Source organism: Cupressus sempervirens, chromosome 6 (assembly GCF_028749045.1).
Source record: "Cupressus sempervirens isolate cs-2001-9-10 chromosome 6, ASM2874904v1, whole genome shotgun sequence".
Lineage (NCBI taxonomy): Eukaryota > Viridiplantae > Streptophyta > Pinopsida > Cupressales > Cupressaceae > Cupressus > Cupressus sempervirens.
This window is the reverse complement of record NC_143123.1, coordinates 37,801,845-37,873,933: the sequence shown is the minus strand read 5'-3', so window position 1 is coordinate 37,873,933 and position 72,089 is coordinate 37,801,845. Positions and strand designations below refer to the sequence as shown.

At 34.8% G+C, this 72,089-nt stretch overlaps 1 pseudogene; it reads left to right on the top strand.

The window, feature by feature from the left end:
* The first annotated feature begins 41,074 nt into the window (after positions 1 to 41,074).
* Positions 41,075 to 69,240, top strand: LOC149550989 (sulfate transporter 3.1-like; annotated as a pseudogene).
* Positions 69,241 to 72,089: the final 2,849 nt, after the last annotated feature.

The window sequence follows — 72,089 nt, the reverse complement described above, 5'->3', positions numbered from 1 at the left end:
TAGCTCAATTTTATAGGAAATTCATTAGGATTTAAGTGGTATTTGTGCACCATTGTTAGAAACCTTCAAGGGTGGAGTGGAAACCAAATTTAGGTGGATTCTTAAAGTAGGAAATGCATTTGAAAAGTTGAAAGAACAAGTAGCCACACAACATATCCTAAAATTGCCTAGTTTTGAGAAACTATTTACCTTAGAATGTGATGCAAGTGCGATGGAAGTAGGGGGTGTGTTGAGTCAAGGAGGTAGACTAGTAGTATTCCTAAGTGAGAAGATAAATGAAGCTGAGAAGAAGTATTCCTCCTATGATTTGGAGTTGTATTCCCTAGTCCAATCTCTTAGGAAATGGAAGAATTACCTTCCACCCAAGGAGTTTGTGGTATTTACTGATAACCTTGCCCTTGGCTACATCAATACCCAAGAAAAATTAAGCAATATGCATTTGAAGTGAATGGAATATCTTCAAGCATTCATGTTCACAATCAAGCATAAGAAGGGGTAGACGAATAAGGTTGCAGATATACTAAGCAGGAGGATGCTAACCATTCAAGAAGTTCAACTCCATAGCATTGTGTTGGTATACATATGGACCCAGATTTTAATCTTCCAGTTGCAAGTCTTGAACCTTTCAGTTTCAAGTTTTGAACCTCTTTGAACTACTTCGAACTTATTTCAAAGCAGTTCAAAGCGGTTCAATTTGGTTCAATTTGTTGGAATAGGTTCAATGATTCTACAGTCTTATTGGTTCAATTTGGCATAACAGACATGTTTAGAGAATAGTTATCAGAAGTGCAAGGTTATGGTTAGAATCTTTGGTGCATTATTTCAATAGTTTAGTCTACATAAGAAGATTCACAGGTTTAGAGGTTCACATTACCAAGTTTGAAACACAGTTCAATGCTTTAGGCATTTAGATTTATATTGATTCCATCATTGATCAATACCTCAAAGTTCATATGTTCAAAGTGCCCACCAATGTTCAATTTTCAAGTTCAAGGTTTCAACATGCAATTTCAAACACTCCAAATCCATGACATAAAAGCTTGAAGTTCTGGTTTGGACTCAAAGATACATCCTTTGTCTTAGAACTATAGGTCTTGACTATGCCATAAAAAATAATGATGAAGATCCTAGTGATTTGAAGATGGCTGGAATACATTTTAAATCCACCAAATTGATACAAGCAAAGATGAAAAATATAAGACTCTTGCTGTCAACTTTATAATTTTGATTTTTTGACAGTCATATAGACCCTTAAACAGTGACCTGTAACTTTTGACCCAAACATTATTTTCAAAATTGCTTTAGTGAGAATGTAGAAAACTAGGATTGTGACAACATATCCAAAATTTAGCAAGATCCAACAGTGCAATAATTAGTTATGCCCCCCGCAATCAGACCTATTTTTACTGTCAGAATTATTTCTAATCTCACCAACATCTTGAATGTTTTGTTTAAAACTAGATCATTCAAATGATAGGTGTCAAATGCAAAATCTCTCACATAATGCTGATATATGATAGGTGTCATGGTCTAAAGATTTAGATTCTACAAGTATTCCTAATGTTATCTTTATTAAGACAATTTTAAAACAAACATCGGGTCTAGGGAAGTGATAATAAAGAATAGCTTCCAAAATGTAATGAAGAATCAAATTTAATAATTGAAAAGTTATGAGGAAGGTAAAGAGAGGTAGATTTTGAAAAGAATTAGTTATGCTGGGAAATTGAAGAAGAGAAGGAGGCTTATTTATTGAGGATTTTCTCATTACACAAGGTTCCACTTTTCCTTTCGGTGACTACAGACTGTGTGCTACAATAGGAAGAGAATTTTTTTAGATTTTTTCCATTTTCTTGTGAGGCTATGAGAAGGCAGAGTTGGTGTTTATTTTGTTTCTAAACTATGTGTTAGAGATAGGATAGATTTTGATTTGTTTTATGTAATACAAAGGGAGAGTTTTAGTTTTCTTTGGATAGTGACATGGACTGTAAATGTGTGTGAGGATCTTTTCTATCTTTTGCATTTTGGAGTAGGGAGACTGAAAGATAATTGTATCAAAACTTTGATTATGAGGCAATTTCTTTCCACTGATCACGATCTTTGTATTGTTTTTAGTTTTCTTTGAAATACATTCTAATGTCATTGTTTTTCGATTACATTAACATTTCAAGATATCTTGGAATAGCTCTGATTTTTCATTTTCTCAAGAGGATGGAAGATATATTCTTCATTTCCACTTTGTAATGCAACACCCAACAAATAAAATTTGTGTTATTTGCTTTTCAGTCACTTAGTTTCAGCATCTTCTTTGTGTTTATGAGTAGATGTTTGTAAACCTTTGTACTTTCTGGTTAAAAGCATCCATATCTAAATTCATTATAAATAATATATGGGGATTTGTACCTGGATAAATTCATAGGGTGCTTACTCATTCAATAGTGAAGTGACCCAACTGTTAGTGCTAATTAATCTTCTTTCTTGGGCATTTAGAGTTAATTTGCATGTATTTTCTTGGAAGACAATCTATTCACTAACACATTGTTATAGAGAGTTTTAAGGACCTCTATAAGGATGATGAAGACTTTGTTGAAGCCTACAAGGTATGCTCTAAATTTCAAAATTATTTTCATAGTTCTTTTGTTGAATATACTTTGCAAAGTGGACTATTGTTCACGGGGAACCAATTATGTTTTCTTAAGGGTTCTATGAGGGAGAACCTTATCCAAGAAAAACATAATGGAAGCCTAAGTGGATATTTTGGCATCAACAAGACCCTATAGCTAGTTAAAAGATTCTACTATTGTCCAAAGTTGTCAAGGGATGTGACAACATATATCAAACAATGTGTAGTGTGCATGAAGGCAAAAGGAGGAGCTAGTAATGCAGGTTTCTACCAAGATTTACTAGTCCCTAATAGGTCATGGGAATGTGTTAGCATGGACTTCATTGTGGGGTTACCTAAGACAAAACAAGGATACGATAGCATCTATGTAGTGGTGGAGAGATTTAGCAAGATGGGCCACTTCATACTTTCTAAGACTACCCATGATGCTAACCATATAGCACATGTATTCTTTAAGGAGATTGTGAGGATTTGTGGACTACCTCTAAGCATTGTTTCAGATGAGGATGTCAAGTTTATGAGTCATTTCTTAAGAAATTTGTGGAGCAAGTTGGGAAGTAACCTATCTTTTGGATCAACTTACCATCCTCAAAGTAATGGTCAAACTGAGGTGGTCAATAGAACATTGGGTAGCTTGTTAAGGTTCCTAACTAAAGAATATGGTCAGACATGGGATGTGATTATTCCTCAATTAAATATGCATATAATGACAGTGTGAAAAGGACAACAGGTAGAAGCCCATTTGAGATTGTTTATGGGATGCATCCAAGGGGTATGTCTAAAATTAGAGACCTTGGGGCTATGGAATACAAGAGTGGTCAGGCTAAAGACTTCACTTAGACCATGAAGGAGATTCAAGAACAGGTGAAGAAGACCATACAAGAATCCACCCAAAGGTTGAAGGCTAAAGTGGATGAAAAGAGAAGGGATGTTCAATTTGTAATAGGTGACAATGTCATGGTACACTTAAACAAATCTAGGTTGTAGAAGGGAGTGCCTACCAAACTATAGATGAAGAGAGTGGGACCTTGCAAGATCATAGCTAAATATGGAGCTAATGAGTACAAGGTGGATTTGCCCAGTGACTTGAACATCTCACTTGTCTTTAATAAGTAGACCTAACCAAGTTTAAGGGGCCTCTCAGTGAAGTAGATGGGAACATAAAGGAGGTTAGAAAGGATGTAGGATCTAATGTCCTACCTCCAAAGTTGAAGCTAGGGGAAGAGAATGTATTAGATTAAAGAGCCAAGAAGACTACTAGACATAAGGTGTACATGGAACACCTCATAAAGTGGAAAGATAAGCCAGAGTTAGAGGCAACATGGGTTGTAGCTACAGATTTCAAGAAGATGGGAATAGCTAATGACATATTTTCTATAGGAGTGACATGATTTTTTCTTATGGGATGGTGCAGGAGCACCTAGGTAAGGCTAATTGTTAACCTAGGGTTCCTAGTTGAGTTTTGACTTGTAGTGGCCTTAGCCAAGCCACTAGGATAATAAAGGAGCTTATGAGTCCTGAAGTGTTTCTTAGCCATTAGGAGGTCAATTTGGGTCCTTATGACCATGCAAGATTACTTACTTGTCCAAAGTAGCTAGGTGAAATGCAATTATTGTCATTCTTGCTAAACGTGACATTTGTGCATCTAGAGGGCTAGATTGGACAAGGAAGAGGTGGAATGGTGGTTTCATGTCCTTGATGACATCTTTGAACATATTTCAAATTCTCAAAAGGACTTGACCAAGCCTAGTCCATGTAGACAAAAAGTTGTCAAGTTGCATGACAACTTTGTAAAATTTACAAAAGTTGTCACAATAACTTTTATTGCAAAAAGTGCAATTTCAGGTAGGAGGTTGCATAAGCACCTCAAAGCAGTTGGAACATGGAGAATGAGTCCATATATGGCCTCCTTCAACCTTGAACAAGGGTTGGATGGCATTGTGGGATAATTTTGTGTAATGAGCAAGCATATTATAGTGTTATTTTGAACACAGTACAACATTTTGGCTTCTTGAGGGTATTAGATGGATTGATCTCCATATTGTACCTAGTTTATGTGTTGGTAGATGTTATTAGCTAATTATGTGTGTGTGATTAAGTAGGTTGTGGAATCCTTTTCATTTCCTTTTTGTAAATATTTTGGTTTTTGCTTAGTTTTTGTCTTGAACCAAACAAATTGGGAAAATGGAGTCTAACTCACCTTTCCACTGTGGAAATGGTACGGTCTCTTAGAATGTGCGAGAAAACTCCTTGTACTATAAGAATGCAATTTTTTGGTCCCTAGAAAGAAAATTTGGCCAAGTTTCAGTGATGCCCTAGGCAAGCCAAGAGAGCATGGTTAGGGATCACATTGATTGAAATAACAGAAGTATCGTTCTAAGGGAAACCTCTCGGGGACATGTTTTAAAGGGGATTTGAACAAACCCTTGTGATTTCTGTTAGTAAATTAGTGAACCCTTGATTGTAGGCTTAAAATCAACATCCCACTGTACGGACAGGTTGGGGAAGTGAGACCAAGTAAATCTCAGAGGTCCTCTGAAAGGATATCTTGATATGAAGTTATTTTTCCACCTCTTAAAGCATTTTTTTATAGTTAGGTGACAAAAAAGTGAGTTTGGAGGCCTAATTCCTTGTAGCCCTTCTAGACTTGAATTGCAACAACTTCTTGAAATCAATATATATTTCAATGGATTTTTGGTGGTTGAGAATTGAATTGGTCTCAAAAACCTAGGGAAAATCCTCTCTCCATGTTGAGTAGGTTGTGACCATATGTGTGTGGTTAGTGTAGGTGAGCCATTAAGGCATCTAAGGAGTGCTGCTAGGATGAAGTCAAGTTTTAGATTGGTGTGGACAAGTTGAAAGAGGAAAGGATTGGGAGTGTGATCCTCCTAAGTTAGGGTTAGTGAAAGAACCTTGTTAGGCTAGAGAAGAGGCCTAGAGAAGACCCTAGGAGAAGTTAGGGTTAAGGAGCAAGACTTGTCTTTACATCAGTATTCAAGTCAACTTTTCCTAGCTTATGATATATTAGAAAGGCTAAGCTATGAGGAAAAAATGTAACATGTAGAATATGAAAAATATGGATATGTAAGCAAAGGGAAAAGCAGAGTAGAAAAGTGTGGAAGATAAACTGCAAAGGACATCTTATCAAGAAGGATCTAGAGGTCAAGCCAAAACAGAGATCTGAATCTACAAAGAAAGTTGCTTCATAAATTAGATCAAATTGTTGTTGCTTTCTAACCATTGTAGCAGTAAAGAAATCTCTTAATAGAGTTGACTTAATAGTCATTTTTTAAATTCTCTAACAAGGTGACATTTTAAGATTGAAGTGTTTGAAGACCTCTAACCAGGCCACTCCTAACAGGGTGATCTAAATCCTCTAATAGGGTCATACTTAACAGTATGTTTTGTAACCTTTAGCAAGGTTGGATCCTAACAGAGCTCACTTCAAAAGAGTGAAAATTATTGTGACTAGTTGCAAGGTGATTTTTCCCAAATTGGGTTTCCACATTAAATCTTGGTGCCAACTATGTTCATGTTGTTTGCTTATGTTTTACATTTCTACAACTGAGTTACTAAAGGTTAAAATAGATTAATAAATCTTAAGATTGCTTTGTTAACCGAGTGACGATAAAATTATAATTTTAACTGAGTTATCCAATATTGCATGATCAGTGGAAGTTTGTATTGACATCTAAGGGACAAGGATTTGATTTTGTGGTAATTGATTCACCCCTTCCCTCTCAGTTACTCTCTTACATTTCCAACATCATGTACATCTATTTAGCTAGTTTTACTCTTTATATTATTAAAAAAATACTGAATACTTAGTATTTAAATGTGTGCAAGTGTTGTATATATGTAAAAATAGGTTATATGAATGTTCTTAATTTACTATTTACAAGAAAATATTATTGAGTAAAATGCATGCTTCAAACACATTTTTTATGTTTAGAATTGCATAATTTGTAACTTTATAACACCTATGGTGTTTGAAATATAGATGGAGTAACTTAGGGGAGGGGTGAATTAGTTACCACAAAAAAAAATCCACAGATCCCTTAGATGTATGATAAAACTAGTTACTGCTTAGTGTATGTTATACTTATTATTAATCTTTAAACATTCACAGTGATTAACATGCAAGCATCAAACAATTAACATGAACACATGAGACACCAAATTTAATGTGGAAGCCCAATATGGGAAAACCCACCAAGTAATTAGCTACTGATTTTCACTCTTCTGAAGTGAGCCCTGTTAGGAGCTAACCTGGTTAAAGGTTACAATACACACTATTAGGTGTGACCTTGTTAGAGGATTTAATCACCCTATTAGGAGTGGCCTTGCTAGAGGTCTTTAGAACAATTCAATGGAATTTTCACCTTGTTAGAGGATTTACAAATGGCTATTAAACCAACTCTGCTAAGAGATTTTGGAATCACTACTACAATGGTGAGAAAGTAACAATGAAATGACCTGAATGAGATGCAATTGAATTGCTGATATAGATCTCTATTTTGCTTCACTAGATCCTTCCTGATCAAATAAAACTTTGCTGCTCCTCAAGGATACCTGACCATCCTTCAAAGTTTTCTCACGCTTTCCTCTCCAAACAATCAATACACTTGCATACTCCCTCATTACACTTTTAGAAATCTCAACTTGACCTTTCATATATAACTTTCAAATTATCAAGTCAGCCTAATTACAATTTACAACCACCAATAATTATTAACTCAATCGGTTGGAACCAATACTTCAAACAATTAAACTTTATTTCACAAATTAACAAAATCCTTCATTGGTCGACCTTGCTCGGTAAACACTATTCCTGAAATGATTTCCTGTGTTAACCAACAAAAGCTTGGTTAACACTACAAATCCTACAAAAACCTTTGGCAACTGAGTGTAACTTGGTAAACACTAACTTTCCTTTGTTAACCATGCGAGCTTGGTTAACACTACTTTCTGCCATATTTCCCTTCGATGCTCGAGTGAGCTTGGTAGAAACTGTCCATGCAAAGTAATTTCTAGGAATGCTCAGTAGACACAAAAAATTGCTTTGCTAACCAACTAATCTTGGTAAGAACTGTCTGATAACTGATATGACATTTGTGTAACATCAAAGACAACACACAATTAGACAATTGTATCCAACAATCTCCCTCTCTGGCATTGATGGCAATACAACATGTCATAGCATAATGAAATTTGAAAACAAGTCTTTCTTTGATAGAAAGTTTTCTCCCTCTTAGATTTTATGCCACAAACTTCACTAATATAGTAATCTCCCTCTGTGAAGGAATTACACAACTTCTTCTCTAAACAGTAAACTCTCCCACAAACAAATTCAAATTTCAAGACAGATATGACAGTAAACTCTCCCTCTTTGACAACACATGCCAAAGACAACACATACCAAATGAGTGTCAATGTACCTTGAGCACTGATTCATATGCAATGTTCTGATGACTATGTTGCATCAACTGATAGATCTTCAACTTGGTTCCTGTTGATGCATCACTAAAACTTTATTTTAGTGAGCTTCAGATAGGGGAATGACTGCTAAGTTACCTCTTAGATACAAGAATGCATCCTTAGGTAATGGCTTAGTGAATATGTCTGCAAACTATTCTTTTGTATGGACATATTCCAATTTGGTCTCTTTATCCTGCACCAATTCTCTGACAAAATGATATTTTATAGCAATGTGTTTGGTTTTGGAATGCATCACTAGATTCTTTGATATGTTAATTGCACTTGTATTATCACAAAACATAACAACTGGTTCTTTGATATCAACCTTCACACCTTCCAACAACTACTTAAACCAAACAATATTAGAATAGTTCACTACTACTCAACATACTCTGCTTCTGCTGTAGATTGGGATGTGCAATTTTGCTTTTTGCTTGTCCAAGATACCAACCTTTTTCCAAGAAAGAATACTCCACCACTTGTACTCTTTCTGTCATCAATGTTTCCTGCCCAATCAGCATCCACAAGCCATAATCTTCAGTGCCTTTCAAGTATCTCAAGATTCTTTTGATTGCCATCATATGATTTTCTCTAGGTTTTGCCAAGAATCTTGCCACTATACTAACTGCAAGAGCAATATCAGGCCTTGTATGAACTACATATTGCAATTTTCCAATCATTTATCTATATAAGGTTTGATCTACCTCTTTTGAATCATCATCTTTGGTAAGCTTTAGTCTAGTACACATGGGGGTTCCAACTGGTTTTGAGTCTTCCATACCAAACTTCTTGAGTATCTCCTTGATGTACTTAGACTGAGTAATGTAGATACCATTCTTGCTCTATTGTATCTAAAGACCAACAAAGAACTTAATCTCACCAAACATAGACATTTCAAATTCTTTGTTCATTTGCTCTAAAAATTATTTGCATTGATCATCATTCCCTATAAACAAAGTGTCATCCACAAATATTTCTGCCAAAATAATCTTGTTATATGATCCTTCCTTGATGTACAGGCTACTGTTATCATTAATTCTCTGGAAACCAATTTGAATAAGGTAGTTATGCAATCTCTCATAGTATGCTCTAGGGGCTTGTTTCAGACCATACAATGCTTTGTGTAATTTGCAGACCATGTCCTTTTTGTCTGGATCAACAAAACCTTTAGGTTGCTCAATGTAAACTTCTTCATCAAGAATAACATTGAGAAATATTGATTTGACATCCATTTGATATACCTTAAATCCTTTATGTGTAGCATATGCAAGTAAGGTCCTGACACCTTCCAATCTTGCAATAGGAGCAAATGTCTCACCATAATCTATGCCTTCTTATTGAGAATACCCTTTGCACACCAATCTAGCTCTGTTTTTTGATACCTTACCATCTTCAATCAACTTATTCATGAATACCCATTTTGTTCCAATCACATTTTTATCTTTAGGCCTAGGTACAAGAGTCCAGGTTTTGTTCTTCTCTATTTGTTCTATCTCTTCATTCATAGCTTCAATCCAACTTTCATTTTCCAATGCATGTTTGATATTTCTAGTTTCAAAATTAGCAAGTAAACAAGTATCTTTTAGCTTACTTCTTGTCATAGTACCTTCTAATTTGTCTCCAATAATATGATCTGGTGCATGATGCCTTCTGACATACTTGGCCAATACAGGTTTGTTGCCTTTTGATTGAATTCCACTATCTTCATTTTGAATTTCAACTTTTGACTCTAGTTTCTCAAACTCAGTAGGCATTGGCTCGATAGCTTCAAAATGTGACTCGAGTCCCTACAACTCAGTTTGAACTTCTTGCAACTCGGTCACTGAGAAAGACTCGGGAATAGAAGTCTCCTAATTGATAGATGTATCTAGAACTGTATCAGGTTCAATGAAAACAAATCATCTTGTAATCTTCTAGTTCCTTTTTGCTTTCTTCTTTAGTCCTTTCTGCAAACTCATCAACTTTCACATGTGCACTTTCTATGATTTTTTTAGTAGACAATTTCAAACATCTATATGCCTTACTCTTGCAAGAATATCCCAAAAATATACCTTCATCACCCTTCACATCAAATTTTCCTTTTCTAGATTCTTTCAAGATATAACATTTACCTCCAAATACTTTTAGGTAACTTACATTGGGTTTATAGCCATACCATATGTCATAGGGTGTTTTGAATGAGTTCTTCTTCAGCTATACTTGGTTTAAGGTATGAATTGTAGTGTTGATAGCTTCCTTCTAGTATTTGATAGCAATGTTCTTTTCAATCATTAGAGTCCTTGCACAATCCATGATAGATCTATTCCTCCTTTCAACTATTCCATTCTGCTCAAGAGTTCCAGGAGTTGATACCTGTCTTTTGATTCCTCTTTCAATACAAAAGTTATTGAATTCATGGGAGATGAATTCGCCACCTCTGTCTGATCTTAAGCATTTCAATCTTTTCCCTATTTGCTTCTCTACTTTGGCCAAATACCATTTGAACTTCTCAAATGCTTCTGACTTCTCTCTTAAATACATAACAATCATCATTCTAGAGTAGTCATCAACAAAAAGAATAGAGAACTTTTCTACAATATAGCTCTCAATTCCAATAGGTCCACATAAATCAGTATGCACAATTTCAAAAATATCTTCAGACTGATATTTTTACTTTTAAAGCTAGTCTTTCCCATCTTACCAATCTGACAATTCTTGCATAGACCAACATTAGGTTTATTTATACTAAGAATGCCTCTTAGTTTCCTATATTTTCTTATCTTTACCATGTTATCAAAATTCACATGACATAATCTTCTGTTCCATAACCAACTTTCTTCAACTTGAGCAATAAAACATGAACACTCACCAAGATCAAGATAAAATAAGTTACCTTTTGTTTGTTTGCCTGATCTAATCAGTTTTCCTTTGTCATCCAGTAGTCTTGCCTTTCCATGCATGAATTCCATCTTGAATCCAATATTGATTAGTTGTGCCACACTCAACAGATTATGTTTTAGTCCTTCAACCCAATAGGCATTTCACATACAATTTCTTTGGTTAATGAGATTCAACCTCTTCCTCTTATGCAACAAGGTTCATTATTTCCAAACCTTACACTACCACCATCATAGTCTTCAAAGTGTTCAAAATTAGTTTTGTCACCAGTCATATGATGTGAACAACCACTGTCTATGATCCATGTATCATTTTTACTCACATAAGAGATAAGTGCCATGTTATCTTCTTCATCATTATCAAATTCATCTTTCACAACAATGTAAACAATTTCATCTTCACTATTATCAGAATCCTTAGAGTCCTTAGCCATGAAACATGTTTTCTTACCTTTATCCTTGAATGATTTGAAATCTTTCTTGCCATTGCACTTGTGACCTTTCTTCTTGTCCTTACTTTGCTTGTTTGGGCACCTGGTTTCAATATGACCAATTCCTTCACATGAAAAATAGATTAGGGGAACCTTACCTTTGTATTTTCCTTTGCCTCTAGAATATTTCCTTGCAAGTAGAGCTTCAATAACTTCAAGATCACCGTCAGAACTTTCCTTTGATTGTTCTTCACTTTCTGACTGAGAGTCCTTTATTTTCTTGACTTTTTCTTTGAGTGAAAGCTTGGCCTCAAATGCAGATTCAATGTTCTTGGAAGTTGGAACATAATTGTCATGGTTCTCTAGCACAAATGTAGTCAATCTTCCTACTATGGCATCCAAATTTATCTTATGATTTGCTTCACATATTCTTTCTTGAATTGCAGATACTCTAATTGCATAAATGGGAAGCAATGTTCTAAGAACTTTACTTACAACTATTTCCTCCTTGATGTCTTCTCTAGAAGCTTGATTGCACTAATACTTGCTTTGACCCTTTCAACATATTTGGCAATGTTTTCATCCTCTCTCATTCTCATCTGGTCAAATTGTCATCTTAGACTTTTTGCTTTGGCTCTCCTTACATTGTCATCACCTCCATAGATATCCTTCAGCTTGTTCCACATAACAAAGGTAGTTTTGTAGTCCTTGATGTCATCAAATTCTTCATAGCTCAGAGCAGATGCAATATCTATCATCATGGTGTTACGAGTCTTCTTCTCAACAATGTCATTAACAGATAATATACCAGAAGGAGTTGTATATTCTTCATCAAGATATTTCAATCCTATATCTCCAATGGAAGCCAGATGAAGTCTCATTAGTCCCTGCCATGCTAAAAAGTTATCCCTGTTAAGCCTTAGAATTTCTCTCTTGTAAGACATCCTGATCTTTAGCTTAGGTCTTCGAAACCTTTCTTGCAAGCACCAAAAGCTTTGATACCAATTGTTGAAAACATAGATGGAGTAACTGGTGGGGGGTGAATCAGTTACCACAAAAACAAATCCATAGATCCCTTAGATGTCTGATAAAACTAGTTACTGCTATCACTCGGTAAATATACAAAAAAATGTTGTAACTCGGTAGATGCAATGTATGTTATACTTATTATTAATCTTTAAACATTCATATTGATTAACATGCAAGCATAAAAGAAATAACATGAACACATGAGACACCAAATTTAACATGGAAACCCAATACGGGAAAAACCACCAAGAACTAGCTACTAATTTTCACTCTTCTGAAGTGAGCCCTGTTAGGAGCCAACTTGGTTTAAGGTTACAATACACACTATTAGGTGTGACCTTGAGGAGTGGCCTTTCTAGAGGTCTTTAGAACAATTCAATGGAACTATAACCTTGTTTGAGGATTTACAAATGGCTGTTAAACCAACTCTACTAAGAGATTTTGGAATCACTACTAGAATGGTGAGAAAGTAACAATGAAATGACCTGAATGAGATGCAACTGAATTGTTGATACAGATCTTTGTTCTACTTCGCTAGATCCTTCTTGATCAAATAAAACTTTGTTTCTCCTCAAGGATACCTGACCATCCTTCAAAGTTCGCTCACACTTTCCTCTTCAAACAATCAATACACTTGCATACTAGCTCATTACAATTTTAGAAATCTCAAGTTGACCTTTCATATATACTTTTCAAATTATCAAGTTGGCCCAATTACACTTACAATCACCAATAATTATTACCTTAGTCAGATGGAATCAATACTTTAAACAATTAAACTTTATTTTACAAATTAACAAAATCCTTCATTGGCTGACCCTGCTCAGTAAACATTGTTCCTAAAATGATTTCCCATGTTAACCAACAAAAGCTCGATTAACACTGCAAATCCTGCAAAAACCTTTGGCAACTGAGTGAACTCGATAAACACTAACTTTCCTTCGTTAACCATGTGAGCTCAGTTAACACCCCTTTGACACCCAAGTGAGCTCAAAAGAAACTGTCTATGTAGAGTAATTTCTAGGAATGCTTGGTAGACACAGAAAATCGCTTTGTTGACCAACTGAGCTCAGTAAGAACTATCTGATAACTAATATGACATTTTTGTAACATCAAAGACAACACACAATTAGAAAATTATATCCAACATGTAGATGGTTGATGATCCATGTGTTGTAGCACCTAAATATAGGCAAAAATATTGTTGTTATACTGATATTGAGTTCCATAGATTGAAATATATCTGACAAAACCATTAAAATGAGGTCATGTATAAAGAAACATGGTATAATATGTTGATTATCTTAAAGCACCTTAAATCGCATGTAGGTGACCACACTTCATACAGTCCTACCATTTTTAGTTGAGATTTGGGTTAAGTTGAGGGAAAAAAACCTAGGTGTTATTTTCTTTGATGAGGTCCAATATTTTGTCCCAATAGAAATTCATGAAATGATATATTTTTCCTTACTATGAGGGAAAGGAGGCGATTGCTTACTAGGTCACATGGTACACCTATGTGGTAGTAGATTGCCTCAAATACTTTTGCTTCCTTGTTACACATCATTATTATCCTAATAATAACCAAATCTACTTTTATTTTCTCAATAGTCATATGTTGAGGCCCTTTTTAACCTCAATGTCAACTACCTTGGCTTGTCATTTCATTAAGGTCAATGGCATGGAAGAGTGAAAAATCACCATTAATATTATAGATTTGAGCTACAATCATACTCTACAACATTCATTTTTTATTTGCATAGCCCCCTAGATTCCTCATTCTTATAAAGGCTTCATGAAAGTATGAAAATGCAATTTTTATGGCAGATATGATAGTAGTAAATGATCCCCCCATGCTTAATATTTATATTTAAAAAAATGTACAATTGGGTCACTTTACTCCCAATATATGGTTGGTATGTGTTAATGGTGAGGTTTTATAGATGTGATAATTGCTAGTGAACAAGTCATTTTAAAACTCTTACGTATAAACATGTTCATATGCACATGTGAATGTGTACTTGTTACTTTTACAAGTATGATTTTATGCATACGTATAGTACATTTATTGATATTCAACAAATGTTCTACTATTTTTTTGGGATCATTTGCACATCCATCTAAGGACACTAACTGAGAGGGTCACTTCATTTGTAGCTTGACTAATGTGTTATTTAGAGGATCCACTTATACATGTTTTTCTTTATATAAAATTTCTTAGACATGTTTACCCTTGTATAGACTTCCTTAGGTGTGCTTACATGTGTCCACATGATATATGTATTTCTAGGGACTTGATTACATGTTTGATGGTTTGATAATACACCTGTACTTGATTATTGATACAATTGACATTTATTTTTGATGATATTATTGGAATCCTAATGGAAAAGTGAGATGTTGAGGGGGGTGCGGGGGTGAATCAGAATCTCCAAAACTTTTACCACTTCAAACATTAACTATAATAAACATAATTCACCATATACCTCATCCTTATAATCAATCATGTAAAATCATGTAATAACAAATCTAACATCTACTAGCATGATCAAAGCACATAAGCAAGTAATCAACTCATGACACAAGATTGTGTAACACAAATACCCTCCAATGTGAAGTTAAAACTGTGGTGGGGATGACACTCTCAAAATCTTCACTACAATAGTAACAAAGTACCTCTTAGGGATAAAGTTTGATCAGTTCCAATGATCTACCCTATGAGGGGTTTGAGCTGCTAAAAACATATAAGATTGTTAAGTCTATCTTTACAAAAGGATTTCAACTTCATAACTAAGTGAGTACTTTGTCATTAGATTTATAATAGGTTTGTTAAAACCACTCTGGTAAGAGATTCACCTGATACACTAGTTAGAATGTAATAGTACCATGATTGTCTAGTCCACACTAATTTGTTGATGATGAATCTTCTCTCTCAAATATTTGATCACCTCAATGTGTCTATTCTACAATATTTGCTTACTACACTACTTAGACCCCTTTAGAACTTCAAACTCATTGATTCTCCTTAAACTTCACATACATGCATTTGTCTAACTTGTCACAACATATTCAACCTAGAAACCTTACTTATATAGCCATCTTAGGAAACTTCTAGATTGAAATCAACAATTGTCATTCATCCTTTTTGCCGCTTAAGCTTTCTTATTTTATGATTGGTTCCTTATACTACATAGGGATTAGTGGTACAAAATTATAGGCCTAATCACCTCCTTGATCTTCACCTCGATGATAGAAACATTTTTTCATGCTTAACAAAATGGTTTGCATAAGATTTTGTGTCATTCCAAACTTATATACACAAACTGCATAATGCGACGCATATAATTGTTGATGCTTAGTCATGCTTGATTCCTCATGTTGATCCTTAACTTATACTAAAATCAACTTAAATTGTTTCCTCTCTGAATTACTTGGCTCATATGGCACTCATATTATATCATGAGTTACCTAGTGGATAGCTTGGCAACAACTAAATGCTCGACGACTATTATGTGCTCAATCTTTGTGTTGGAAATATAGATGGAGTAACTGAGGGGGGGGTTGAATCAGTTACCACAAAAAAAAATCCACATATCCCTTAGATGTCTTATAAAACTAGTTACTGTAGTTACTCTGTAACCACATAAAAATGTTGTAACTCGGTAGATGTAGTGTATGTTATCTTTAACAAATCTTAAACATTCACAGTGATAAACATGCATGCATAAAAGAAATAACATGAACACATGAACACCAAATTTAACACAAAAACACAATATGGGAAAAATCATCAAGTAACTAGCTACTAATTTTCACTCTTCTGAAGTGAGCCCTTTTAGGAGCCAACCCTATTAAAGGTTACAAAACACACTGTTAGGTGTGACCTTGTTAAAGGATTTAATCACCTTGTTAGGAGAGGCCTTGCTAGAGGACTTTAGAACAATTCAATAGAATTGTCACCTTGTTAGAGGATTTAAAAAATGGTTGTTAAACCAACTCTGTTAAGAGATTTAGAAATCACTACTACAATGGTGAGAAAGTAACAATGAATTGACCTAAATGAGATGCAACTGAATTGTTGATACAGATCTTTGTTCTGCTTTACTAGATCCTCTTTTGATTGAATACAATTTTTTTGCTCCTCAAGGATATATGATCCTTCTTCACAATTTTCTCACACTTTCCTCTTCACATAATCAACATACTTGCATGCTCACTCATTACACTTTAGAATTCACATTTTGACATTTTATTATTACCTTACAAATTGTCAAGTCGGCTCATTTACAAGTTACAATTACCAATAATCATTACATCAATCAACTACAATCATTATGTCAAACAATTAAACTTTATTTCCTAAAACATTGAAATCCTTCATTGGCCGACCCTACTTGGTAGACACTGCTCCAGAAATGATTTCCAGTGTTAACCAACTGAAGCTCAATGAACACTACCAACCAAATATGCCTACTAAATGACTAAGTATTTTTCACAAATAGACAATACCAAGATTTCCTTTAGGGTCAACGGATACATGTATATGTATGTATACACACACACACATGTATATACATGCTTGTACACATATATACAAACATATATGTATGTACGTATATGTATATATGTGGGTCCATGTATGTATGTATTTGTACTCTATTAAATTGGAAGAACTTAAATTTAATGATGGTTTAGCACCTATTTAATGTGAGATCATCATCTCCTTGCATCTCTCCTCATTTCTTCTCCTTTCCTCTTATGTCTCCTATGTGGAATTGGGATAAGGCCTAATTGATCCTCTTTAAAGCTCCCATTTGCATGATTTAAAACTTGAGGTAAGATCTAACCACCTAGGCCCCCCCTTTCCTTCATACAATCACTTCAAATCTATTTTCAATACTATAATGGTCATATCTTGCAAATTGTACATGATTTCTGGGATCTAGGACCTATTTTGGGACTTTGAAGGAGTTCCTAGGGTTTTGGGTCCTAGTTGGAAAAGATGTAGTGTGTCCTTGTACTACCGGGGGTTTAGTACATCCCTAATAGGCCAACTAGGGATGTAGTGCACCCCTACTTGGGCCCTATGTTGGGTCCTCTTCCAATATTTTGAGTCTATATTTACACGTAGTGCAAAATTTGAGGTAGATCAGCCTCCGAGAGAAAGTTAATTTTGACCCCATTATAAAACCATCCATTTTGAATCTAATCCATCATTCATATGTTCTAGCACTATAAATAATTCACACAAACTAGTATTTGAATACTCAAGTTTTCAAGCATTCAAGTCTTCAAGAATCCTTCAAGCAAATTCCTCCATTGAAGATCAAGGATTCAAGCATTGAAGCAATTGAAGGATTTTATCTTCAAGATCTACCTCAACCTATTCAAAGTCCTTTGTTTAATCTTTTACATCCATTCATCCACATTCTTAATCCATGTCAATTGATAAAGAGAGCTCATAACATTTGATTCAAGAGATCCTACTACTATAAGGTGAATTCATACGTTTTCTTTACACACTACAACATTTGGGGTCAAATTGGGATTATAATTTGCGACAACGATGTAATTTGTGTTGATTTTTTTTTTTTGCAATTGTCCCCGACGGCATCACAATACTAATGTTGGAGTCATATTTGCGACACCTCGTGACTATAAACAAAAAAAGAAGAAGAACACATGACATAAATCATTCCCCATTTTTTTGATTATGGAGAGTTGTGCGGGAAAGAGGGTTGAGAGCTCCAAACGAGGGTGGAGAGTTGTGAACATTGTCATGCTCTTCATTGCTATGATCTTTGCATTTTGTTGTTGTGATCTTTGCATTTCATTGTCTTGCCATTGTCTATGATTTTGTTGTTGTGATCTCTGTAGTTCATTCTCATACACTTGCTCTGTGATTTGGTTGTCGTTCCCTTGTGATCTATGTATTTTTTTTTCGTGCCCTTGCTTTATGATTTAGTTGTCGTGCCCTTGCTCTGCAATTTTGTTTTCATGTCATGTCCTTGCTTTATGACTTTGTTGTCGTGTCATGCCTTTGCTTTGCAATTTTGTTGTCGTGCCCTAGCTTTGTCATTTTCTTCAAGGGCTATGTAAATTTTCTTTTACTTTCCTTCTAAATAGGTATCTCTTTATATTTCCTTCTATATATGTATATTTAGAGATCTTTTTTAAGGTGCTTATTACATCTTAGCACAACATAAAAATTGATCCAGCTGCATAGGTATTCCAAAATCCAAATAATAAAACAATAAAACTCACTCAACCCATGCTAAATGACTTACCTCAAGATCCTCCACAAAAGCAATGCAGACTAGGAAAAAAGGGCAGAGTTCACAAGAAATTTTACAAAAACATCATAGCAGATATTTTTAGAAAGAAACTAGTCATGACCTAGTAAATTGGATCTAGTTGTTGATTAGCCAGGCTGATTTGCAAATTCCTATAGAACTGTGATCAAATTAGGTACAATAAAACGAACAATTAGTTGTTCCCATCTAGCAGGATCAAATATAGTTTTCCATGGTATTTTTGCAAGCCACATTTTGTATGAATATTACTTATAAAACCAATCAATTTTCCAAAAAAAGAGTCTCTTGAGGCCTCTTGCCCAATTGTTCATGTGCTTGTCTGTGCTTCCATATTGTGTATATTCTATGATCATTGCATTCTATGTAATTATCACTCCACTTTTTATCCATCTCATGGGATGACCTCTCTATTGACACGTTGCAACAAATGATGCATGCCTCCCTTCACTATGGTGCCTCTACAAGCTTTCTTCATTCCATGTGAGCATGATGTCCTCTAGTTCCAACGTGATGCCTGCCAATGTTTGACTTTTCAATGAAAGTTTAGACAACCTTTTTAACGAATATCATGGTAGCATTCTATCAAACACTTCATGAGCCTTGTTTATACTGTCTGATTGATGAGTTGTCACTAAGAAGTGTTTTTAGATAAGAAGCTTCACATTTATTTTCATTCCTCACATATCATTTTGTGTATACTGGCTTCTTATCTAGTTTCTATAGTAACCTTGCATATGGATTATTTTGAAGTTGGTTTGTATTTTGTTAATGCTCAATATTTCATGGCTTGGCGCGAATCCAAGTTCGTCTAATTTCTTTCTACAATTTATTTTTTAATATACCATCTCAAAACATATGAATGGTAGAAATTTTTTGGGAATGGGGTTTTTGAGGTTAAAAACCTTTCTACTTTTCTTTTGTTGGAAGAATATTGATATTTTGTTTATAGTCTCTGTATACATTAAAAGGCAGATCAAAGAACAGTTCCCAGTATAGTCTTCATTATACTTTAGAAAGTAAATTGTGATGTAAAACCCCTACATGTTATACTTCATTATAAGTCAACTTTTCTATGTATTTAGATCCACGTTTATTTTTCTTAATTGTGAGAATTTTAGTCTTTACATAGTTTTCCATCTTATGGATTGTTCATCAATTTTTTTGCAGAAATGGGTGCTACAAAACTAGTTATGCAATGATAGTCTATTTGGAGTCCTTATGACAACAATGGAGGGTAAGCATGATGTTATATGTTTTTTGGGCACCTTCTTCCCACATCATATATTTGTATTTTTCTGCTTTTTTTCACCAATTTTTCTCACGGGATGACCTCTCTATTGACACATTGCAATCTCATGGGATGACCTCTCTATTGACACACTGCACAAAATGATTCATGCCTCCCTTCACTATGGTGCCTTTGCAAGCTTTCTCCATTCTACATGAGCATGATGTCCTCTAGTTCCAACATGATGCCTACTAATGTTTGACTTTTGAATGGAAGTTTAGACAATCTTTTTAACAAATAGTTCATGCGCCTTGTCTATACTGCCCGATTGATGAGTTGTCACTAAGAAGTGTTGTTAGATAAGAATCTTCACATTTATTTTTATTCCTCACATATCATTTTGTGGATACTAGCTTCTTATCCAATTTCTACAGTACCCTTGCATATGGATTATTTTGAAGCTGATTTGTATTTTGTTAATGCTCAATATTTCATGGCCTAGCCCAAATCCAGGTTTGTCTAATTTCTTTCTATAATTTATTTTTTAATATATTGTCTCAAAACATATGAATGGTAGAAAATGGTTGGGAATGGGGTTTTTGAAGTTAAAAACCTTTCTACTTTTCTTTTGCTGGAAGCATATCGATATTTTGTTTACAACCTCTGTATACATTAAAAGGCATATAAAAGAACAATTGCCAGTATAGTCTTCATTATACTTCATAAAGTAAATTGCGATGTAAAACCCATAGGTCTTATACTTCATTATGCTTCAAATTTTCTATGTATTTAGATCCACATTTATTTGGCTTAATTGCACGAAGTTCAGTCTTTACATAGTTTTCCATCTTATGGACTGTTCGTCAAATTATTTGTAGAAATGGGTGCTACAGAACTGATTATGCAATGATAGTCTACATGGAGTCCTTATGACAACAATGGAGGGTAACGGTGATGTCATTTTTTTGGCACCTGCTTCCCACATCATATCTTTGTATTTTCTTTTTTGCTTCTCTAGCAACTATACTAATGTCATGATCGACATTTTACATAATACGTCTGTATACTTGACATGCCTCTTCAATGATTTGCTTAAATTTTTTTTTTTTCTCTATTGCTTTCTTTTTTCCCCTTTGGTTAGCTTTACAATTTCCAAGTTTTTATTTTATTTATATTCATTTGGGTGCATGGTATTTCTTCATTTAATTGGATCTTGACTATTGATTATTTTTAAAAACATTTTTTTAAATTGATTGCTTGCAGATTAATAGTTCCTTAGTGAACTATTTTTTATGACCAGACAAAAATGGTACAAAGAATCCCTTGACCCAAGATTGAAGTAGTCAGATCTATTCACCGTACTGTCTTATGTGTATCGCGATGCATCTCAATAGAGGGCTTACAAATAATTTAGGAAATATAATTTTAATATTTGTAAACCTAAAGACTATTTTCCAATTAGGAAAAATAATATTTTTTTATTAATAAAATAAAGCAACATTGGTTGTTTTCTTTTTTCTTTTTTCTTTTGGTAGAACCGCGTGTTCAAGAAATTTGTCATTTTTCTCTTTGATGAAGAAAATATTGTTTGTCATTATAATGCACATAGTTTGATGAGCTCCCTACTAAGTCATTATTGTCATTATTTGATAAAGAATTAACCATTAGATTTCCATTGCTTTTGTTTTCCTTGTTATATAACACTTGTACGATGCCATTCCTTGAACTGTCAATGCCTTCCATCAATGAGTGATATAATGGTATCCATGACTCATAATTTTTTTGTCATACTCATCGCTGCCTTCACATGGTTGCTTGATGCTAAGGTTGAATCTTCATCGCCATGTAATAGTGATACTAATGTTTCAAACATGTCTCCTTTTTATGCTTTCTGAAACGATGTTTTCTGATTGTCGTATAACTCCTATATGCAGACTGCAAACCCACAGTAGCATATAATTATCATTGCCAAAAATATTCGATTATAAGTTGCTAGTGATAACATAGATGCATTTCTCACATACGACTAAGCTGCTATATATTGTTTGACTCATACTAATGATGCCTTTACTTTCTTATTCATTTATCATCTTATCGGGTACCCAAAATTATTTTCACTACCAGTAGTATATTCATTTTAATTACTGATGTTTGTCTTCATTCATATGATCGTTGTTTCTATTGATTATCTCTTTCTAAAGTTATATATCATCAATTTAATACCTACTATTTATTCTTTGACTTTCCTTTGCCCTGTTCTCTTTCTATACACAATTGTTGCTATATGGTCATTTGTTTATATTATTTGCATCATTGTCAATGATATCTGAATATGTGCATTATATTGCACAATTGTAAACTCTTAGAAAGTGCATTGTTGTTTTCATGTATGTATGTATATATAATAATGAATAATAATAATGTTTTCTTGTATGTCAAAATAATAAATAACATTACCATTGGATCATATAATAATGAAGTAATCAACCCAGTTAATCAGCAAATAGACCAACTTAACTTGTGTTTCCAATGTCATAGTACCTACCGCAACACTTTCCTAGATTCTATCTAGTGGCTCCCATAATATCCTTATCAAAATCAATTTCAGCATTCAAGTTTTCAAGATTAGTCAACACCCTCACTTGCGGACCTCTCATGTCAAACAATTTATGTATTGTTTCAACAACATTTTCTTATAAAACATTAATTTTGTCGAACAATTGTAAACTCCTAGAAAGTGCATTGTTGTTTTCATGTATGTATATGTGTATGTATATATGTATGTATGTATGTATTTATGTATGTATATAAACAAAGAGATCTTGATACAACATAAAAACAATGAAACTCACTCAATAGGTAGCATGGCCATAGATGCAATGGCAATGCCTATTGGTAAGTAGATTCCCCTTTTTCTCTCTCATTTTTCATGTGTTTATTTCACTTGAATTATAATTTCTTATGGGGTCATTTTGTAATATTGGATTCATTTTATGTAGGAGGCAATGAGGAAATTCTTGGATGTACCTGTGTGATGAATTGCTCGTGAGCAATGAAGATGGACTTCCCCTGAGAGTAGCAGGAGGTGATGAGGACATTCCAAGTAACTTACCATGCTTATACACATATGGATTTTCAGGTAATCAACCTTCCATTTAATAAAAGGAATATATGTTTTTAAACAAGCTTTTGTCACATTGACTATTGTCACAAGCTTTTAAACATAACTATATCAAGAGTGAGTTAGGACATATATAAGTTAACCTTATATTAATTTTAAACTACAACACAAAGCTTGCACTAGGGTATTACAATATTGTAATTATAGAAAACTACTTGATTCGCCCAAGTGGGTGTATGATGGCAAAGAGTTGTATTAGGTGAGTAAAGCTCACCAATGGTAATAGAAATACAACTACATCAAAACAATTAGAAACCAGAACTACATATTCATTAGAGTGAGTAGTTCAAGGGTCTTGATCCCATGGATATGGGTATGTAGGTAGCCTGGTAGGCAGAGTATGCTTCTAGTGTGTAGATGCCTTGGACATAGTTAGGTAGCACTTAACTATTTTAAGGTAGTATGTGTAACAAGTAACAAGTAGTTTGACACGAAACCTTGACAAATTCACTATTTCCTTTTAGATACATTCTAATCCATCATGAACCAACAAGAAGTTAACTTTGAATAACTTAAGAAATACTTTCAAACATAATTTATTGCTACATGATGCATTTAAGGTAAAAATGAAGTTTCAAGTGAAGTACATTGTTGATATTAATCAAACGACCTTCTAATTATTTTCAAAATGACGAGACCATAAATATTGTTTGGCTAATTTAAAAATATAAATCTATTTTGAAATATAGCAAAAAAAAAAATCTTACAGGCTCATGCAAATATACCAAAAAATTGTACAAAATAATATCTCAAAGAGCTTGCATGCTCGTGCAATCATTCTCTGACTATTATGTTTTTATAATTGTTGACTTAATAATCATATTTATTACTATCTTCCTCATGCCTTTTACCTATCACCCTTAGCATCTCTACCTCAGTTACTTCTTTCCCCCATTGTCTCAACCCTTCTAGGCTCTATATCATCTTGAATTTTTACACACGTATGATGTTTACCAGTTCTACAATCAGAAAAATTGTTTTCCATATCTCTATTCTTGTATTTTCCCTCTGCATCATATATAATATCATCATGTTCGGTACCTCTGTTAATCTCATTCCTCTAATTAGAACCTTTTGTAGACTTTCTATTATATTTCTCTGAATTCATTCCATTATGTCCATAGTTTTTATTTTCACTATCTTGGTCATGATCATATCTTCTCCTTTTCTCCCTTATTTTGGTGCCCTCTCAAATGATTCATTTTCTGAATCTCTTTTCTTAGGGACTTCAGTCATAGATTTTATGTCATTGTCACTGCAATTCATTGGTCTAGTTATTGAATAGCTGGGTTGATTACAAATTCCTATAGAATTGTCATTAAATTAGGTACGATAAAATGAATAATCAGCTACTCTAGCTAGCAAGATTTATCCAGTAACTTTAAATTTTGCAATCGTAATAGAAAAGAGATATGGAATGTGTTGGAGAGAGTGCTTTCCTAAAAAAATTATTTCTAAAATTCAACTTTGGTAATGAACATTATCAAAGGACTACAACGCTCTTACCCATATAATTGGTTTTCCTACGACTTTTATCTTTTTGGAGAGACCATATGATTCTTGTTTGATAGTCACAAGGATCATTTGGTCTCTCCCAAAGGATAAAAATAACAAGAAAACTAGTTATAGGGGTAAGAGCATTGCAGTCTCCTGATAATATTCATAACCAAAGTTGAATTTTAGAAATAGATTTGTTAGGAAAGTACTCTCTCCAACATCAGACATTCCCTTTTTTCTATTGTGTTGTCGTTACAATTTCAACGCCTAGCCATTGGTTCCACAACATTGCTACCACAAATCCATCTCTATTGCGACAGTCAAATTTGATGGCAAGTCGTTGGACCCATATCACAGTCATCACATAAATGTCTCACATGCAATAGAGTCTCTATGGTATAGTCATCCTAATTGTGATAGTGTATTGACCTATGTGGTTTGAATAGACGATAACTCTATGTGTCACAATTGTGATAGAAGCCCTTTTCGTCATAATTTATGATGCCAAAAGTTTGAAGTCCATCCAATGGGAGCTAATTCTTGTACGTGTCGCTTGGGCAATGGTTGGTCGTCGCAATTATGACATCCTACCATTGCAATTTGACCCCAAATATAGTAGTGACATTTCTATATTTCAATTATTTCAATTCAAGGTTAATTCCTAAACAGGGGTTTGACCGAGGGAAACCCCTTTTTATTAAAGGTTTCAGATCTTGGATTGGCAAATAGATTTCATATTCAGATACTCTTTTGGTCATTTGTTGGAACTACAAAGTTAGATTCAAGATCAAACACAATTGATCATGGACACAGTGCTCCCCTGCTTTAGGAGAAAGTTGACATTGTGCATGGAAGTTGACCTTGCCAGATTGTTGAATGATTTCTTGGTTTTGCAGATTTGATAATTAAATTCCCAGATTTTCCATTGTTTTTCCATTTTTATTTTTATTTTTATTTATTTATTTTCTTTTTGTTGGAGGTCATCCACAAACAAGTTTTAGGTACTCGATATAGGCCCACACATGCCTGAAACCTCTTCGACTAATAGCTGAGGACTAAGGAGCATCCACACTACCAAATTCACCCAGGGCATAATCATTGTTTGTCCATTTTGAGTAGCACAACAAACATAAAATCATATCCAAAGGTGATTCTTCTAATCCCCTTTGTTATTTTAGCACATCTCTTTATAATATATATATATCTTGTCCTAGCTCTTATTATAACTAGGGTTTTCAAGGGCTTTTGCATCTTTTCCCTTATTCTACTTACCATATACTAGCTTTGAATTAGTACTCCTTTGTCACTTGACTAGCACTAATCTTTCTAGATCTAGTCTTTTAGAATTGGGATTGAAAGGATCAATTTCTTTGACTCCCTCTTTGAGTTGTGTAAGTATGGTTATGTGATGAACTTGGGTTTTATTTCCTTGATTCATATTCCCCTCGTAACATTATTATAGATATAATGTACAACAAGGAAAAGGAATTTTAGTGGTGAGTAGACCCCCTTTTCCAATGGACTTTAAGAAGGAAGATGTTACCTATTTTTTCCTTCTAGCTAAAATAAGTAGAGCTAAGAAAATGTGTATAACTATAGGTTAAAGGTACATATTTGGTTAATGTTAAGTATTATTACTAGATATTTCTTTAGTTATGGTGGGAAGTTAATATATGTTCATATGTAGGAAGATTACATTTCACTCTCTTCTATTTTCTTTGTTATTTGATGGAAGGCTTTTTGTCCAACATCCAAAGTTTTGAAAGGAGACCTATAAATGATGTGCGGTAGTTTTTGAAGGACGTAAAATGTATCCTATATCCCTATATCAAGCTCCATAATTATTTCTACCATGAATTTGTGATATTTTGTAAGGGATGGTTACCTACTTATTGGACAACTTATATTCTTGTTACATATTGGTGCAGGTCTAAGATATTATATATAGATGGCGTTAGGTTTAGGCTTAGGTTGATCATGAGATTTAGATGGAACTTTCTTCTTAAGTGGAGGTGTAGGTTGATCTATATACTCCACAATATTAATAGTAGATCATTCTCTTCCTATAAGGTATCATAAGCAATATTCAAAGTGGGAGAAGAAGAAGAAGGTTTAACAATTGTATTAGTGGTATGTTAAGGTAAAGGATTGGTATAGATTTTAATCTGTTTATTAGGAGGCACCGCATATTTTTTTCCATTAACATGAATATTAATAGACAGAGTATTGGAATCAGTCAAGTCTTGAATCTTATGTTTTTTACAGTATAACACGCCTCAGTATCATGGTCACGATCACGATGATATTGATAAAATGATTTAGGATCAAAGTGCGGACTTGATACAGTACACAGAAGAAGCAGTTTAAGAGGAGGGAGTGTAATAATGTTTTAACTAACCAACCTTCCCATAATGGAATGTAAATATTTAGAAAAAGGAATAAACTTATAATTCATCCAAAAAATAGAGGAAGAAGCAGTGACAACTATGGATGCAACAACTACTTGTTCATCTATTGTATTTGTGGCTTTTTTAATATTGACATAGTTGTTAGATTTTTGGAATTTATTTTGAATAGGTGTGACATCACTCTTATCAATGGGTATAGGAGCTATTGGAGTGGTGCTCGCAAACTAACTCACTTGTAATTGATAATGATGAAGTGTTGCATAAAGTTGTGAAAAGGAAGTAAACTTAGTAATCATAAAATTATCTCCAATGTCTTCTTATAAATTCACAATAAACATATGTTTAAGATCAATATTAGACTCAAGATAAGAAATCTGAGCATGCAAATGCTTAAATGCGCCAATAAATTTAGTAAGTTTTTCTTTAGGGCCTTGTTTACAATGCATCAAATTAGACAAAGACACTTGAGGACCAATGTTATTTTGAAATTTTTGGATAAAGGAATTAGAAATCTAGTAGTAAGCATAACTGAAATTGTTGCTTATCCTATATTATGTTTAGATGGAACTAGAAGTGGAGACAATATCACTATTAGAATTTGCAAGATCTTACACCTATTATGAAAATCATAAGCATTACACGTGAAATGAGAGAAAAGATAGAACCAACATCATTTTTTATCAAAAAATATTTGGCATCTTGTGTAAGGAAAAATCAATTAGAAATATTATGTTGTATTGAGGTGCTCATGCATAAGAACTTTCATGACGTGGAAGGGATTAAATAGGAACCTGCAAGAAATGATGACAAACAAAACATATAGCAGGACATGTTATTGATATGGAGAGCCAATGTGAATTATCAACCTATTGTCTCATGACCTTTAAAATTATGTTCATGTGATGGAATATTGGATGGATCAATAGGATCTTGGAAGAAATATGGTTGTTTGAAGACATTTCTCATAAAAAAGAACTCAAGTCCCTTGAGTGGTTTGGTTTGCAATAATTTTTCCATGCTTCAATATGTATTCCTCTGACAATTAAGTTTCTTCCGACTCAAGTAGCCCTTCCCATTTTATAGGGAACTCTTTATATAGTCCCTTACTAGTCCTCTTGATCACCTCTGAATCAATTATGCATTCTAAATGCAATGACTTTCTTGAAGGCAAGTCCTTAAGCCAATCTCCATCTTCTTCACCAACACATGTATTACTTACAACAACATGACCTTTAAAATAAAACATATTAAAAACATTAAAGATTGGAGAGATGCCAAGGTCTAGAGGCAACTCAATTTCATATGCATTGGCCCCAAAGTTTTGAGTAACTTTGCAAGGACCAATTTTCTTCATGAGTAGCTTGGTAGAAAGACCCTTGGGTAAGCTTTCCTTCTTCAAATATGTCATGACTAAACCCCCTACTTTTAAATGTACATCCCTCCTCTTGACATCTGTCTTGACATTGTATTTATCTATATTTTGTTTTAAAGTAGATTTGACCTTATCATGGATATTATTCATTTGTTTGGCCAAATATTCCCCTTTGTGAACTTATTCTCTCCATGCCAGTGAGGTCCCCTAACTCCAAAATATCTCTAAGGTGCATTGCCATGAAAAATATCAAATGGAATCTTGTCTATACTCCTACTAATAGAGTCATTGTAGGCATATTTTTCTTGAATAATTACCAAATACCAAGTTGGTCATGTTTCTTGGTGAGTAATATCAAAAAATTACAAAATGGTTTATCGACAACTATAGACTAACCATGAATTTACGGATGGTAGGTTGATGTGAAGGATAATTGTGCCCCTAACTTTTTCCATAAAGTTCTTCAGAAGTGTCTTAGAATTTTGGACTCCCTATTGGTCACAATATTTAGAAGGAGGCCATGGATCCTCACAACCCCTTTAAGGAATAACCCTCCAATATATGATGCACCATTTGTCCATTTACATGGAATAACATGAGCCATTTTGCTAAATCTATCAACAATAACACATATACTATTAAATTTCTTGGTTATTTTAGGTAGACCTAGTACAAAGTCCATGCTCACACTTTTGCAAGGCATATTAGGGATATGAAGAGGTTGGTATAGCCATGTATTAGAAGAAACCCCTTTGGCTCTTTGAAAGGTTGGGCATGTGTGTACCTTTGGCTTGCTTAAAGGTCTTGGCTATCCAAAAATGTCCACCCAAACTACATTATTCTTATCTTTAATGATTTTATCCCACATAAAACAACTACGTAAATAGGGAATTCCCTATGAATAACAATACCTCACGTAACATGTATTATGAAAAATCAAGATCACAAGTATTGATCAAGTTTGAGAAAATCTCATTTACCTCCTTGAAATCTTCATCTTCTTTTAACATACCCCTAAGTGCTCTAGTTCCCATGTTATGTAGTTAAACCTCCTTTATTGCAAGAGCTCTCCTTCTCAAGGAATCTACTACTTTATTAGATGTCCATTGCTTATACTTGATGGTGAATGTATATGCTTGCAATTATTCAACTCATTTAATGTGTCCCTAGTCTACTTTCTCTTGCCCAATTATAAAACTTAAAGCATGATTATTAATGCACATTATGTATTCCTTGTGTTTGAGGTAGTGTCTCTACTTACTTAGAGCTTGTACCATAGTAGAGAAGTTCAAAGTTATAGGTAGAGTACCTTCTTTTAGCCTCATTCAAATTTCTTGAGAATAATGCAAATGGTTTATCTTCCTAACTTAGGACTGCTCCTATGTTCTAATTACTTGCTTCACATTCAACTTTAAAAATATTATTAAAATCATGAAGTATTGGAGTGGTGAGTTCTTATACCTTTTTCTTTAAGTATTTAAAGTTTTGATATTCTTTCTCCATCCAAGAGAAATTTAATTTGATTCTTCCTTTGATATTTTCCATAACAGGTGCACATATGTGCCTAAACCCTCTAATTAATTTCCTATAAAATATAGCTAAACCAAGGAAACTTCTCATATCTCCTACTATCCATAGTGTTGGCTAGTTGAGAATAGCCTCCACCTTAGACAAGCTCGTCTTCAAACTTCCCTTAGAAATTTTTAAAAAACCAAGATAAATTAACTCTTATTTCATGAAATCAAACTTATCTAAATTGATCATTGGTTTGTCCTCCTGGAGTCTTTTCAATGCTAGTTCTAGATGCTTCAAGTGATCCTTCTTGGATTTTCTAAAAACCAAAATATTGTCAAAATTGGAACTTAACAATCTTTCCATGAAATTATTCAACACCTCGTTCATAAGGTGGTGAAAGTTCTAGGAGCATTAGATAACCAAAAGGGAAATATCATCCATTCATAAAGACCCTCACTGGTCTCAATTTTAGTTTTCCACTCATCCCCTTGTCTAAGCCTAATATGATGATATATTGACTTCAACTCAATCTTAGAAAACTAACAAGACCCTCCTAGACAGTCCATAAAATCTTTTATCCTTAGAAAGTGGTACCTTATAGTAATTTTTGTAATGACCCTTGAATAAATACAAAGCCTCCATTTTTCATCCTTCTTAGGATCTAGTACAATGGGTATTACACATGGACTAAGGATTTTCCTAACCGATCCATTGACAATAAGTTCATGTATGTGTCTATATATCTCCTCATTTTTCAATGGCATCGTCTTATAGCTAAGATTTTTTGGAAGTTTAGCCCCTATTACAATGTCTATTTGGTGGCTTACATCCTTGATAGGTAGTAAATTATTTGTTATCCTCTACCATAGTCCCTTTATACATATCCAACGTCATTTTAAACTCCTTTGGAATTTCCCTTTTTATCTTCCCTTTGGATTTAGACTCATCCTTAGGTTTAAGGACTAAAGCATGCCCTATTTTATTAGCTTCCTTCATGAGTTTCAATAACTCATGCCCATATACTAACATCACACTAGAGCGAATGTTCTGCTCATTCCCTTGATTAGGTAAAGGTATATAATTATATATTTGGGTTATCACAAAGGTATTGTGTTCCTCATCATGTTTGGCCTTGACATCAAACTACCATGGGTGACCTAATAGTAGATTGCATGCATCTATAGGCAAGATATCACAAATAACTATGTCCTTATAATCTCCAATTTCAAACTCAACCCATGCTCGCTTATCTTCCATGACATGTTGTCCTTTGTTTAAACATAATACTTTATAAGGGAAAATGTGAGTTAACCTTTTCAATTTTAACTTATCTACCATTGCAAATAAAATTCAGTTTTTACTAGAGCCAAAATATATGATTACCTTGCATATCTTACCAAAGATCTTGCATGTTGTCCTGAATGGTGACTTTCTCTATCGTTGTTCTGAAATTTGTAGTATCTTCAATAGTGTCCTCCTAATCATTAGACTTTCTCCATCTTATACTGGTCCCTCCCTTCCACTGGGTGAAGTAATACATTAAAAATTCTCCTCCTATGCTAGATGAGTCCCTATTCCTCCCACTTGGGAGTTTTTGTTTGAGGCTTATTTCTATGGACATTTTTCTGTTGAGTGTGCTACTTGATTTAATTATACCATATTCTAGTGAAGAAAGCCATATTTAAAGAAATAAATTCAGAGCATCAAGATACACCTTAACTATCCATACCCATGAACACCAAGATTAAAGATAAATAAACAACTCTTTTGTTTTGGTATGATTATATTACAAGAGACATAGTTCCAAAACTAATTTATATATACAATCTTTTATAACAAGTTGGATAATAACAAATACGTATAGAGGCTCAAAGTCCAATTTCAAGAATAAATATTAATAACACGCATTATAAATATCATCTTCATTTCATTAATGCCCAAAAAAAAGTTCAAATACTATAACTCCTATACAATAAGAAAGTTAAAAAAGAATCCCACATTTAGAACAAAAATTCCTATATGTACCAATTTTATTCCAATACAATTGTTTTATCTTCTTTGTAGTGACCATTATAGATCAAGGTAGATTGACAAGACTTTCAAACCATTGTCAAGATTTCCCCAAAAGATTATATTTGTATAATTAAAGATTAAAATATGAGACTTTGTCCATCTTGATCATGCCAATAATGTCTTGCTTTCAATAGTGAGGAGTTCATCTAGCATGAAGTTATGCTCTATCTCTTTCTCCTTCTAGCTTGAATCTATCACTTTCATAACCAACATAATTTCTTTTGAATTTCCATGTAGCTATTAAAATATGATTAAAATGATGTCAATCTATTCATTTACTTCTTTTGTCAAGTCTGGCTAAAGAACTAGTTAAGGATTTTCATTCCAAAAGTTTGCATTTGCAATAAGTACCTTTTTCAAAATTAAACCAAAAGTTAATGATGATATGCATGAAATGCCTTTGTTGGGTTCCATGAGGTTGGGTGGTAGTGTTACCTTTACCATTGAAATTATTTCTGATGTCTAATATCAGGTATTGGATGATCCTTGTAGTACTTGCATTATCTTGTTCATCATTAGAGACTTGTTTTATCTTTCTCATTTTAGCTTTTTATCTTGTGTTAGTGTATTTTTTATGATGCCTTTATGATATTTTGTATATGTACTTTATACTTTTGTTGTTATCTCATACCCCACAACTTGTACTTAAACAACTGTTATAATTGCTAAGAAAGATAACATCTTAGGATCATTTGACCATAACTTTAACATGAGATTAATGGGTGATATGCTATTTTTCATATTTCATTTGAATGAATAGTTATTTATGTGTTGAGTTATTGCTTCTAGTAGTGATGTTAGGGAATTCCAAGATAATTTATTATTGTATTTGTAAAATGAATGTCAATGTTTTTGAAATTAAAAGCGACCAAAAGCAAGGGGGTCGGCCCTTAATAGTCAAAAGACTAGTAACCAGCACATTACCAACAAGTAACAAAAACAGACAAAAAGAACAAGAGAACCAGTAGTCGGAGACAAGAACCTAAAACCAGAGAGCTAGAACCAGAAAGGAACCCTAGCAACTAACCAAAGTCCAACGAGGCACCCGGGCCAAATAAAAACTTAATTACAGCTGATAACCAGCAAAACTATAACTTTCATAACATTATATAAAGTCTTTGGATCCATGGACCCCATAACTGAACAGAAAAAGAAAAAAGAAAAAGAGACTTAGATTTCTTTTTTCCCTTTTCCTCTTGCATGAAGAAGAATTTGGGCCTAGTCGTCAGCAAGGAACTTAAAGAGTAATTTATTGTCCTCCATGTCAAAGCCAGCTTCCTCCTTCTCCTACGCCAACAATTGGAGGGTAGTTGCAGCAGCATGAGCAACTTTAAGTCCAAACTTGGAGAAGGTGAAAAACCCCTCCTCCAAAGCTTTGACTCTTTCCTCTAGGTTTTTGTAATGCTCCTCCACCGTCACCGTCTCCTCTTTATGCTCCTCGACCTTCTTAGCAGCAACCTCCTTCATTTTCTATCCCTTTGGTTTATCCTGCAGTACCTGTGGGTTAGAAGAAATCTTCGAATTTTCTTTAACAGGGGAAGAAATGGTAATTGGGGAATTATCCTTTTTGCTCGTCTCATCACAAAAAGTAAAGGGTTTAAGTGAGAAGCTAGCTAAAACATGGGTTGTCTCAGTATTCCTTTCTTTGTTGTTCGACACTTGAGTTTGAGTGTCATCCATCAAAATGTTCCCAAAATTGAAACTTTTTCCCCCTCCTCATTACCATAATCCTTTTTAGAGTTGGAAATGCTTTCCTCCTCCCTTCTGTCACTGTTATTGTTTGAGCTATCTTCTTCAACTTCCTCAACAATGTATCTAATTGACTTCTGCTTATCCCTAGCCTGGGACTAAGCTAGCCTACCAGACCTTCTTCTTGCTTTTCCCCCAATATCTTCACCAGAATCCTCTCCAACAACCTCTACCACCTTATCAACTTTTAATTTCTTGTTTCCCTTTTGTTCTATGGCTATGTCATGTTTTTTCTTTTTCTTAGTATCCTTACTAGGAGATGGCCTAGGAGTATGGATTTTTGTCCCCGTATTGGAGCTCGGGGGGGAAATCCTACTATGGTGGGGGTTTTTCACAACAACCTCTCTGGGGGGACATAAAGCTAAGTGGAATTTATACAGACGAAAAATTAACATCTGATGAATAATGGTGAAGTTTAGGCCTTTACTTTTTTTTCCCTTAATATCCTTAATCATATCCTCAAGCGAATGTAGAAGAAAATATGGAATGGAAATGAAATCCCTATTTTTAAAATGATTCAACAAGGGAAAATGATAGTAATAGCACACTCCAAACCTGCCTTCCAGGGTGAGATACTTCATCAGGACCAGACACACATCATCTCAGGGCTCAGGTAGCTTATCCCTTTTAAACCCTCCTCTATAGCGAATCGGCTCCTCATTCTTTGTAAAGAATTTTTTCATGCTATTCTCATCCAAGACTTTGGTGAATTTCTTCCACTTTTTTCCCTTCATTGTGAGTCTTGTTGCCATGGCAATAACCTCCTCCGTGACTTGAAAAGTAATGTTGTTGATTGTGACCTTCCTATCATCCCAATTATTCATAAATTGTAATGCACAATTTTCATCGTGCCCAGCCATGGACAACATATATGGCAAAAAACCCCCTTCCTTCAGGAGATACCAGGTCGCCATCCTGTCCTTGAAGTTCTCAAGTCTCGTTGGTTCCAACTGATTCATATCACCTCCCATATCAATTTCACCACTATCATGCCTCTCTTCCTCAGAAATACCCATCAAAACTTTATCGCTTTCCAATTCTCTATGGCTGCTCTCTTGCTTTAATCCTTTGGGGGAATAGGGATCAAAATTACAGACCCATGTATGATGAGCACTAGAATCCCATAACATCTTATTATGAGATTCGTGGGTATTAAAAAACCTAATTTTCTCTCCTCGTCGATTTCTGACATCCCAGTCCATAATATCTATCGTACTTCCATTTGGGAAGCGATTCAAAGCTTGCCCCAAGTTACCATAATTGCGAAAAGACAATTTTCTTAATTCGTAATTACTCTACTTGTCATTTGTACAACCATGTCTATCTCTTATTTCCAAAACGCTAAAGTTAAATTTAGTGACAAAGTTCTCCATCTCGCCAAAATTGGCCTTACTTTTAAATTTAGTGATCATCATTTTGAATTCTGCCGCCTTTTTCCTTGAATATCAACATCCTTAGATTTTCGTTGATATCAACTAAATTTTCCCAGCACGTGATTGCCCTAACGTTAAACCCCATGGCAACTGCAACATCTGCCACTTGATTACCCTCCTAGTAGATATGTTGTAGGTGGACCATTCTCATTTCCTCCAATATATTTTTAATATCTAGGATGATATTTCTAATCTTCCATCCCAATTTTGCCTCCCCCTTTACCCAATCGATCACCAGTTTGGAGTCCCCTTCTATAGTTAACTCTAAAATGTTTCTTTCCCTAGAGAGTTGTAGACCCCATAATAACGCCATAGCTTCTGCCACATTATTGCTACCAATCCCCACCTAGCTTGCATAAACCAATAGAACATCACCATTCCTATCTCTCAGCACACCACCAGCCACTCCCTATCCTGCTTTTGTAGGTCCGTTAAAATTTAGTTTATATTGTGTGATGGTGGGTGGTCTCCATATTGTCTATTGTCTCCTCCTCCTAGCAGAGCTATAAAAAAGGAAGAAGTCCTCTTGACAACCCCAATTCTCAACCACAATGCCTTCAATTCTTTTGGGTTCCTCCTTTAGCATCTTGTATTTAGCTACTCTTATATTTTCCTTCAATAGTTTGTTCATCACTCCAAAAACCACTTCAACCATCCTATTTTCTCCCCTGAATATCCTGTTATTCCTTTCTTTCCATATGTGCCAGCATACATATGGTGGGATAAACATCCATAAGAGGATTAGTCTTGGATGATGGAATGGGCAATCCCAATTATCCACAAACTGTCCCAAGTTATCTTTCATGACCCATACCACCCCCAATCTTTCCCAAACCTTAGTCCAGATGTCAATCGCAAACTAACATTCAATAAAAAGGTGGTAAATACTTTCTTCCTTTTGTTCACAAAGGCAGCAATGGTTTGTTATATAGAATCCCCTTTTTTTCAAATTATTGATTGTTAGGATTTTTCCATTTTGAACCATCTACCAAAAGAAATTAATCTTAGGTATAAGGTTACTGATCCATACCTTACTCCACTTAGTTGGGCATAGTTCCTTACTGAACATTAGGGCATAAGTAGATTTGATAGTAAAGTTCCCAATTGGAGTTAAATCCCAAGCTAATACGTCTTCCTGTGGCAGCATTGGGATCCTCTGTTCCTTTATTAGTTCTTCCAGTTCCTCTATGAGAATACCTATCTCTCGTGGATACTCCTCCTTCAATAGCTTCTTCCATCTCCTCCCCTGATCGATGTAGTCTCCAACTCTAACCCCTATGTCCTCCTTAAGGATTTCCTTTAAACCACTATATTTACTTAAAGCCAGTGGTTTCCCCTCCGTCCACCTATCTTCCCAAAACCTTATATTGAAGTCATTGCCCATAATCCACCTCAATCCTTCTCTTAGTAGTCCTCTATTTCTAATAATGTTCTGCCAGATCTTTGAACCACTCAAGAGGTCATTATTATATAGGTTCCACTGAAAGGAGGTATTAGACAAATATTTAGCTTTCATAATATTTCCCCACCCCGTGTTTCCTTCTGCCAGTCTCCATCCAATTTTTGTAAGGAGATCTTTATTAAGGTCTTTCATTCTTCTAATCCCAAGCCCCCCCTTAGCTTTTGGTTTACACACCTCCTCCCAATTGACTAGATTCAATTTATTTTTCTCTTTAGTCCCTGACCATAGGAAATTCCTTTGAATTCTCTCAATTTTCTCGGCCATATTAAGATTAATCTTAAATATGGATAAGAAATAAATAGGGATTCCTTGAAGGGTAGCAACAATCAGTTGAAGTTTTTCGACATTTCTTAATATCTTCCCTTTCCACCCTGCAAGCTTCTTTAGAATTCTCTCCACTATCAAATTCCAAAATTCATTAGACACCTCCTTGGTAGTGAGGGGGAGGTCTAAATAAGTGTCTGGGAGGCAATTAGATTGGCAATCCAAGATTTTCCTAATCCTTCTTTGAAGTGAAGGATCGGTGTTAAAGAAATAAATCTTGCTTTTATGGTAGCTCACCCATTGCCCTGAGCTTTCTTCATAATTATGTAAAATAATTTTCCAAGCTTCAGCCTCCATGATTGAAGATTCTCCAAATAGGAAGGTGTCATCCACAAATCGCTGAATAACCTTAGCTTCAGCATTAGTGGCTGGTTTCACACCTTTAATGCAGTCTGAATCAGCTAATTTACAGAATGACCTTCCCAAGACTTCAACAACCATGATAAATAGGTAAGGTGAGAGGGGGTCGCCCTGTCTTAAGCCTTTTCCTACCATTATGTTATCCCATGGGGACCCATTTAGTAGGACGAAGTACTACACTGAGCTCACCATCAACATGATCAAGTTTATAATCCTATTGTTAAATCCAATTCTTTCTAGTACATCTTGAAGGAAGTCCCACTTGACCTTATCATAAGCTTTGGAAATGTCTAACTTGAATGCCATTTCAGGTTGCCTACTCTTTTCCATTGAATGGATAACCTCATGGGTTGAAATAGCTACATCAAGGATCTGCCTTCCTGGCACAAACCCCTTCCGAGGACTACCAATAATTTTTTCCAAGAAAGGATTTAATCTGTTCACTAAAACCTTGGAAAAGACCTTGTAAATAGTATTACGTAGACTTATAGGTCTAAGATCATTCAAATTCAGAGGATTGGAATTTTTAGGAACTAGTGCAATAAAAGTCTTATTTATGCTCTGTAGTATTTTGCCAGTTCTGAAAAAATCCCTAGTCGCCCAAATAACTTTTGATTTGATCACCTCCTAGAAATGCTGAAAGAAAGTAGGTGGGAAGCTATCGGGGCCCGGGGCCTTAAAAGCTTTCATTGAGAACACTGCCTTTTTCACTTCCTCTTCTAAGATCTTACCAAGGATCCAATCATTTTCCTGTTCTCTTATACTCCTTGGGATTGAATTAATCAGACTTCTCTTAAACACCTGGTTCCCAGCAAAGTTATCTTCCTTAAGTGCCTTACTAAAGTGATCAACCACAAGTTTCCCCATTTCCTCCTGCTCTTTCAATACCCTTCCTCCTTCTTCACTTAGTTTTGAGATAGTGCTTCTTCTTTTGTGGTTAGAAGCAAATCTATGAAAGAAGGTGGTATTTTTATCCCCTTCCTCTAGCCATTGGATTCTAGATCTTTGTTTCCAGAAAATTTCCTCCTTTTGCAGGATCTCTTTCCACCTCCTTCTAAGTTTTTCCTCTTCCTGAATATTCTCCTTCGAGTTATTCCCTTCTACAATATCCCCTTGGAGTTTTTTTAGCTTTTTCTCTACTTCTCCTTTACCTTTAAATAGATCCCCAAATGAACTTTTAGCCCAAGCTCTGACATTTCTTCGAATGTTATCTAGTTTCTGGGTAAGTTTGTACATTGCAGTACCCTCTATTCTTATATTCCACCACTCCTGAATCTTATCTTTGAATTTCGGATGTGATTCCCACATTATTTCATATCTAAAAGGTTTATTTCCCCCTTTATAGCCATCCTCCCAATGGAATAAAATGGGTGAGTGGTCAGACATTGTTCTATTGAGATTTTCCAAGTAGGAGTTGCCCATGCTATTCCAATTCCCTGACAGTAATAATCTGTCCAACCTAACCTGAATGAGATCTTCGCCTTTCCTATTATTAGTCCAGGTGTATGGGTTACCCCTCAACTCCACATCCATGAAGTCCAGCTTCCCTGTAAATTCACTTAGATCTTGCAAGCTCTCCTGACATTCTTTGTTGCCTCCCCTCTTCTTCGAATGGTAAAGAGGGGTATTGAAATCACCCATACACATCCATTTCTCCTCCAACATAGTTTCAGAAATCCTTATCAAATTGTCATACATTTCCTTCCTCCCTAATCTGTTATTAGGTGCATAGATATTAATCAGTTTCTAGCTGTGACTATTCGATTGGAAATGAGTAATTATAAAGTTTTTTTCCTTCCAAATCTCATAGCCCTTGAACGAGTTTAGATTCCACATGGCAGCAATTCCCCCCAAAGCTCCATCTGAATCCCTATGTATATACCCCGCCCCTGGCCAGATATAGCTAGCAATTTTATCAAAATTTGAGCTAGACATTTTTGTCTCTTGAATTAACACACAGTCTATTTTTTCCTGAGATATTAATTGCTTGAGAGCATACTACTTTTGGGGATTATTCAATCCCCTTATATTCCATGAAAGGAGTTTCATTTCTTACCTTTTGCTATTGTCTCCAGTGTAAGCTGTTTACCATTGGCTACATCTCTAGCAGTTTGCTTTGTCCTGGTAACTCTACTTGATGGTCTTCCTGTTGTTCCTGGAACTCCAATATTTGGTTTTCTCCCTCTCCTTTTCTTCTTCTTTTGCACTTCCCATTCCCCATTATCCTCCTGAGGCGAAGAGGGGTTCATCTCCTTATCCATATTATCAATGCTTGCCATTACTCTCGCTGCTATCTCAGCCTACGAGGCCTTTACTATCCTTAGAGGGGAGCAAACTAACTCCCTTATATCACCTTCCTTATGCTTATGGTCCCCCCCCCCCCCCCCCCCCCCCGTTGTTGAGGAGCCCATGAAAGTAGGGGTTATCCCTTTCCCCTTAGAAGGGGTTTCAAGCTTGCTCCCCCCAAATTGGATTGTTGTCAAACCTTGTATAGTGTTGGTTCCTTCTATTTCTCCATCTTCCAAACACTCTTCCACCGAAGACCTCGCTAAAGGTGAGCCCAGAAGATCCTCCAAATCTCTTTTGAAAGGGTATTCCTCCTCAGCCTTCTCATCTTCCTTAGTCTTCTTACCCCTAGGACTCATATCCTACGTGGAGGTCATAATGGGCAAGGTCATAGGAGGTTTCGTTACTGTCTTCTCAGTCTGTATAGAAGGTTCCCCAATGTTCTCCATAACTATCCCTAGGGAGCACTCCTTCTGTTTATCTTTTTGCATTTTAGCTTTGCAATCCACAATAAGGTGACCAAATTGCCCACATCTTTGGCAAAACAAGCCAAAATTCTCATATTCTATGGGCTGAACTCTCTCACCCCATTTAGTTTTTAAAGTGACCATAGTAGGTAGTGTTCTATTCAGTGCTACATTCACACAAAATCTAGCATAGACAAGTCTCGATTTTTGCATTGTCACTTTGTCAGTAGTAACAAAATGAGCAACAGAGTTCCCCACCCATCTTAATATCCTTTCATCCCAAAATTCTAGAGGGAGGCCAGGTAATCTTACCCAAATTGGGGCAAGTTTGTTTAGCTCCAAACCAACATCAAAGCCCAGATGCCATCTAGTTAGGGCTAGACAATGCTTCCCAAAATACCAAGTCCCAAATAAAACCGCCATGAGATCTTCTTCCGTGTGAATCTAAAACAAAAAAGACCACTTGGCATGGTAGAAACACTTAAATTTCCTTTGATCTTCCACTTATGGTCCACCCATTTCCTTACCATCTCAATAGAAGGTCGAAAAGCAAAAAATTTGCCAACAACACAAAGTTTGAGGCCAGAAGTCACATTATCCATCATGCCATTAGGGAGTGCAATCATAGGACCTTCTTGTCCACGTGTTACCATGGGATTCTCCACAATGGGGCTGGACATCTTGGAGCCCATGAGCGCATTCTTCCATCCCGACAAAGAAGCCACATCCAACTTTTGGGTATCTCCATGCTGACAACTGGCAGAACTTCCTCCCACCTGCTCAAGGACGTCCACACTTGACCGTCCATCCTCCAAAGCTGGCTTGACATACCCCGACCCATCAAACACCATGGACCCACCACCAAACAACTGGTCAACATCTCTACTCACCGCTAGCACCAGTTGCAGGTCCGGGCAAGAAGGTGGATCTAGAGGTTTAGGGCCCTCCATCATTCAAAATTCAAAAAGAAAATGGGCGGCAAGGTTGCAGAGTTACTAGAAGTGGTTGCAGAGTCACTTTTGTTCCTTGGCATGAATGTTCAATGAATGTCAATGTTGCTTTCAATTAAAGAAAAAATATATTATTAATGCATTGTCTTAGATAGTTGCATTTAATTTTTTAAAAATATTGCATCTTTATTTGAGTTAGAATAATTTCTCCTCTTGGGTTCTTAGGCAGGGTGTTACATTATCAAATTAGGAGTTTAATTTTTCTTCACTTCTATTCACAAAATTTCTCAACAATTTTTTTAATGGTGGTTTGAGGGAAACGACCCTAAGATAGGATCAAGGGGCGAGCTCTTTACTGCAACACCCTTGTAGGGGTTTTCAAGGGCAGTGCACCTAAGAGCTAAACATATTTATTTTCTACTTTTACAAAGGTATCAAGAGTTAATTTTCTACTATCTACCATGTTTTAACCCAATTTTTGTAATTGATATAAGTTTTGTTAAAATAGCTTAGGGTTTGTTTCTATAGGATCACCCTATTAACAGTCTCTTTACCATGTTTCATTTAGTAGGATTTACACTTTGATGCCATACATATGTTATATTGGATGGAGCACTCTTTCTCTATTGGTCTTACCATCCTCACAACCAAGACATGATGAAAAATAGCTAGAAATTTGATGGTTTTGTAGATGCTTAAAATTGTTCCAAACGCTATATTAATTTATTTAATATTTCCTTTGACATTATAATTGATTATTTATTAATTAATTATATTTGTTATATTCTTCTACTTATTTAATTAAATTTATTTAATTAAATAGATTCACTTCCCTAATGTATTTAAATTTAATTTAAATGCATCCCCTCTAATGTATTATATTTATTTAATGCATAATGCTCCATAAATCCTCTTTTAAATAAATTTCAATTTATCTGATTCCCCCCGCTTTATTAAATTCTATGATCTTGTGATTAAGTTAAATCTTATTTAATTTAATCCTAATCCCATCCTAAAACTTAGTCTCCATCCATCACTCTCATCCTTCTAAGTCTACCAATTAGTAAATCCCACTTAATTAATCCTAAACACCTTTCTAAACACCTTTTAGTCCCTAAGTTTTTGCTCACACATGTGTGAGCAACTCAAGATTCAAGAAAGACTCTCTTTTATTATTTTATTCAAAAGTCTCTTACACTCTTACACACTTGTCCCTCTTTCCTTTATCCAAGGTTTCTCACACATGTGTGAGGAAACTTTGAGCCATCTCTTTAACAAAAAAAGGCTTATGTTGACCTTTGCATGCCTTGTCTCCTTAGCCCACATATCTCCCTTGTGGCACCTATGTGGACACCACATAGATGCCACCTCCCCAAGGCCTGTCTCAAGCCTATAAATAAAGCCCTTGTCTCAAGCATTTCTCATCTCCCTCATTTGCATTTTATCATGCTAGCATAGTTCTAGAGCTCTTAGTGATTTCATGCATTATTACTAACTCTTTGGTAGTTTTTAGATTTCATTTCTTGCATCAATAATCTAGTTTACTTTCTTGCATTCATCTCTATTTTCTAGAATGTTTTAAAAGTGGATTCTTCCATAACCTCCTCTTGAAGCATTCCTCACTCACCTAGCTTAGGTTTGTATTTCATTCTCATACATTCATCATTGAAGGGATTCATTCAATCATTGTGTTTGAGCGAGCACATTGACATTCCTCTAACTAGAGCACACCAACAAGGTTCACATGGGTGTCCTTGTTGAGTTACTCTGAGGTTGTGTGAGACTCATATCTATCGGTTGTTTAGCTTAGTAAAATACAAGTAGTTTTCATTATTTATTGTTTGAATCTTGATATATGAACATGTACAACTAATTTTTACCTTGTTTGAGTATTCTCTCGAAAGGAAGATTTTTTACGTATACATTTTGGCATGCCCGGTGGGACCCACATCTCTTTTTCCATTCTCAAATTCAATCAAAACTTGGAGCTTGCTGTAAAAATTGTGCACTATCATTTTTGTTAGGATGCAATGTCGTCTTTGTAGATGCTTTGTCATCTCTACAGATTTTTGTCTCCACAGATCGTCATCTCCGTGGTTTAGCATCTCTAGCTATGACAAATTTTCAAAACCACATTAAACTAAAAATCACTTATATTCTGCCATCTTCATTTATCTTTGATGTCTCCACATTTTAAGTTGTTGTCTATGTTGCTTTCCCTATTTTTATTTGCATTGTGGGCGGTCAAAACAACCCAACATATTTGCAAACTATCATCTTCAAAGTTTTCTCATTTTTTCACCTGCATTGTGGACGGTTAAATCCAACAATACTTTCTTATCTGTCATCTCCATAGTTTACCTGTTAACTATTGTCTGCATTGTTGGCTTACTAAAAGCCTGTCATATTGTCAAACTATTCTCTCTAATTCAATAGTTATGTCATCTACATTGTGGGCAGTTGAAAAGTCAATAATTTTAGTCGATTATCATCTATGATTATTCTGGCGTCTTTGACTTTTGGCGTCTGTGATCCTATTTTGTCATCTGCGACTATGAAGTGTAAGTAAAAGGTAAATCATTCTGGTTTATGTGTTGTCATCTTCGATTATGTCATCTCTGATATTTTTTCATCTCTACCTATTGTTTTTCGTCTCTAATTATTTGCAGATTAACTTATGTCTTAATGCCTAACTCACTAATCGCTTGAAATAGATGGATTACTAATCTGATTTTATTGCAGGAGACAAATGCTGGAAGATATTTTTAGTGATTTTAATCACTTAGGAGATTTGTAGTGATTTTAATCACTTGTAAAATTTAGATGACAAATGAACTTGAATGACTTAAACACTTGTCCTTGGAATGCTTGTTGCAACTAATACCAAAATCCAAACAAACATTTGAATGTATTTAAGGTAACATTACACATACACTCTTAAATGCTTTAAAGGAATTTACACATATCTCATTGGGATGGATGTTCAAACACACTCTTGAATGCCCTAAAGGAATGAACAAACTTTTCATTGGAATGGATGTGTAGAGTAGCAAAATGCAATCTTGAGTGCCTTAAGGAATTGACATGTTTTTCATTGGAATGAATGGTTAGATAGAAAATACACTCTTGAATGCTTAAGGTTCAAAGAAGAATGGAATGAAATATTTTGATTTGGGTTTAAAACATGCTCACACAATCTTGAATGCTTAAGGGACAAAGAAACTTACTATGAATATTTGGACGTGGTGCTTAAAACTAATACACTCAATCTTGAATGACTTAAGGGAGTTTCTTCTAGCTTTATCAATTTTCTTATGTTGACGATGATCGATTTATTTTTGTTGACGATCACTTTTTATTATGTTGATGACACTATCAAGTTGGAAAGAATATCATATGTTATAAACATGAGTGTCTTCAAAAGCAGATAGAAAATCTAAGCTTCATTAGAAAAGAAAAAGTGTCTTTTAAACTCTGAGACCACTTACATATTCTCTCCTCTCGCACCTTTGGGTGATCTTGAGTGCACAAGAAATAAGTGGTCTTGTTTTTATTTTTAGGAGGCCTGCTTGGGGATTTCATCACCCCTTGGGATGACCTCAACTCTAGTGTTCTGGCAGAATATAAATATCGAGAGGTCAATCGAAAGACACCTCTCTTGGAATTAATTTTTTTGTCACTCTTGGCTAAACCCCAAAGAACTTTATACCTTTTGGAAGTGAAGGTGGAGATTTGGGTTACCATCTCCTCCTGGCTGTGTGGCACTATTTTCTTTCATCTATAAATTTGGGCCTCATGTACCTTGCATATATCGAGGATGCCCTCTAGTCGATCTTTTTACCTCCTAGTTGTAGCCTCATTAGGAATGTTGATGGGTTTAGCATGCTTGATTGTTTAAAAATCCAAAACCTACACCAAACTAGTTGTAAGTGGGTCCTCTTGACCTATGGTTATTTTCATGAGTTCCTATACTTGGTCTAGCATTTGAAATTTGTTGGGTCTTTTAGTCACAATTTTTTTACAAATTCTTGTGTTTGGTCTTGTAATTGGGATTGTTTTATTCCTACCATGTCTGACAAAGTCAAATTTAAGAAGGTGAAGTTATCCAAACTATTTGCCAACAAGGCAAGGAAAAGCCTAGCACACAGTGATAAACAATTCTGATATGCTATCAAAGACATCAAAAAGGAAGAAGATGAATAGGATTGGTATGACAAAATCTTATACAATGCTAAACTTCAAAATTGGTCAGTGTTCCCTGGAGTAAACCTAAGATTTTTGTTTCTAGACTTTGTTTCTAGTGAGAGAGGATTAAGCTATCCACATAGTGACCATATCAAACTCGTTTTCCACATCAATCCATTTTCAAAGCTTCTAGTCTTCCATTTGCAATATTTACTCTAGAGAGCTTGATCATTTGAACCTTAATCCATTGGCCTAAGAACATCTTAGTTACAAGACTTCTGAGATTACAACACTAGACCTTTATCCACAAGCAAATGTTTATCATAGTTGCATTCACTCATTTGGGATCACAAGTCCATCCCTAAATAAGAATTAATCTATTCAGTGTCCTATCTTGCCCAAAGATCACTTGTCCATCTTTGGTAGGAGAAAGATACTTTTATCCTATATCACACTTGGTTTTTTGAATCAACAATGTCTTTTGTTCACATTTAGGTTGTTTTCCCTTTTATCATATAAGGTTCAGTTGCTCTCTCACATCTCCTTCTTCTGCAATCTTTCACCCATTGATTTGGTCACAATTGTATGGTACAAACACAATCTGATAGACTCACATTTAACCCTATGTCTTGTTTATTAGAATCACTAAGACAACAAGAGATGGAGAATACTTTTCCTCCTCAATCGGCTTCATTGGGGAACATAGTTCCCTCTAGTATGAACTTGGGTATGCCTAGCTCAACACCCACACAGGAACCAAAGAATCCCTTTTGAAACACCACTATAGGGAGTAACACACATGATGAGGACAAAGTATACCAAGATGAAGATCCCATTGAAAACAATGACATCCCTAGTGATGTTCAAACATTTCTTGCAGACCCATACAACTTAGAAATGCTGGAAAAATCTATTAGGGCGAACAAGACCACACTTTTTTGGAGGAAGAAATTCCTCCAAAATCATGAAAGATGGATTTTTAATCCAAAACTTTCAATAGAAAGTAATCATTTAGTTTCAATAGAAACTATTAAAGTTTCACTTGAAACTACTTTTGAATGTAGTTTCAATTGAAACTAGTTAAACAAAAAAAATGGGAATGATTTCAGTCAAAAATAACTAAGCACATAAATTGGCCTAAATGATCTCAATTGAAACTAAATAAAAATATTTTCTATCGAAATTGTCTAAAAACTTTCAATAGAAAGTTAGTCTCTATCGAAACTAGTAAACTAGATGTCTTCACCAATTGCTAGAAGTTTTTCAGGTGTTTTCATTACTTCTAGGCTCAATTGGTAGGTTCACATGGAGCACTGAAGACATGTCATTTTTCATGACACAAGTACTCGGAATGATCTTTCTAATGAATATGGATTTGATATATTTTGAATTTTTAAGTATACATTTTTTACTTTAATTGAATGGAGGTTTGTTATAAAAAATAAACCTATATATTGAACACTCATGGAAAAATAGTAACTAAGAGAAAAAAATTTGAAAAATAACTACGGTCTTCGTATTTGAGTCCTCTTTCAATCAAAAAAAGAAATTTACATGTGTCAAAATCCATGTATGTCCAAATTAGTGTCAAGTCAACTTTAAACTCTGATATAATATGAAATACTAAGGATAAAGACATCATATCACCTCCATGGTTTTGGTATGGATGTTAATAAAATAAATTCAAAAGAATCATGTTGATATCTATTGTAGAAAAAAGGTTATGTGTCAAAAATAATGTCACTCTTTATAAATTAGGTTTTTGATAACATACTAATTTTCGTGGGAGAAAAATTAATTCAATCAAATCAATTCAAACAAAAAATTAAAAAATATTTTTAGAATCTACACAAAAAATCCTAAAAGACTCTAATTTATTTCATCTTCAAATTCCTAACCATTAAATGGAAATTTGCATCTGAAAGTAAACATTTTCTTGAAAATTCACAGTTCAGTGTTAGTTTGAGCAAAAAAGTGTAACCCATTATCATGGGTCCATCCACTAAGATCTTCCTAAACTTTGTTAAAGATAATGTTAATGTCCCTGTGAGTTTTGATGAGAGCACTTTTTTTAGACAAATTACCAAAGATGGTGCTCTCGTATTGGCAAATTCCAATGTATCACAAACATCTAGCAAGGGAAAAGAACTTGTAGTGAGAACTTGTTCCATACCTACATTAACTCCAATGCAACCCATATTCCAATTAAGTGTGGAACACATTCAACAAATCATTAGTGCTATGCCCAACACAACTACACATGCTAGTATTTTGCAGTCAACCGTGACAAGTCTAGTTGTAGGATGCTTAAACATTGGGCAAGTACCTATACAAAAAATGGAAATCTCAACACAACCATTGTATTTCTCTTATTTACAAATGCCAACAAGTATGATGAAAACATCTGTGCCAATCCCAACAACTATGTATCAATACATTGGCCAAAGTGGTGCACTGCCACCTCCATAACCTCATAATATGTTTGGGAATCCATATAACTTTGGAATTGGATTCATCAATTCCCAACCATCATAGATGCAACCAAACTAGGATATAGCCCAGTAGTTACATGAACTCTAAAGTTTGGTCCATAGCATGAACAAAAAACGGGTGAAAGATTTCTCTTTTGAGGAAATCTACCCTTTTCCATTTAACAAATATATCAACATGATACCATTTTCACCAAACTTTGAGATTACTAAATTTGACAAATACACTGGAGAAACATGTCGCATCACACATCTCAAAGAGTTTTTCGTCTTATGTCAAGAAGTTTCCTACAGTGAACATTACCTTAAGAGGCTCTTCACAAGAAGCCTTGGTGGCCCTGCACTTGAATGGCTAATGAACTTTCCTAGAGGTTCCATCACCTCTCTCAATGACTTGACAGGGAAATTCATAGCACAATATTCATATAACATTGAACATCATACCTCATTGAGTGATTTGTGCAACACGAAACAATGAATAGGTGAAATATTTTCCAATTTTCTACAATGGCGACGACATCTTGCTAATTGTGTGCCCTACAAAATTGAAGATTCCAACCTTGTAGACATATTTATCAAGAATTTAATTCTGGAGACATCTTTCCAAATAAAAATGGCTAGTCTTGAAGACTTTGCCACATTAGTCAAGAAGAGCAAGAACGTTGAAAATGGACTCTTAGACAAGAGTTCCATTAAACATTATAACTCGTCATCCTCAAAAAATGAAACAAATAACAATAGAAAACCAAAATTTTGGTCCAAAAATAAAGGTGTTACCCATGATGGCGTCACCAATGTCAAAAGTGTACAAAACCTTCAAGGTGGAAACAATAACAACAACAACAAATATCGCAATTGAAACAACAACAATTCAAACCATGAAAAGCATAATCAAAATCAAAACAACCAATAATCTCGCAATCAAGTAGAATTATTTCCTTACAATAACAACAATAACAACTACAATCATGATTATGACCGAAATAGAAAGTTCACTAGCTTTCGTGAACCCTTAGATGTCATATTCCAGAAACTAGTGGATCACCATTTGATGGTTTTTCCCAACACATGGCCTTTTGATGAAAATCAACCCAAACCCAAATGGTATAGGGAAAATGAATATTGCAAGTACCACCACAATTTGCCGCTCCAAGTCCTTATACAACGACATAAAATAAAATGAGTCCTTATAGATAATGGATCCAATTTGAACCTTTGTACATTGAAGATGATCTGCTTCTTGGGGCTCCTAGAAGATCTCTTAGACATCACTAACAGGATAACCATTAAAGCATATGATGGAAGAGAGAGATAATCAAAGGGGTTATCATGCTACCACTAAAGTTTGGGTTGGTTGTATCAATACTGAATGCCATATCCTAGATTTGGACTTACCATATAACATCTTGCTTGGTCGACCCTGGATACATACACTAAAAGTGGTCCCCCAACAAATTTTTGTCCAGTCAGTGAGTTTGCTAAGGTTATACCTAGATCTCTCACCATAATGAAAACACCTTCCACAACAATTCCAAAGTTATCCAATATTGATTCTAGTTCTTGTAAAGGAAAATAGAAGGTTGAAGAATTAAGGTCAGTACTACAGTGAAGAAGGTTACCTTTGTCGATCAAGGAATGGGAGAGTATAAGTTTGAAAATGCCTTGTGTGTTGGACAACTACCAATCTCCCCCCGATCCTTTGGAAAACCTTCCCAAATACCACCTTCTACAAATAAAGATACTATGCATGTTAATACAACAACCTTTGAACATTGGGGTTCACTTAGTGATGAACACACAGAGTCTAATATCTTAGATTGGCTATATTTTGATAGAAAAGATGATCTTGTGGAATTCCTTAAAGATAAGTATGTCAAGGCTCATCCCATCATTGAAAACATGGGATATCATGACACCAACCTTGGACCTAAAGAAGATGGAATCAAACAACCCCTTGAGGCTTCTAGCTATCCTAAAGGACAAGGATTGGGATCCGTTAAACCTAAGGTGTCCTTTGCTGACAACTATTGTACGATTGAACCTAATTCTGAGATTGAGGAGGAGGAATTTTTTGAAATCCCCTTCCAATACATTGAAGATGACCTAGATAACTATGTCCGTGCCATCACCATATCTGACCTTTCATCCACCAACCTACCCTTCACTAACCCTGACATGATAGACTGAGACCTTCAAGACACATCACCAACTCTCGATATTTGTAACTCTAATGAAGAAGTAATGGAACTCTTTGGCCTTAAGAATCTCCAAGATTATGAACATGAGGTCCAATACAATGAGGATGCCTACTTTGGTAGCCAAGTCAACTCTCTTAGTCACAAAAGTGAAAAAGAGAAAAAAAGAAAACAAGAAAGAACATCCTCTAGTGAAAACTCTTCTAGAGCACTCTTGGATGAAGAAAAAGACAAAATAAAGGACACAACTTTTGGTGAAAACCTCCTAGAAGCGCCAGAAGAGGGAGAGACTAACTTACCATTTAGAACTCTACCACTAGAAAAGTCATCTATGTTGAATGAAGATATAATTCTAGTTAACTTGGGTATGGTAGATGATCCAAAAATCACCTACATTGCTGCTACCCTAAGTCCTAAAGAAAAAAAGGTGATGATTGAGTTCCTACAAAAAAGAAAAATCAATTTCATATGGACATACAAAGTCATGCCTGGTTTGGACATGGATTTAGTTGTGCATCACCTAGCAGTGGATCCAAAGACTAAACCTATTAAGAAAAAGTTATGCAAGATGCATCCTAAGGTAGCATTTTGGTCAAAGAAAAATTGTAGAAAATGTTAGAGGGAAAATTCATCCAACCTATTGATTATCCTAAGTGGGTTTCCAACATTGTTCCTGTAGGTAAAGCCTTTGGGGGCATCTGCATCTGTTTAGATTTTCAAGATTTGAATCTCGCATGTCCTAAGGATGATTTTGCACTTCCTAACATAGACATTATAATGGATTTGACTGTCAAACATTAAATGTTGTCTTTAATGGATGGTTTCTCCGATTACAATCTGATCAAAATTGCAGAAGAAGATCAACACAAAACAACATTTACTACCCCATGGGGAACTTTTTGTTACCAAGTCTAGTTCCTCCAATTCTAGGATAACCATTAATTCTCTATATTTATGCTACTACAATTGCACTAGGTGCTCTTTTAGCACAACTAGGTGACAATGACAATGAGCAAGCTATCTACTATCTTAGTTGAACATTAGTTGGCTATGAGTTGAATTACACTGCTATTGAGCGAGCTTGTTTGGTGGTAGTCTTTTACACGCAGAAACTGCATCGTTACATGCTTAATCATACTACACACCTCATTTCTAAGATAGATCCCCTCAATTATTTGTTATCAAAAGCTTCCCTCATTGGTTATGTTGTAAAATATGTCTTGAATTTAAGTGAACTCAACATTGTCTATAAAGACCGCAAGGCCATAAAGGGACAAGTCATTGCAGAGCAACTTGCAAAAGATACTCTTTAAGGAGACCATCTTATCATAGTAGATTTTCTAGATGACACAATTATGACTGTTACCCCTAGTACACAATGGAAACTATATTTTGATGGTTCTTTCACACAAGTTATAGATGAATACCAAACAAAGGATGAAAAGTTGTTGCCATATTGTCATATAGTGGAGGATCTTAAACAACACTTCATTGAGATAGTCTTTTAGCAGATACCAAGGACAAATAAAAAAGAAATAGATGCCATGGCTACCATAGCATCCATGATCGCCATGCCTGCATGCAGTCCCAAGTGCGACTTTTCTTGTTGAAAATATTTTTCTTCCTACTTATGAGAAACTTGAATCAAAGCTAGTGTGTGAGATTGTCACTCCTGAGTCTCCATGGTACTCTGACATTTTCACCTACCTTCGTCACAAAACAATCCCCATAACCCTTTCCACGAACCAAAGCAAAACCTTCATCTATTGCACTACCTAATATACTATCTTAGGTGATACACTTTTTTATAAAAACACTTCAATGGAACCCTCCTCCGATGTCTATGTTCAGATGAAGTTAGAACAATGTTAGAAGAGATTCACCAAGGAAATTTTGGTACCCATTCCAGTGGCCTTACATTAGCAAAAAACTCCCCATAATGGGTTATTATTGGCCTACTATGGAAGTTGATGCCTATCATTTTGTGAAACATTGAGTTCCTTGCCAGCAACATGGAGATTTGATACACATTCCCGCCCAAGAATTTCAACCCACCATTACACCCTAAATCTTTTCCCGCTGGGGACTTGATCTTGTTGGTCAACTATATCCAAATTCTACAAATGGCAACAAGTATATTATTGCCACCACTAAGTATTTCACAAAGTGGGTCGAGACTGTCCCTTTAACATACACCACCAAAAAATAGGTCTGAAAGTTCATCTTGAACTACATTATCTGTCATTTTGGTATCCCTCAAGATATAATAACTGATAATGGGACTCCTTTCAAAAATTAGGAGGTTGCCACATTGTGTAGGAAATTCGCAATTACCCAACATTTCTCCACCAAATGCTTCCCCCAAGGCAATGGGCAAGTTGAACCAACTAATAAAACTATTTAAAAAATCCTAAAGAAAACTGTTGATGCAACTAGCTATGATTGACACCTCCAAATTGCTCTCACCCTTTAGGCCTATTGCACCTCTATCCATACCCCTACAAGAGCCACTCCATTTTCCCTTGTTTATGGTTATGAGGCTATTTTACCCATTGAAATTGAGCTCCCTTCCCTCAGAATCTCTCTCAAGAATTTGATGTTTGAAGAAGAATACCAAGTTTCTCGCTTGCAAGAGTTGCAACTCCTCGATGAGAGATGCCTCAATGCCCTAAACCACCTTCACATGTATCAAAATTGCCTTCAACTTCGATTTCACAAAAAGGTCAAACCTCAAAAATTTGAGGTGGGTGACCTAGTTTTGCAGCATAACATGTGGAACCTCCAAAACTATGAAAAGAAATGAAAATTTAAAGCTAATTGGCTTGGTCCGTTTATCATTACAACCAAATATGGTTCTGAAGCATATCAAATTGCCACTTGAGAGGGAGATCCACTCTCTGAGCCTATAAATATCCAACACCTCAAGCAAGCCTATGCTTGAGTTCTGCAATTATTGTACACTGTTGTTAAAGTTCCACAAAAATTCAAAAAAAATCAAAAAATCAGAAAACTCCAAAAACATTTGTAAAATGTTCCTAAAGAAAAGACTAAAAAAGAGAAAATAGTTCCTTAAAAAAAAACTTCTTGTCAAAAAGCTCCATTATCTATAAGGCTCATTTCACTTCACCACATTTCCCTCATTTCATCCCATCTTTGTGCAGAAGTCCTATCTGACTTGCACTTTTCATGCATCCAATAAAAGACCTCCTGTCTGCGAGGCATTCATTCACTTTCATCTTTCAAAAGACCTCTAGTCTGTGAGGCTCTTTCCCATCAAATGTTTGTCCTACTCCCATTACATTGAGATTTTTAACACAATAGTGACTATAACAATACTTAAACAAAAATCACCATTGAGATTAAATGATTTGAGAAAATTGTTTTTTTCACAACTATTGCCAATTAACACTTGTGACAAGAACTTAGTAAAAACAAACTCTCATAGGATGACTCCTTCCTACACATGGCACTACAACCTTCACTCTTGGACTAGTGTTCGTAGCAGGAACTGTGGGTCGAATGACTGCTTGGTCATGAGGTTTCTTTTGGTTGATTTCATTTGTGTGTTAGTAGTGGCTTTTTACGGTGTGCCTCAATCTTCCATATCTTGGTATCACTTGAATGGTTCCAACTGACTACACATGTCATTTGTGGTATGATATGTTTTTATGATTGTTTAGTAGACCAATGTCAGTTTCAAGTTATGATTATGCATTGTTCACTGGGGGCACTGGGTTAGCACACTTTCCTACAAGATCACTAAAAGAATTTGGGTGTGCCTAGACCTCTCTAATGCGTATATGACATTTGTTCCATCATGACTATGAAAACTACATCTATTGTCCTAAAGTCTTTATATTTGAGAGTCTAGTCCATGCAAAGGAATCTTATCATCTATGCTTCTATAGCATTAGGTGCATAACTCCTTTTGCAAAATCAAACTAAGGTGTGCTCTCATATATAAACACAACTGAATCCCTTAGTATCATGTAGCTAGGATTCATGTAGTATATGATTTCATTGTGCTTTGCTTGAGACAAGGGCTTTGTTTATTTCCCCCTCCTATGCTAGGTTGCTTGATTCCTACGAGTTAACAAGTTTGACACAAGTCCATCATTTAGGTCTCATTCATTTTTGCATTTTCATTTACACTTTATGCTTACATCATTTCATTTTGCATTTTTAGCTCATTCATGATTAGTATGTTATTGACATTTTCATTTTGGATACATTCATTTTTTATCTATTAAATTAATTACATATTACATTATGCATCACATTCGTTATTTATGATTAGGTCACATTATTTGTTCATTGCATTAATCCATTAGATATCATAATCATTACATTTAGTGACATAGACACCATGATACATCTAACACAAAGCATATATTAAATCCATACATGTGAAATAACAAAATGCATACATCACCATCATATAGGACCTACATCATCCACACATTAGTCATCATATATGCATCATAGGAAGTATTATGTCACATCACACACATCCTGCATCACCAATGTCAGTAACAACATCGTAACATCATGCATCACATATAGTACTCATAAAAATCTTATAAAAACAAGCATTATAAACATCCATAAAATACCATCATGCATACACATTTAGGATCATTGAATCATCTCATATATCAAAAAAATAAGTGTCCATGTACAATCCATATACAAAAAGAATCATGTAGCACATCGTGCATAATGCATCATGAAAAACTTGCTGCATTTGCATCTACCTCACTATGTCAAAACTGATCACTCTAGGTATCATGTGCCTGGCTATGAGGGCCCTACCCCTTCTATACCCCCTCCTCGTGGAGGTCTTCCCTGTCCAACTAATGACTCTGATCTCTTTTGGCCACCTGTGACCCATGAGTCGGATGCCTCCCAAAATTTTGGTTTTCGTTGCTCTGCTAGCACGACCTTAAGATACAATGACCTATAGAAGACCGCCTCTCACACAACTTGTGCCTCATGCTAATGTGTATTTAGGGCCTCCTGCATCACTATAACCATCCCTCCTCCCTAAACCATCTATTTGGCGATGTCTTGCTACCTATGATACTCATCCATTTGACGTTGAAGAGTCTCTCTATCTACTTGGAGGGAGGCCACATCCTGTCACAGAGTGTCTAACTCTGTTAGCTCCACTGCATCTGCATGGATGGTGAGATCACTAAACTCACCAGCATCTATCCTCACCTATAGAGCTTTCAAGGCCTCATATGCATTATTTATCCTGGCTGGCTCTACCTATATCTCAACTTGTAACCTGACAATCTCTGCTTGTACATGCGCAATTCAGATACTCTTAGCCACTACCTCCCCCTGTAGATGAGCAACCTTGGTCTAGAGGCTATCTCGCTCAACCCTCATTGTATTTGCATCCCCCTATTGAGGTGGCCCCTATGGTACCTATGGCCCCGGCTACGATCCATCCCTTAGTGGTGGTCCTATTGGTGCCGACATTCTTTGCTAACGAACTTGTTGTCGTGGCGGACCCTGCTATAGTCCCTACCCTAGTGGTGGCTCTGCTGCTACCTCTCCCCCATCTCCCCCTCCAACCCCATATCTCCCCCTCCAGCCCCATCTCCCTTGCCTCATACCTGCTTTACTGGTGGAGGCACTCTTAACACTGTCAATCTCAATGACTGATGAGTTTCCCGCCACTGTGTATATGCTAGTGTCATGCCTGCATCTCCCTGGTTCTTCCCATGTACCCATGGCACTGGCTGCATGCCATGCCATGAAGCCCTAGCTAATCTTAAAGTGGTCCCGAATCCCCATAATTTATCATACTTTTAGGATACCACTAGATATAGGAATCTATTCGGCACAACGTCATGAATCTAACCAAACTATCGCTGCATGCTAGAGGGCATCTACCACATGAGTATGTGCATTGTCTAGTTGATCAACCAATAGTCTGACTGAGCATACTGCAAGTAGAGTTGATCCTTAGCATCGTCCTCTCCACATGCAAGCAGTATGGCTCCCTAACGCTCATTGTTTGCATACAATGTCCAATCAAACATGATGATCTCATCAAAGCATCGTCGATAGAATCATATCACCTTAGTAGACATGTACTAGATAGGTGGTTTGTAATGACATGCGTATGAATCCCTGGGCTATCATGTCTCCCATCAAGTAATAGGTCATGTAATGCCTGTATGCTCCCAAGACCATACCATTAATGGAGTCAATCCTGGACCTATGGTCCTCTACGTCCTGTAGGCACACATATGTAAATCATAGTACAACTGAGCCAAGATGGTGTGGCCCCGACATGACCCTGTGACATCGTCTTGTAGTATAGTGCTAAGAACTCACTCCTGTCCAATCAAAATTCCATGTCCAACATGGTCCAGTACTATCCTCCATATAAGTGAAGCCAAGTAGAGGGCTAGTTGTGGCAATCTCTTCTCTAATGCCCCTCTCCATGTTAGCCACAATCGCTAAATCAGTAATTTTTATCTCCTCCATCCAAAACACTCCCACATATATGGATCTACCCCCTCTAGCACATACTTTGGGTATCTACCGTAAAACAACACTATCAATATCTGCTATACGTCCAACAAGGTGACTGTCGCCTCTCTTGTAGGCAGATGGAAACTAGAGGTTGATGTATGCCACCGCTCTATTAGTTCTAAAAGTTGTACTGAGTGTGCCCTCGGGTCTGGCCACTTGTGGGCATGCTCAAGTCCACATAGCCACATGTGTCCCCATTCTACCTCTATGAGTCTCTCCCCTAGCACCATCATCATTGGATAATGCTCCCATGATCAAAATGTCACTATCACCATCTACAACATAGACATGCAATAATCAGTATACCATTTGTTTCCTATTCTTTTTCTTTATCTTAGCATGGGGCATCATGCTCTATCCACCCCACTAATCATCCCTATCACCCAAATCCACTGATTTGTCCAAATCAACGGAGATGCCAATCCACATAGACATGGATTAGTAGAGGCAAAAAATTGTGGAGACATTGATTTAGCATCTCTGGTAGCTTCATAGACTTTGGTTTTCATGCATGTAGATGATGTATTGTTACCTGTGGAGACAACAACATGGAGATCGTCGTCTTCGACCTATCTCTGACCTGATCCCTCCCCCTTTCGTCATCTGTGCAGACGACAGGATGTACCCTGTTGTCTTCAAAGATGACAAGATTTATCATGTCATCTCTATAGAGATGATTTCCCTACTTCATCATCTTTGTAGATGATGGAGCAAAGCTATCATCTCCAACCTGACCTAGTTTTTCCCTTGTTTCCCACCTAATAAATGCATATTTTAAGTGCATAATTGAAAATTTGACAAGTTGGGATAGTAAACTTATTGGTGGTCCCATGTCGACTGGTCTCTAGTGCACCCGAACGTGCTCTCCAACCTATAATTTCTTGATCAGATCCATCTTTCGATATGGTTCTCTACTCTTCACATGTGTAAATGACTCTTTCATGAGCCCCTTGGAGGCTTATATAGGCCCTTTGAGGTCCCCTTTTGAGCTCATACCCATTCCTTGGCCATGCTTACCCCCAAGTTATGCAAAATGTTGTTCTATGTCTTTTTCCTACCCTTTCTTTTCTTCTGAGGTCTTTTTCACAAAAATTGCACAAATTTTATTTTTTGCTCTATTTTCACGAGGGGGCACCCTCCTCCCCTATCATTGCTGCAACACAACATCTAAGACTCCTATCCTCTTTGGGGCAACCTACATTTTTTTTTCTTTAATATAATGTCGTCCGGACATCACATCAAAGAGGGCAAAATGTAGACGCTTAAAATTGTCCCAAGCTCTATATTAATTTATTTAATATTTCCTTTGACATTATAATTGATTATTTATTAATTAATTATATTTATCATATTCTTCTACTTATTTAATTAAATAGGCTCACTTCCCTAATGTATTTAAATTTAATTTAAATGCATCCCCTCTACTATATTAAATTTATTTAATTCATAATGCTCCATAAATCCTCTTTTAAATAAATTTCAATTTATTTAATTCCCTCTACTTTATTAAATTACATAATCCCGTGATTAAGTTAAATCTTATTTAATTTAATCTTAATCTCATCCTAAAACCTAGTCTACACCCATCACTGTCATCCTTCTAAGTCTACCCATTAGTTAATCCCACTTAATTAATCCTAAACACCTTTTAGTCCCTAAGTGTTTTCTCACACATTTGTGAGCAACTCAAGCTCCAAGAAAGCCTCCCTTTTATTATTTTATTCAAAAGTCTCTTACACTCTTACACACTTGTCCCTCTTTCCTTTCTCTAAGGTTGTTCACATACATGTGAGCAAACCTTGAGCCATCTCTCTCTCAAAAAAGGCTTACGTTGACCTTTGCATGGCTTGTATCCTTAGCCCATGCGTCTCCCTTGTGGCACCTATATGGAAGCCATGTAGATGCCACCTCCCTAAGGCCTCTCTCAAGCATTTCTCATCTCTCTCATTTGCATTGTTATCATGCTAGTACATTTCAAGAGCTCTTAATGATTTTATGCATTGTTACTAACTCTTTGGTAGTTAGATTTCATTTCTTGAATTAATAATCTAGTTTACTTTCATGCATTCATCTCCATTTCCTAGAATGTTTTAAGAGTGGCTTCTCCCATAGCCTCCTCTTGAAGCATTCCTCACTCACCTAGCTTAGGTTCATATCTCATTCTCATACATTCATCATTGAAGGGATTCATTCAATCATTGTGTTTGGGAGAGCACATCCACATCCCTCCAACTAGAGCACACCAACAAGGTTCACACAGATGTCTTGGTGAGCTGCTCCAAGGTTGTGTGGGACTCATATATATCAGTTGTTTAGCTTAGTAAAATGCAAGTATTTGTAGTTGTTTATTGTTTAAATGTTGATATATGAACATGTCTAACTAATGTTTGTCTTGTTTGAGTGTGCTCCTAATAGGTAGGTTTTTCATATGAAAACTCAATATCAGTTTGTAGTGGTTTTGAGTTTCAAGGGATTATGAATTGTAATTGATTTGCTTTATTATATAATAATGGTGAACTTTGTACATTTGGTGGATGTAGCTTGAAATTGGGTGAACCATGTCATGTCATATTGTGAAATTTCTCTTTGTTTCTCTTCCTATTACTTTTTAGTTAAATTTACATTTAGTTGTTAGATATTTACCTTATAACCTTAACAAGTGGTATCAAAGTGAGGTGTATCTACTTATCCTCTACAATAAGGTTTCATAATTGAGTAGGAGAAATGGTAGATAAGGAAATTTAAAGATCAAGAAGTTTAAAGGGCTATACTTTCAGTTGTGGAAAATGCAAATGGAAGACTAACTCTATCAAAAGGATTTATGGTGATCATTAGAAGGAAAATCCAATAAAGTCACAACTATGTCTAATGAGGAATGGACTATTTTGGATAGAAAGACACAATACTCATTTATTTCTCATATAATTAGTAACATTTAATATTACAAAAGCAAATATAACTCAAGAGTTTATGGAAATCCTAGCAAAGTTATATTAAAAGCCTTCCACTTTGGATAAGGTATTTCTTATGAAGCATTTATTTAATATGAAAATTGTATAAGGTGAGTTAATTGGTGAACATTTAAATGAGTTTAATAGGATTATTAATCAATTATATTTTATAGACATCAATTTTGTTAAAAAAATAGATTTCCTTTGATTTTATTCTCTTTGCCTAAAAGTTAGAATGACTTAGTAATGGTTGTTAGCAACTTTATTTCTATTCCAACTATTCTAAATTTTAATGATGTTGGCTATAATGCCCCACCAGGGAACCTAAGAGAAATTAACCTATAATGTCACTAACTTTATTATTTTTTAAAAATTAAAACAATCAAGAGATACAAAACGAAAGCAATAACTCACATACATACATAAGCAATACAATAGCAGTTACATATCTCAAGGGTTCCATAACATTGAATCACACACATATAAGTTTTATTAAGATTAAATCTGATAAGTAAACAAAGTCCATGTCATAGAATAACGATAGGTACAAAATCACATGAAAGAATATACAAGTACATAAGATGACATATGGAATAATCATAATGCATACTCATCCTCTGCACACATTGCAGGGTATAAAATACTAAAAGAATATACATCATGATAAGACACAACATCCCATAGGATCTCAAATAATTAAAGTACAATATACCAAAATATGACTATAAAACATAATCACAAGACAAGAAGAATAAAACAACTACACAAGGTACATCCAACATCAACATCCAACTGTCAAATCTCAATGGTATAAGAAACACTACCACCTAACATCATGGAACCTAAATTACCCACTCCCACCATGCTGAGGAGATAATCCTAAGTCCCAAATAGATAACAATCCAAAAGTCATAACAAGAATCTAGGTCAATGAATCTTAATAGCAATCTATCTCAAAAGTACCAAGTGCAAAAGTAATATCTAATCCTAGAGGCAACAAAGACATGTAGGAACCCTAATATGCATTTGGAAAAGTGTCATCGCATGAGTCCACTCTAAGGTTATTCTAACAGTCACTCTAAACTCCAGTCCTCTAGTGACTCTATGCGGCATCAATATCCTTTCTACTCCCATCCTAGACTATACTAGCACTCGAGGCATGGGCGAGGTAATACACTGACTCTTGCTAATTTATTTTAACCCCACTAATGAAATGTTATCACTTATTAATACAACTTATAATGGGTTACCCCGAGAACCTCTTCAGGGCTCTGACCTCCTTTGCAAGCCACTTCCCAACATACACATAGATAACCTACCCTAAGCTCATAAAAAGTATAGCTCATTAAATCACAATATTCAACTCAGTCTTATACAAGCAACTAGAAAGCACCAATAGATAATTGATCGAAACCTAATAGGTTACACCAAGAAAATCACAATATTCACCTCAATCCTATATAAGCAATTGGAAAACACCAATAAATAACTGATCGAAAACCTCATAGGTTACACCAAGAAAATCATAATACATGAGCTTACCAAAAAAAAAACTTGATCTCATCACAAAAACATGTGAATATAATACATTGGTTGGGAATGAAATAGTCGTGACAAAACAACATCACATAGCAACATCGTAAAACCATCACTTCCTAAGCCTCTGGTAAACAATCCTATATGGCCAAACTACTAGGTATCCCCAAAAAACCCACAAGATAAAATATGACATTTCAACATACATTTAAAACAAGTGTATAGTCAGTTTATATATATATATATATATATATATATATATATATATATATATATATATATATATATAGAGAGAGAGAGAGAGAGAGAGAGAGAGAGAGAGAGAGAGAGAGAGAGATAGAGAGATTGATTTGCATCAAATTCAAGTTTTCATTTCATAATTGTTTCACACTTGGATAAAGGTTATCAATCATGCAATACTATCATGTTATTAATTTAAATATTCTTAAATCTTGAATGATTCAATTAATAACATAACTGTATATTATTAGTTTAAATCTTAATATCAATCTCATTTCTAAAATATTAATTTAACTTCTATTTAAGTCTACTATTAATATTTACTTTTTCTTTAATTTGTAATGCAACTTGAGAAACTCAAACTTGAAATTATAATTATAATTAAGCTATTTACAATTTATCTTATAATATTTTAAATATTCATAAGTAGATGATTATTTAGTTAACTCAAGTATAACTCTACTTAAAATATAGCCACGTCACAAATATATGTTTATTAACTTATAGCTCCACTTGCATTAATAAATATATAACAAGTTATAATCTAGTCAGAGTTTTAAAAAAGAATCAATATTTAAAAACGACTTATAAGAAAATAAATAGTATTTTTTAATTTAATTTTCAAAATAAATACAAAATATCTTTTTGATTTTATTTTTTTTAATTTCTGAAATTTATAATTAATCATATTTTTTTAGTTTTAATTTTTTTATATAAATAAATCTAAAAATTATATTATATTTTTATATTAAAAAAGATATGCAATTAGTATTTTTGCATGCCTTTGATCTCTCAAATCATGCAACCATAAATACTTAGTCTTTTATATTTAGTGTATTTGTTTTCACATGCATGTATAAGTTTAGCTACAACATGCTTTCCTCTCAATTAATCTTTTGCTTTTCCAATAAAATTAGCAATTTAATTATTTTAGAAATAAGAAGAATATTTATCTTTATTTAAGAAATTCATGATAATCACATGAAAAATTTAAAGTTCAAACCCTAGCTGTTTAATTTGTTGTTATCTTACAATTTTCTATAATTGAATTTTCCCTATATTAGAAAGGATTTTAAAAGAATACAATCATAATAATTGTTAGAAATATTAATCTTTTCTTGGATGAATTTAATTTGGGATATTCCAAGGATCCATACATGTAGTTTGTCCTATCGTACACATGTGGACGACATGTCATTTAAACTTGTCGTTTAGTCCACATGTGAGGACAACTAATTTTATAATTCCGTTTATTAAGGAATTTAGTTTATCCTCCTTAAGAAGATATTGACACTTTGCACACACTTATTATGAATGTGGCATTTAAATAGAAATGAGAGTTACACATGCGAACACATGCAACTCCTCTCTCATCTCTTTAAAAGAGATGCTTCTTTCTCTTTATTCAACACACATCACCTTGATGTTATTGTATTGAGCTATTTTGCTCCACCTCTCTCTCTCTCTCTCTCTGTGGGTATTTGCCTTCATTCACAATACTCAAAAGGGGTTTTCTTTGCTTTCCCCTTTCAAATCCTTGACTCCATTGTTGATCTACTTTGGTGTATGCTCTTGGATCTTGTTTATCTTATGGTAATATTATTTCTTGCTTAACTCACTTGGATTGTTTTCTTTTCCTTGCTCTAGCTTATCGTTTCTTACATGGTATCAGAGCTTGGTTATTAATCCTTGTTTTGAGTTTTAGTGTTGAAGGTTTCCATTTATTGGAGCACATCTTATTTGGAGACATTATTGAGCGAAAAAATTCTTGTTGTGGTTTTTTAGCTCATTCTAACATCTTGCGTATGCAGATTTTATTATTTTTATCATTTTTTTTGTATAACCCTCTTGGAAGGCTTGCCACCAAAGGGTATCTCTATTAAAAATTAAAAATAAATTTTGCTCTTGTTTTTGGAAGGCTTGCCGAAAAAACAAATAACATTAATCAATTCTTATTTTCGTAAGAATTTTTTATTTTATAGTGTGCAATTTTTGTTCAATATTTAAACTAAAATATTTTTTATTATTACTTTCCTAATATTTTCATTACAAGGAACACCTCGTTAATCATATTTGTGATTATATTTTTTATTCGTCTTACATTAATTGGTTAAAACCAATTCAAATCTTTGTAAAGAATTTAAACTTATTGTCATCTATATCTTTTTATTTTTATTTATTTTTTCTTTTAAAATATCTTATAGTATCTTTGTGGTTTCCTAATCTGCACTAAACCTTTCTCATATATTTTGTAGAATTTTTCCTTCTTTGTTTCCTGTTTTTCCTCCCTCCCCTTGGTTATTTAAGTCTACTTGCAATCCTTTGATTTTTTGCATTTCATTCTTTTTCTTTTTTTTTTTGTTAAGATTTTTTGTTATTCTCATCTCATTGTGTGAGCCTTCATGAGCTGTTGTTGTTGCCACTAGTACATTTGCACCTGTTTGTCTACCAAATTTTTTGACCAAAGCTATGAATCCTCCTTATTTTTTTGTTTTCATTCCCACGTTGGTCAAAAAAATAATATTTTCCTGCTTTGGTCAAAATTTTGACCAACTTGGGTCATAATAGATTTTTGACCAACAAATTTCTAATAAATATGCTCGAGCGCATGTTTCACGAGTTTAATAATTTTTTCATTTATGAACTTTGGTGATTTTGGATTTAGCTACTGGATTATGGATTATGGATCATCATTGGGCTAGATTATTGAGTTGCCCTTTGATTCTTGTTCGCGTGGTCTTCATAGCCAGACTCCTATTCGTGTGGCCTTCATAGCCAGATTCCTGTTTGCATGGTCTTTATAGCTAGATGTTCCTTGGGCCAGATCTGAAAGCATGACCCATTGACTCAGATAGATATCCATCCATCCAACATAATCCTTTTGGGGCTAAGTGATGGGTTCATTGGGGTTTCTCATACTGAACTTTGGTGATTTTGGATTAACTCTCGGGATTTCGAATTAGCTCTGGTGATTTCAACCATTTTTGCTTGTGCTAGTGCCTTTTTCAAACCCCACAATTCTTTAATCTTCTACAATGTGAGATTTCATGCCATAACTATGATTTGTATCTCACTCTCTATTGGTGCTGTTGGAAAATTTGCACAAGAACTCATTGTCTACTACATCTCCAACGGAAAAGACTGAGGCTACATGATTGTTTAGTTTTATGACAGCGGCGGAAAGGGTAATCATATAAGGCTTAGGATCCCATTTTTATTTTCTATGCCCTAGTTATATTCTTTCATGGTTTTGCGCTTGATTCACGAATAGGCAGAGAGGGCACAGGGGTAATTAGATGAGGCAAAGTCAGGGGCACATGGTAACGAGGCTTTCCTTTTATGTAATGTGGTGAATCAGACAAGTAAAATATTTCATTACCAACCTGTAAATCTCATGTGTTTTCATTTTTTAATGTTACATTTGTACATATATTAATTTTTTATTAGGGTGAAACCCTTTTTTTATTTTATAGTAGGTAAGTCAAAACAATGGAGCTATTCACTACGGGAAATTGTGATATTGTGGAAAGAAATAGAGTGTCGAGCAGTATACTCTATGGGAACCAACTACGGTCTATCTAAAGGTCAAATGTTGGTGATCACCTATTCAAGAAGCTACATGTTTTCCTTGGCACAAACATTTAGAAATCAGCGGGACAGTAACCCTAAATTGGCAAAGGGAAAATAAACATCTATATCTATAAGAGGTTAGAATCATAACCATTAAACTCTCTTTGAGACTTGATATTAATTTTTTAATTTGCAAGATGTTGGTAGCTATTTGACAGAGACTTTCCTTTGATTGAATGAAGAATTGGATGTTGGGTTTTTTGAAATAGTATCTTAAGTGTTTTCTTCCTTTTGTATTTGGAGAACTATGATCTTTTAAGATCTATAAAAAGTTCTTTAAATTTGTTTTGTACCCAACTTGACGACATATAATCATATAGAGAACTTGTATTACTTAGTGTGGAATAGGGAGGCCCATTATAGAGTTCCAATTGTTTCTTTGCTTTGCATTTGATTTGTATATATTTATACACGTTATGAGAGTAGAACACTAATGTTGGTGACCTAGATTTGTGTCAAATTGCTCCACTTTAGTTACACACCTCTTATAAATAGGAATATAGCTACATCAAGAAGGTTGCCCTCCTCGATCAAAGCATCAACATTTTGTATTTTTACTCTATTTTAGGTCTCCTGAATAATTTTTCTTTCTCCATTTGTGGTCCTAATATGGCTAAATGGAAAAAGAATGAATGAAAGCCAAAAATACTGTAGTGTAAAGTTGTGAACATAATTCAATAAGCATATCTTCTACTTAATTTATGGTCATATAAACATTAACTGTCTCATTTTCAAGGGAGATCCCATTTATATGATTAGTTATGGCATTGTTGTTTATTGGGTTTGGTATATTCTTTACACTGTCATTAATCTTTGGAAAAGGCCAAACAAAGATATAAGACCATGACTATCACCCTTATTAGATCATTGTTTCCTTCAAGGTTATTTCTCATGATACCATCATATATCATATTCTTAACTATCACATATCAATTAGTCATGTCAAATATCTTAATTTTATTGTATACTGCCTTGACTTGTAACTGAATCACTCTTTATGGTTTGTAATATGTTCTTCATGGTGATTATTTGGAGGTTCTACAATCTCTACTATTACTAGGACTTTCATCACATGCTTTTTTCCCGAGTCTTGATATTTGCACCCTAAAATTGTCCTTATAAGATTCCGCTCAACTTCATTATATAAAAAACCTAACTTGTAGGTACTAAAAACCAACTCTTTCTTATATTAACATTTAGTCATATACTATGGACTCTCAATGGCACCACTACTTGTAAGTCTGCCACATCCCCTAAACATCCACTATCACAAATCCTCTTTTTGAGGGATGTCAGTGGATTATTCTTTTTTCCTTGTCAAAGCTCATACAAAACCTCAGTAGGTTTTTATCTACCTATTGAATGATCTCCTTCATCGACACTCAATCATAGTGCTTTCCACTATTGTGCATTGATACATCATATTACAAAAGTTAGTCACTTATTTTTATATATTTTTTCATGGTATTAAAATCATAATGACTACTCCTTACAAATTTCATGCACTAGTACTGATTAGATGGTCACCATTATCATCAGTTGATAATATTTTCCACCTTTATGATTGTTTGGTCCTATAGGTCAAGCTTGTGTTGAGATGGCTGTCATGTAACGATCCTCTCTACCTCTGATTATTTGGCCTATAAGTGATCCTTGTTTTGAGATATGACTGTTCATAAACATTTTTTTTGTGTTGCCCTCCAAATTGTTGCTCCTCTAGCATTCAAAAATTAGTGTTTTGGCATGTTGTTCACTTGATCCATCTTGTTCTCAAGAAAATTTGTTTCTTAGTTGTGACCTTGATTGAAAAAAATGATGGGGCTCTTAAATTTTTCTCATAGCTTTGAATCTATGTTCCTTTCACCTCCATCACTCCTCACTTGCATGGTGCTTTCTGTTTGTATTGTGCTCTAGCAATCCTTCATGACTTCCTGTTGACTACTCCCTTATAGTGGTTTTACCTTTGATAGTCTTCCTAATGAACCACTTTAAGATTGTATATGGTTATTAAGAACAATTATGCCATCTTTTCTGGTCATTTAAGAGGAGCAACTCATGTCTAAGGAATCTATTATCGGGCATCAATCTTTTGATGCAACAATCACCCTAATTTTTGTGACAATACTAATATGCCATTTCTAGTTAAATACTGATAGCATAGTTTTGATGTGTTGAGCCACATCTAATGTTTTTGTTTGGCTTGAGCAGGTTGGTCATTTGAAAAGTGGGTTAAATCCAGTTACTATTAATGATTTTGTCTTTGATGGAAAATATCTAAAGACTATAGTAACAATAGGATTGATAAGTGGACTTGTCACACTCAGTGTAACCATTACTCCTCTCTTATTATATTTATGTACAATTGATTATTCATTTAGGTTGATCTGGGTGACATAAAAAACAAGAAGGAATAACAATTGGTAGAAGTTTTGGGCTCATTAAGAACTGCCATATTGATGGCAATAAGGAGATGATAGCCATTGGCATGATGAACATTATAGGTCCATGTTTCTCTTGCTACCTCACAACGGGTAAGTCTTTGGGCTTCTTATTTGTTTGGACTCCTAAAGCTTTAGGTTTTGAACTTCATATGCACTAAAGTTTTTGTGTTTTTAGTAATAAATAGCCTTGCTTCACTATACATGAGGTTTTTTCAGGTGTCTTTTCAAGGTCAACTGTAAACTTCAATGTTGGCTACAAGAAAATAGTAGCAAACATTGTGATGGCCATTAGAGTGATGTTAACTCTCCTCTTCTTGACTCCACTCTTTCACTGCACTCCTCTTGTAGTCCTTGCTTCCATTATAATTTCAGCCATGCTTGGCTTAATTGATATCCTTGGAGCTTATCATCTCTGGCAAGTGGACAAAATTGATTTCTTAGTCTGCATGGGAGCTTTTTTTGGAGTAGTCTTTAGAGATATTGAGATAGGTCTTATCATGGTGGTATGTTGATAATTCTTATTATTTCATTGCCAGGGACCCATGAAAAAAGAAGTATACATTACTTTTGTTTCGACAATTTTAGTTTTGAATTTAGTACCTCTTAAAATAAACTGGTAAAATAATTAATGAAGTGCTTGCTTTACTCAACAAAGTTTGCATCTTTTCATTGTAGGTGGTCATTTCTATATTGAGATTGATAATGATCATTTCAAGGCCTCGTACTGTAGCTCTTGGGAATATCCCAAACACCACAATATACAGAGATATTGAGTAGTATACGGATGGCATAAGAATTCCAGGAATTATCATTCTACGCATAGATTCTCCAATATATTTTGCCAACTCAAACTACTTAAGAGAAAGGTTAGTTATCTATTTATTAATCAAACATTGTAAATAACATCTTCAATAATCAATTCAGTTTAAATAATTTTTTAATCATTCATAGTAATGATTTACACCCACAAGTTTCCAATAAAACATAGTACATGATCCTACACATTTCATCTTCATAAAGTATATTTATAGAAAAAATGGTGATATCACACATATTTACATGCCATGATTTGCCATTGAGCATAGGTTGATGAGATGGATAGAGGATGAAAAGGATCTTCAGGTTAAAGAAGATATTTATAGTATGTTATTCTGAATATGTTCTGTAAGTTGTGAAATCCACCCATTTCTTCTACTTGCATAAATCTCATTATTTGTTATCACCCCATGAAAGAGTTGCCTTCAGATGAATCAATTCCCTAATTTGATATTTAGTGTCACGTGGGTTAGATTTAATTGACTTGTTTAAGTAGTTCATATGAAATTATATTAACTTTTTAAGCTTCATCTACCATTTTATGCGATTCTAAATTATCTACTTGCACAAATCAAAACATGTTTAACTAGTTCATATGAAAATATGTTAACTTTTTTAGCACAATATACCTTTTGATGGGGATTTTAGATGACCTAATAAACTCTACATACTCTGAATTTTGGCACATTGAGTTTGAACTACATTTAAATTATGCACTCCTCTATTTTCATTCTTGAAGCTGTGGCCAACATTGACACTGGTAGAATTAGAATGTTGCAAGAGCTTAAGAGGGTCCTTGATAACAAGCATCTTTAGGTGACAGATTATATTTATTTTTAACTTCAATTTATATATCAATGTTACAAGGTTCATGGAATTACATAAGAAACATACAATTGATTTTAAAGTTGGTAAATAAGTTTTTTCAAAAGAGACAATTTTTTCATAGGAGAAGTATGTCCTTATATAAGACAATATTCTACTTAGTTGAGCTTATATGGGTTTTTGCTAGCATTGGCCAATCCTGGTGTGAATTTGATGGAAAAATTCAATAAGGCAAAGTTTACAGAGTTTTTGGGCCAAAATTGGTTGTTTGTCACTGTTTCTAATGGTGTGAAAATCTGTAATTCGCTCCTAAATGCTCCTAAATAAGAAATGCATGGTGGTAAAGATGAACTAAATGTTCTTAATACAATAGCAGCTTGAGTGGTAAAACTTGATCCAAACTCAAAGGAAGATAATCTTTGAGACTTTTTAGTTTTTCTTTGTCTATTTGAAGACAAGGAAAGAAAATAGTTGAGATAACAAGCCACTCCAAAGCGTTACATTCAATTTTCATGGACCTTACCAGAAGATTGTTAGTGTAGTTTTTTAATTTCCTAGTGGGTTATTTATTTTTCCCTATATTGTTAGGTTTTTCCTATATTTTTAATAATCTTGCTTAGGTTAATAAAGCATGTCTTATTTAGAAAGTGATTGCGAGGTGTCACCTTCCTACATGTGAGCATCCATTAGCTATCTTAGGAAGATACTTTGCTATCTTTAGTTTGATAGACGGTTGCTCCTCATTGGTCAGTCTTGCCACCTCCTCCCTCTTCCTAGTTCATATAAGCATGCTACCTGACTTGTATTTGTAATCAATTTCTTTTGCATCCTCTTAATGCTATTTTTCTTCCAGCATTTGCATTACTCTCTTGGAGACTAACTTTATGTTGCTATTTTGATTTTGTATCATTTGCATTCATACTTTAGATAACTATTCTTTGCACTAATTTTTTAGGTTATCAATGTTTTCAGATTCTAACATGGTATCAAAGCTTTTCTATGTGCAAGAGTAGATTTTAGTTTCCTCATTTGAGAGATTGGTGTGGGGGGGGGGGGGGTGAGGGGCATTGATAAATCTCATTGTAGTTTTTTGAAAAACAAAGTATGCTCTTCTCTTGCATCTTTGGATGATCTTGAGAATCAGAAAAGTTTTGACAAAAATATTTTTAATCTCTGGGGTTTCAATCTCAAATCTGACAACCAACATACATATTTGAAGTTTTCAATCAGTATTGCAAGTTCCAGCATGCCATTGATGGACTTAGGAAGTTGATTCAACATTTGCAATCTTTTGGTTGTTGGGGTCATTTATTGGTTTTTAGAGCCATTTTTTATTGTTAAAGGTGTTTGATTTACACTATAGCTACGTCTTTTGTACATTAGAAAACAAAAATGCTTTATGGGTTTTGTTTGCAGCACCAAAAAACCATATGGGTATCTTTTAGTTTTTGCATGCAAGCTGTATATTTTTAAAAATTAGGCACGAAAAGCCATAGCCATACCCCTCTCCATTGGCAGTTGCAAATTTGAATATAGTTTTCAAATGCCTCGTTCTTGCTCATACAAACTCTGATTTCAACAATTCTTGTTATGACCTTGGCTATTTTTTTGTGCTCTATCCACTAGTGGAGTTGGTTTTTTATTTTCATGCATAAATCTTCCATAAATTGCAAATTCTCAGCCATGACTGTGCATAGTTCTCATTTTGGAAACTTCAGAGGATCATAACTTTCTCATATGACCTTGTATCGAGGCGATTCTTTTTTGTTAAGTGCATGATTTTTTGAGTAGATCGCAATGGTGCTATTTGTTTCCTTGATTATTGTGCCCAAGTTTCACTTTCAGCATATGCTCTTCATGAGGGTTTGTAATGCATTGAAATCAAGAGCACTAAATATTTATTTCTAGTGGTAGTTGTAAATACACTAAAATAAAGTGCCAAATCATATTTCTTTTGGGGGGTTCTTTGATTGGGTAAAAAGGAGGGGCATTGTCGTGGCTGGGTTCTCTTTTTTTTGGCATTTCTTCTATGCATTTCTTCACCATGGATCAAACAAATATGGTCATCCTAACTCCATACAATTGCTTTGAGTGGAAATCACACATGACGATTCACTTAAGGAAAGCTGGATTAAATAAGATAACTATGAGACTTGAAACTGAACCTAATAAAGATGAAGATAAGCCTAAGTGGTTTAACAAATGTAATGAGCCATATGGAACATTGTGTTTGTATGTTTCTCCTGATTTGCTATTTCACACTGAATCTTTGGATACACCAAATGAAATATGGTTAATGCTTGAAACACTATTTGGCACACAAGATTCAATGAGGGGTCGTATGTTGGAAAATGAACTAATTAGTTTAAGTCCATGCAATTTCAACACAATCCAAGATTTCATCACTAAATTGAAGTCATTAAGGCTGCAATTAAAACAATGTGGAATTGAAAAGAAAGATGAACAACTGATTCTTAGTATTCTCTCTAAGCTAAGTTCAGAATTTTTTGTGTTTGTATCTACCTTCTATGCTACTAAGGGTGCACTTGGTACTCAATTCACCATGCTATCCTTAGATGATTTTGTTGTCAATCTCACTCAAGAATAGCACAAGCTAATCCAGATGCACACTCTTAGGTCCTCTAAGTCACATGCCTTGGCTGCCAACCAAGGCACAAAAGAACAAAAAGGACAAAGTAGTAACAAAAATAGTAAGGATGAGAAACAAAAAAAATAGTGAGGACAAGAAGGATCAGATATTGGCTGATTCAAAAGCAACTATTGATACACCATCTTCCAAGGGCGATAAGCCTAAGAAAGAAAAGGTCAAATGTGCCTATTGTAAAAGACCTAGTCATGATGAACATAAATGTTTGAAGAAACAAATTGATCACTTGACATACATTCTTGAGAAGAATAATATCAGTGTTCCTGAGTCTATCAAACAAAGTTCAAATAAAGGGTCTAACTAGGAAAAAAAAAACAACAAGGGGAAAGGAAAGGGCAAGGCCCTTGTTGCAGTTGCTTCCTCACCATCCACTTGGGTTCTTGATTTAGGTTCTTTGCACCACATGGATTCATCTAAGGAAGAACTTGCATCCTTGGAGCTGTGTACTATGCCTTCTATTTTGATGGGTGATGACACTCCTATTGAGGTGTGTGGGAGAGGGTCTGTT